Source organism: Ranitomeya variabilis, chromosome 1 (genome assembly GCF_051348905.1).
Source record: "Ranitomeya variabilis isolate aRanVar5 chromosome 1, aRanVar5.hap1, whole genome shotgun sequence".
NCBI lineage: Eukaryota > Metazoa > Chordata > Amphibia > Anura > Dendrobatidae > Ranitomeya > Ranitomeya variabilis.
The window spans coordinates 956155797-956227885 of NC_135232.1; positions in this window are offsets into that span (position 1 = coordinate 956155797).

Genomic DNA, 72089 nt, shown 5'->3' on the forward strand with positions numbered 1-72089 from the left:
GTCGACGCTTCAGAAATCGGAGCTGGGGCGGTTTTGTCGCAGAAAAGTTCCGACTGCTCCGTGATGAGACCTTGTGCGTTCTTTTCTCGTAAGTTTTCGCCCGCTGAGCGAAATTATGATATTGGTAATCGGGAGCTCTTGGCTATGAAGTGGGCTTTTGAGGAGTGGCGTCATTGGCTTGAGGGGGCTAGACATCAGGTGGTGGTATTGACCGACCACAAGAATTTGATTTATCTTGAGTCCGCCAGGCGCCTGAATCCTAGACAGGCGCGCTGGTCGTTATTTTTCTCTCGGTTTAATTTTGTGGTTTCTTACCTACCGGGTTCTAAAAATGTGAAGGCGGATGCCCTTTCTAGGAGTTTTGAGCCTGATTCCCCTGGTAATTCTGAACCTACAGGTATCCTTAAGGATGGAGTGATATTATCTGCTGTTTCCCCAGATTTGCGACGGGTCTTGCAGGAGTTTCAGGCGGATAGACCTGATCGTTGCCCGCCTGGTAGATTGTTTGTTCCTGATGATTGGACCAGTAGAGTCATCACGGAGGTCCATTCTTCTGCGTTAGCAGGTCATCCTGGAATCTTTGGTACCAGGGATTTGGTGGCTAGGTCCTTCTGGTGGCCTTCCCTGTCGCGAGATGTGCGAGGTTTTGTGCAGTCTTGTGATGTTTGTGCTCGGGCCAAGCCTTGTTGTTCTCGGGCTAGTGGATTGTTGTTATCCTTGCCTATTCCGAAGAGGCCTTGGACTCACATCTCCATGGATTTTATTTCTGATCTCCCTGTTTCTCAGAAGATGTCTGTCATCTGGGTGGTGTGTGACCGTTTCTCTAAGATGGTCCATTTGGTTCCCTTGCCTAAATTGCCTTCTTCATCCGAGCTGGTTCCTCTGTTTTTTCAAAATGTGGTGCGCTTGCATGGTATTCCGGAGAATATCGTTTCTGACAGGGGAACCCAATTCGTGTCTAGATTTTGGCGAGCGTTCTGTGCTAGGATGGGCATTGATTTGTCTTTTTCGTCTGCTTTCCACCCTCAGACTAATGGCCAGACCGAGAGAACTAATCAGACCTTGGAGACTTATTTGAGGTGTTTTGTGTCTGCGGATCAGGATGATTGGGTTGCCTTTTTGCCCTTGGCGGAGTTTGCCCTCAATAATCGGGCTAGTTCTGCCACCTTGGTTTCTCCTTTCTTCTGTAATTCGGGGTTTCATCCTCGTTTCTCTTCCGGTCAGGTGGAGTCTTCGGATTGTCCTGGAGTGGATGCTGTGGTGGAGAGGTTGCATCAGATTTGGGGGCATGTGGTGGACAATTTGAAGTTGTCCCAGGAGAAGACTCAGCATTTTGCCAACCGCCGTCGTCGTGTTGGTCCTCGTCTTTGTGTTGGGGACTTGGTGTGGTTATCTTCTCGTTTTGTCCCTATGAAGGTTTCTTCTCCTAAGTTTAAGCCTCGGTTCATCGGCCCGTACAAGATATTGGAGATTCTTAACCCTGTGTCCTTTCGTTTGGACCTCCCTGCATCTTTTTCTATTCATAATGTCTTCCATCGGTCATTGTTGCGCAGGTATGAGGTACCGGTTGTGCCTTCCGTTGAGCCTCCTGCTCCGGTGTTGGTTGAGGGTGAGTTGGAGTACGTTGTCGAGAAGATCTTGGACTCCCATGTTTCCAGACGGAGACTTCAGTATCTGGTCAAGTGGAAGGGCTACGGTCAGGAGGATAACTCTTGGGTGACAGCCTCTGATGTTCATGCCTCCGATTTGGTCCGTGCCTTTCATAGGGCTCATCCTGATCGCCCTGGTGGTTCTGGTGAGGGTTCGGTGCCCCCTCCTTGAGGGGGGGGTACTGTTGTGAATTTGGTTTCTGGGCTCCCCCGGGGGTTTCTGGTGGTACTGCACTTGTGTGCTTCATCTCCTCTGTTCACCTGTTTCCATCAGGATGTGGGAGTTTTCTATTTAACCTTGCTCCTCAGTCATTTCTATGCCGGCCAACAATGTTACCAGAAGCCTTTCTGTTGCATGTTCCTGCTCCTAGACTACTATCAGCTAAGTTGGACTTGTAGTCCTAAGTTTGTTTTGCATTTTTGTTCCAGTTCTCTGCGATTGATTATTTCTGAGGCTGGAAGCTCTTGTGAGCTGAAATTGCCACTCTGGTGTCATGAGTTGATATTAGAGTCTTAAAGTAATTTCAGGATGGTGTTTTGAAAGGGTTTTCAGCTGACTGTGAAGTTCCCTTTTCTGTCTTCCTACTATCTAGTAAGCGGACCTCAATTTGCTAAACCTATCTTCATACTTCGTATGTCAATTTCCTCTGAAATCACCGACAATATATGTGGGGGCTACTGTCTGCCTTTTGGGGAAAATTTCTCTAGAGGTAAGCCAGGTCTGTATTTTCCTCTGCTAGGGTCAGTCAGTTCTCCGGCTGGCGCTGGGCGTCTAGGGATAAAACGTAGGCACGCTACCCGGCCACTGTTAGTTGTGCGGTAGGTTTAGCTCACAGTCAGCTCGAGTTCCCATCTTCCAAGAGCTAGTCCCTTTTGTATGCTTTACTATGTTCTCTTGCCATTGAGAACCATGGCACATATGAATTAAAACAGACATTTAAACAGTTTGGGGGCTGAATTGTGCTGACATATATCTTTTAAATTAAAAGGAAATTAAATATGAAAATAAATCAAATATCTTTTTTGTATTACAAGTAGTACAACATTTAATTGAACCATGGGAAGTCACATGGGGTTGATACGCAGTGGATTTTTCGTTACACAACAAATTTTCCACCTGGAATATTGTATTACTGTACTAACTTTTGAATGAGATTTTATTACATTTTATGCACGTACTACTAAGAAAATCACCGCAGCGGAAATTGAAAAGTGTAGTCGGTTTGAGAATCAGTATCATGTCAACTTAGGACGAATTCACACCTGCAAAACATGGTCGCAAACAATTGACTGTTTTTTTGTGTGTGTTGAATCTGTTTTTCATCTGTTGGTCCATGTGTCACCATTTAGTGTGCGTTAACCTTTTTTTTTATATAAAAAACCTGGTAAAGGTTTCTCCTAGCATCAGTGAAAAATCAATCAATAGCACACTGATACAAGTAGGATGTCATAAGTGTGCTGTCTATCATTATCACTGACCCATTCACTTGTAAGAGCAAGTTCTGCTGCAAAACGAACCAGAATAGGGCGTCTCATGTTTTAGCTGGAAAAAAAATCAAAACCTGATGCGTTATACGGTAGCTCAGTCCCAGCCTGAGCTTGAGATGTGGCAATCCCTCTTTTGATCCATGGTGGTCTGTAGAAAGTCATGGAAAACCTCCATAAATATACGAACATAACATTTGTGAAGTGGCAATGGCGCTTTTCTACTAATACAGTTACTCTCAGAGAAAATAACAGGCAAGTCTGAATCTGAATATAAAACTGGAAGAAATTCCTTTGTAATAGATTTGCCCTGTAGAAATTGTACATTGACCTTTGTAGAAAACGAAACCAACGAATGTATTGAATCCTTTTGTCATCTAGTAGTGGAGCAAATTAGTTCCTCTCTATTGGGATTATGTGCGATTCTTCGGGCTTTATTAATGCATCACGTGGGATACTTTCTAGTTTCCAAATGTCGAAATAAAATTGAGCTTACAAATTCAAAAAGTTTCTTTGTACAACAATTTTTTTTGGCTTGAATAAACTCTCCACAGTTAATTATATAGAAGATGGCAGGTCTTCTGGAGTGTGAGCAGGTTGTGGGATGCAGTGACAGACAGGAAGCAGAGCAAGGGTTACCAATTTTACTTTAACAGGGAGATACTCCATGCAGGGAGGAAAACAGTTAAATGGGGAAATAAACAGTTAAATGGCAGAATGAACAGTTCAATGGCAAAAGGATATGCAGGGTTGAAAAACAGTGGATTCAGTAACGGCAGTTCTTTTGTACACTTATTGTGTCAGAAGTTTCTCTGACTGTAGATGCTGCTTGAAAGTCAGTATCGCCGACAACAGTTGGCGCAGTGCTTGTCCAAGAAGGTCCTGCTGGTGGCAGTGGTCGGTATACGGTACCTTCCACTGGGCCCCGAGTCAATAAGTGGCTGCGGCCAACGCAGGCAAGGCCGCAATACTGTCAGGGTCCTGGTCGAACGGTGTGGCATTGTCTGGCAATGTGGGCAGCAACAAACAGTCCTTCACACTGTCCTGGCTCTTAAGCTTTTGTGCAGTGCTCAGCTGAACAGGGATCCCGACTTTCTCCCTGTCATTGCGGCAAGCTCCGACAGCATCCTGACATATGGCCGGCCCCATTTTGTCTCAGCCCGGCTGCGCACCACGCAGAGCACTCTGCGCATGCACCTTACCCTTCTCACGGCTGGTGGAAAAGGTTGAGCGCAGGCCTGCGCTATATTTATGCTCAAGGGCTGGAGCACTCATGTCCCCATGCTGCACGCTGTCTCTTCCCGCCAAGTCTCTCTCTAGGCCACTGGGTCTGTCTGCTGCAGTTGATCGCAGCGCCGGCGGGTCGGGTGCGGAGTGCACTGCCTGCCCTGCTTCTTGCCCACTGACGGCGGGGGCATCTCTGTCGCTTCGCGCGCTTTCTCACTCAGCTTCCAGCCGGGTCCCCTCTCCAAACACGCCCCCTCTTCCTGGGTCATGGGGCCTGTCCGGTCGCCTATTCCTTCCCCCAGGAAACAGGGGATGCAGCCTCACAGTTCCGGACCCAGATCAATACAGGTACTTGCAGCCTGGTCTTCCTCCTTACATGAGCAACATGTCCCATACAGTAGGCTTCCTCACTCACAAGGATAAAGGAAGGAGAATTATGTATCAGGAAAGGTTAGACAAAGCAGACACATATCTGATGGCCATGCAAAAAAGAATACCATAGACATTAGATAAAAGTCATCTGATCCTTACAATTTATTTTCGACCACCTATCTATCTAATATGCAGAAGGAAATGATGCTTATATTAGGGTATTATTAAACTGATCCTTTATTGCTCCCCTATTTTCAGACCAAGGTATGCCAACGGTAACGAAGGGGGTAAACTCTCCAGTCCTAAAGTCGGTTTAGGAATAGTATAGGATTGGAGAATGTTACTGCTCTCAAAGGCAATGCCACCTCTGGACGAGGTGGAAAAATCTCACACAACCTCTAGTCAAGAGCCAACACTGCTTTTTGGGGAAAGCTAACGCGTTTTTCTAATTCTCTTTTCTTAAAAAGAGTAACTTGCTTTGTTGCGCATCGTAACCAATCGCAGTGCATCTTTCAGTTTTTTTCACAGCAGTTTAATAAATAAAAGTTGAACTCTGAACAAACCCTCTAAATATTTAAGAGCAACATTAGTCACAACTTTGGACCCAATTCATTAAAGCTTCTATGTCAAAGTTTTGGCATAAAAAGTTTTAAAAAGTTGCATAATTTTGGCGCAAACTGAGACTGTGCTACAATGATATGACATTTGGTGTTCTTACACCATTTTCGCCAAGCTCCGACAAAGTGGATGTCAGGTTAATCAGCAGGGTCTGGAGAATGATTTGTGGCGAGGCCATGGGCAGTTATTTTTTTTTTTTACCACATTCATTAGAAATTATATAACAAATTGTTGGGACAAAATTCTCTTTTTAGTTCTGGTGAAAACGAAAAATTGGAGCCAAAGCATTTTATAGGAAAAAATATCATTTTTTAGTTTCATATCATGTCCAATGTCATAAAATGTTCTGAAACACCTGTAGGGTAAAAAAAAAGTCACCATACCCCTGAATGATGTATTTTAGTGAGGGGTGTAATGTAAAAAATGGCGTCACTTTATGAGGGTTTCTGTTGTTTCGGCACTACAAGAACTCTGAAAATGCAGCATGGTGTCCGCCATCTACTCCAACCAAAATTCTGCTCCAAAAGTCAAATAGCACGCCTTTCTTTCCGAACCCCATCATGTGCCTAAACATTAGTTTCTGACCACATGTTGGGTATTGCCATGCTTGCCAAATTTGCTACAAAATTTGTAAGGCGTTTAACATACTAAGATAATAAAAAAATGTTTTGAAAAATAATACCAACATATAGTAAACATATGGTAAAAGTAATATATTAACTATTTTGTGTAGCATGACTATCTATTTTACCCATTAAGGACTGGGCAATTTTTCATTTTTCACTTTTTTTTTTTTGTCCTCCTCCCAAGAGCAATAACTTCTTTCATTTCCATCAGCACAGGCATATGAGGTCTTATTTTTTGCTGGAGGAGATGTTGTCTTGAACGAAACCATTCATTTTACCATGCAATGTGCAGCAAAAAAAATTCCAAATGCAGTGAAATTGCTATAAACCGAATTACACCGTTTTTTGGCTTTGTTTTTACAGTGTTCATTGTATGGAAAAACAACCTGGTATCATGATTGACCATGAAAAATGTAGGCAATACAAGACTTAACCATTTTTTATATTATTTTAGTGGTGTAAAAAATGGGAGAATTTTTAAAAAAAATTTTTTTGCCTGTGCTGCTTTTTTGTGAGACCCGTAATTATTTATGTTTTCATCCATATTTTTTATGAGAGCCTGTTTTAGCGTGGTGAGCGGAACGTTTACAGTTTTGGTGGAAATAATTTTGATTATATTTTATTGCAGAGGTGATGAAACTGAAAAACTTCAATTCTGGCGTTTCGATTAAATAATTTTATATTTTGATAGATTAGCCCTTTAATGAGCGTTGATATGCCTTTTAATGGTGGTTAAGGGTAATTAAACGACAGGGACGCTTTTTAATGGCGCTGAGGATTAAGTGTATAGAGCCCCCCAGGGTCGGAATTTCTCTGGGTTCTCGGCTACCAGGGGTAGACGAGACCCCAGAGAACATGATTCGGGTCGTTTTTTACCAACTCCAGTGTTGCAATCACCGTTATTAATGGTATAATGGCATACGCAAAAATCTAAAAGTTCAATTATCCATTTAATTTCTCTCGCATATCAGAGGAGAGAGAAATAGGGTCCCCAGATTTTGTTTAAAAAAATTATGCTGATGTAAAGTAGACATGTGGGAAATGTTATTTATTATGGTAACTATTTTGTGTGATATGACTCTTTGATTTAAGGGCACAAAAATTTAAAGTTTGAAAGTTTGCTAAATTTTCAAATTTTCTTGCCAAATTTCTATATTTCCTAAATAAACACAAGTCATATCAAAGAAATATTACCACTAACATGAAGTACAATATGTCATGAAAAAAAACAGTCTCAGAACCAGTGGGATCCTTTAAAGTGTTCCAGAGTTATTACCACACAAAAGTGACAGTGGTCAGAATCGTAAAAATTGTCTTGGTCATTAAGTACCAAATTGGCTCTGTGACTAAGGCTGCCATCACACTAGCAGTATTTGGTCAGTATTTTACATCAGTATTTGTAAGCCAAAACCAGGAGTGGAACAATTAGGGGAAAAGTATAACAGAAACATATGCACCGCTTCTGCATTTATCACCCACTCCTGGTTTTGGCTTACAAATACTGATGTAAAATACTGACCAAATACTGCTAGTGTGACGGCAGCCTAAGTGGTTAGACTTTTCCATAGGCAGCAATACCACTTATGCTTGTTTATTTATTTTTTTTAGAGAGGGTTAAATGGGGTGGTTTGAATTTTTATGTACCGTTCTTCTTTACTGCAGTACAACAGCCTCAGTGTGGCTTTTATCACAGCACTGTCATTGCAGGCATGGGTAGCATCAGCAGAAGCCAACAACAGTGGCCATAGCTTGGCTCCATCGGTGACTGTTCGAGGCAGATGATGGCTGAATAATACACATCCATCAATCCATCGTCTTACAAGAATGGGACCAGCTTAGATCCGAAGTCTGCTCGGCAGGAAAGGGAAATCACATCTATCAAACATTTATGGAATATCTTGCTGATAAGCCTTTACTCCTTTAACCCCGTCCTGTTTTTTCGGTTACTACACCAAAATTTCTATAGAATTGATCAGAACATCATATTGTATGTATGCCAAAATGGTAGCAATAAAAAAAAATCCCTTACACAGCTCCATCAATTGAAAATTGAAAATGATACAGATCTAAGAAAATGTTGACATTTAAGCAAATATGTATGGAGCTTTTTTGTGTATTGATTTTTTTTTTTTTTTTTTACATTTCAGATTATTTTTACCATTTAATAAAAGTACCATAAGTAATAAAAATTCTTTAAAACATTCTCTATCTCATTATTCTGGCATTTGTCAAATATTAATAATTATGGTAATCCTAATTGACATAAAACGGGAAAGGTTTATTCTGATTTCATATCAAATTTTGAGAAAAACATGCATATGTGTCTTTTTATATATTTTATGTACACTTCTGGTTTCAACTATTTCCTAGTCCGACCCTGAGTAGAAGTTTCCACATAACATAACAGTTCAGCTTTGAAAAATGGGGCTTGTCAGGAAGGTCAAAACTGGTTTTGGTGGAAAGGGGTTAATAAAATATTCAGAATTTGTATTGCATCTATACTTAAAAAGTAACCATTGTTTTAATTTTTATTTCATAATTCAATAGTAAACATTAAAATAAGCAACATCGTAATCTATCTTATCAGAAAAATCTGCTTCTTTGGCTTTTGCTCTCAATTCATGGGTACAATCTGTTTTCAGTGAAGATAGGTTTCCCCAATAGTGAGATAAATGGCAACTGGTGCTTTTAAAGTTCTATGGAGATGGAAAGGGGAAGGAGCAGACACAGACATTGCAAGTTCCTCTTAATTGATATTATTCTCCATAGAAATTTATCAGCACCGACTGTAGTTTCCTATCTCAATAATCGGAAAATCTTGGTATATTGTAGACAGATTTTACTTGTGAATTGAGAATTTTCAGAATGAAAGATCAGTCCAGGAGTAGAAAGAAGCACATTTCTCTAATAAGATAGTTTTTTGTTATTTAGACATGTACTATAGATTTATGAAGGAAAATTAAAACAGCAGTTAGTCTTTAAATGTGGGATATGACAGTTCCTTCCAGTCCCAACAGTTTTAGTGATGCATCTCAAGTATTGTATGCAAGACAGGGGTAACAGACAGGGACTCACTGCCTTCCTAGTAGGTAGAAACCCCGATTATAAAACTGCTGTAGTAGGAAAAGAGTCCACAGATCTGCAAAAGCGTCTAATTTCTAGACTCTGCATGCAAGTGATTGAAGACCGCCCATGTCAGTTATCGTCTGATGTCATAATAAAGGGCAATATCTGGGCCTGTTGTTGAATATGACATCACAACTGAAGTTTCAGAATTTAGCAGAGTTCCAACAGAGATGTAACTGCTATACAAAAAGAAGAATATTCGTTTCCTACCTATCCTTCCCTTGTCCCTGGAGAACATCACGGAGCAGAGGTACAATGACGGTTCTGTACATTTATAGCAGCAGATTTTTTGTATAAATATCTGTGACGGTCTTATGCATTTGCGAAAATCAGTGGACATGCTGCATAAAGAACCCGATTTAGATGTGTGCCCAGGAAATAGTCAAATGTTTTTCTAAGCTCACACAGCACCTAATATTACCCATTATTTGACTTCACACAACAGCTGATATTATGGCAATCACTGCAAACTTAATTCTACTGTATAAATTTGGCTGTAATTTGTAACGTGGACTTTAGGACGGTCGTTAGTTCTTCCAGAACAGAATGTTACATTAGGACAATTATAGGTAATAATCAAGAGACGTAACCTATACTACTTTCCAATCTTTTTTCTGCAGCTGTTTTTTGTCATTAGTCTGTTGACCTAGTTCCAGTGCAGTTTTGTACATTGATTTTCTTTTGCCGCATGTAAGAAATAGGATAAAGTTATTAACCACCAAAGGCCAAATTTGCAGTGTGCATGAATGCATACTTTCAAATGGTAAAAAGATACAAAAATGCAGCAACAATTATCTGAAGCTTTTTAGTTACTTTATCTCCTTCTTGTCAAAATGGATTACTGTCATGTGGTTGTTAGACTTGCCTTTGTGTACTAGAGAACACGGTGATAATGGAAATCTGGTAGAAAAATGTTATGTACGCCACTTCACCTCTTATGTGTTGAACTTTCTTATATGTTATTGATATATGTAATGAGATAATTTTTCAGAAATATTTTTCAGTAGATCTTTCTTATGTGTCTGTGGGATATTAATGGAGGTTAAATGTACACGACCTCCTTGTTATGGCCCTCTGGTATCTGTAGCATGCAGAGTGGCTGTCATCTGACTGCTCATTCTTTCCAGCACCGATCTCTTAACGAACAAATGAGTGCAGACATTAGACTAAATGTTATCAGACGTTCACAGGCTAATGTTATTTAGATTCTTTGCCCACGCAATAAGGTGCGTGGCATTGGTAAAAAAGAAATTATAATGACCGGTAAATCTGAATTTCACACTAATGACTGAAAAATTAACAGTTTAGTTTAGTAATACTATCCTCTGGGTTACGTTGAGTTCAGAGGACCATATGAAAAATCGTCAGTTTTGCATCCTGTAAAAACAGATAATTTTGCAACCGTATAGTGTTCTGTATATGCTAAAAATAATGTGCTACGTGGTCATCTGTCTGTTTCGGACATCGATATGACATCCGATTTTTATGTCTTCTCTAAAAAGACTCACATCAGTTTCCTGTGTAATTTTTGCAACAGATTCATTAAAAATGGATGTCATATAGGTATTGTCCATAGTGTTTCCATTACAATAAGTTCAATTGCAAAGCTTCATCTGCAAATCCATCTTTCTAGGCAGAGGCGAAGCTAGGGGTTCAGCTCGGGGGGGGGGGGGGGGCGAAACATCCAAGCGGGCCTCTAACCCCTGATTATAACTATAGTGGCGCACTCTAATCGTGGGTATAGCAGAACCTCAAGCAGATGAACCTGCTGTAAGTAAAAAACATCTCCACGAAGACCAACACTGATATTGCCGCCATATTGTGACCATATAGTGGTGGATACCAGTCCTACAAAGCATACAAGTGATTACAGTACATTTATAGATGGGGACTTACCGCTGACGTCCTTTCTGATGGAATCATTCACTTTTCCCTTCTTTTCCATTTGGCACAGACCGACATTATAACTTCTTCCAGCCAGGACTCGGCTACAGAGAATACAACAAAGACACATTCCACTTCTCACATTTTCAGCACTGTCCCCAGTGGGACTATTCCCAACCTGCACAAACTCCTCATCCTGCTGTCACCCCAATACTGAGCTGCTGCTGCCGTATGTGTCCTTATTACTGCACCTGCTGTGTGGTACAACAGCAATGCTCCTCATACTGCTTCACATAGTAATGCCACCACTGTGCCCCTACATAATAATGCCACCACTGTGCCCCTACATAATAAAATGTCTCCTTTGTGGCCTCACAGTAGCCCCAGACTCTTTACAGGCCCCCACAGTTGCTCCCACACTGTATACTGACCCCTGCATTAGCTCCCATGCTGTATAATGACTCTGTATTATCTCCCACGCTGTATAATGACTCTGTATTATCTCCCACGCTGTATAATGACTCCGTATTATCTCCCACGCTGTATAATGACTCTGTATTATCTCCCACGCTGTATAATGACTCCGTATTATCTCCCACGCTGTATAATGACTCTGTATTATCTCCCACGCTGTATAATGACTCCGTATTATCTCCCACGCTGTATAATGACTCTGTATTAGCTCCCACGCTGTATAATGACTCCATATTGTCTCCCACGCTGTATAATGACTCCGTATTAGCTCCCACACTGTATAATGACTCTGTATTATCTCCCACGCTGTATAATGACTCTGTATTATCTCCCATGCTGTATAATGACTCGGTATTAGCTCCCACGCAGTATAATGACTCTGTATTAGCTCCCACGCTGTATAATGACTCCATATTATCTCCCACGCTGTATAATGACTCCGTATTAGCTCCCACGCTGTATAATGACTCCGTATTAGCTCCCACGCTGTATAATGACTCCGTATTAGCTCCCATGCTGTATAATGACTCTGTATTATCTCCCACGCTGTATAATGACTCTGTATTATCTCCCACGCTGTATAATGACTCCGTATTATCTCCCACGCTGTATAATGACTCTGTATTATCTCCCACGCTGTATAATGACTCCGTATTATCTCCCACGCTGTATAATAACTCTGTATTATCTCCCACGCTGTATAATGACTCCATATTATCTCCCACGCTGTATAATGACTCCGTATTATCTCCCACGCTGTATAATGACTCCGTATTATCTCCCACGCTGTATAATGACTCCGTATTATCTCCCACGCTGTATAATGACTCTGTATTATCTCCCACGCTGTATAATGACTCCGTATTATCTCCCACGCTGAATAATGACTCCTTATTATCTCCCACGCTGTATAATGACTCCATATTATCTCCCACGCTGTATAATGACTCCATATTATCTCCCACGCTGTATAATGACTCCGTATTATCTCCCACGCTGTATAATGACTCTGTATTATCTCCCACGCTGTATAATGACTCCGTATTATCTCCCACGCTGTATAATGACTCTGTATTATCTCCCACGCTGTATAATGACTCCATATTATCTCCCACGCTGTATAATGACTCCATATTATCTCCCACGCTGTATAATGACTCCGTATTAGCTCCCACGCTGTATAATGACTCCGTATTAGCTCCCATGCTGTATAATGACTCCGTATTAGCTCCCACACAGTATAATGACTCCGTATTATCTCCCACGCAGTATAATGACTCTGTATTCGCTCCCACGCAGTATAATGATTCCGTATTATCTCCCACGCTGTATAATGACTCCATATCATCTCCCACGCTGTATAATGACTCCGTATTAGCTCCCACGCAGTATAATTACTCCGTATTAGCTCCCATGCTGTATAATGACTCCGTATTAGCTCCCACGCAGTATAATGACTCCGTATTAGCTCCCACGCAGTATAATGACTCCGTATTAGCTCCCATGCTGTATAATGACTCCGTATTAGCTCCCACACTGTATAATGACTCCGTATTAGCTCCCACGCTGTATAATGACTCCGTATTAGCTCCCATGCTGTATAATGACTCCGTATTAGCTCCCACGCAGTATAATGACTCCGTATTAGCTCCCACGCAGTATAATGACTCCGTATTAGCTCCCACGCAGTATAATGACTCTGTATTAGCTCCCACGCTGTATAATGACTCCATATTATCTCCCACGCTGTATAATGACTCCGTATTAGCTCCCACGCTGTATAATGACTCCGTATTAGCTCCCACGCTGTATAATGACTCCGTATTAGCTCCCATGCTGTATAATGACTCCGTATTAGCTCCCACGCAGTATAATGACTCCGTATTAGCTCCCACGCAGTATAATGACTCTGTATTAGCTCCCACGCTGTATAATGACTCCATATTATCTCCCACGCTGTATAATGACTCCGTATTAGCTCCCACGCTGTATAATGACTCCATATTAGCTCCCATGCTGTATAATGACCTGGGCCGGTTTTAGAAAAAGTGGGGCCCTAAGCAAAAGTTTAAAATGATGCCCCCAATGCCCACATATTGCACCATGACACTCAAACACATTGGTTGTATTTACATGCGTTGAGTTCAGGCAGTTCAACGAGTGTGATCGACAATATTGAAGTAGTTTTGGCTCTTGTTTCTCGGCCTCTTTACACTGGCTAATGAAGAAAGATGGGGACAGAACACTAGTAGATCAATTTGTCCTCATACAGTATCATGTTATAAGCAGCAGGGTTGTCGAGTCGGAGTCAGTGTCCATTTGGGTGGAGTCGGTATCAAATGGACAGACTCTTTAAATGCATTATATAATACATAGAGTGCAATGTAATTTTTTCATAGTAATCTGTGAAAGTTATGAAATGTCCTATAAATGTCTGTTCTGTTCTGGATCTCGGCTTTAAGTTGACATGAATCTGTGCTGCACTTTATGTACATGCTCAGTAGTGACCAGTGCTGTGGGGTCAGGAGTCAGGGAAGTTGAGGAGTTGGAGATGGAGGTTTGACTTACCGACTCCACAGTTCTGATCAGCAGCATATCTGCAGCTTACAGCTGCCAAGAACAATGATTTATGTTCTGCCATAAACAATCCAATCACCCAATGAATGAGCAGCATTTTTGCTCATTCGCTGGATGATTGCCAATATTTACTAGGACTGGTATGTACCTCTGAGGCGTCTGCATCCTACCTCTTAACTGTGCTGTTTTTCTATTTTTTATATATACAGGGTGGACCAAAAGTAGGTGGACAGAAAATAATAACATTTATTTTGATTTATATATAAAATTATATTTACTAACACAAATGAAACTCCCGCCAGGGCCGTGGAGTTACTCGGTACCAGGTCCGGTATTTAAAGGGACGTTCCATGAAGGCGGTGACCCGGTCCGTGGCCCTGGGCGCCCATGTTAAAGGAAAGATCTTTAAAGGGGTTTTTGAAATAAAGAAAGTTCGTGATGCCACCTGTGGTATTCGGTCAGGGATGACCAAGGCTGCTTAAAGGGGTCCTCTGGGGTGATGTTTATGGCAGCCAGATGGTATAACTTCCCACAGGTAAAGTAGGTCCCCAGGGCTCCTGGTGAATAGATGGAAATAGTTAGTGGTGCGATAAAGAATGGTGGACACAAGTTTGCAGTCTCTTTACCTGGTTTACTGATGGTAGCAGGCAGCCCCAGTTCAGGGCACCAGATCACAGGTACAGGCACGGTCCGGCTGGCTTGGAAGCGAATTCAGAGTCCCCTTTACCAGGTGGAGTTAAAAGCCTTCCTTTTAGCGCGGTGGTATTGTAGTCCCTTACTGCCGAAGGCTTCTGGCAAGGTCCTCTCAGTTCTCTCTGTCCCCCTTTAGGTAGGACTCTGTTATGACCTGGTGGTTAAGAGGCCACACCGATATGACCTGGTGGCTAAAGCGCAACATGGGACGAGCTCTGAGGAGGTGGTATCTCTACTGACCGCAGTCCCTAATCCTAACAACAACACTAGTAATAGCCGTGGGATGTTCCTGACTCTCCCTAGACACCTCTTCACAGCCTAAGAATTAACTACCCCTAAAGAAGGAAATAGAAAGCTATCTTGCCTCAGAGAAAACCCCAAAAGGAAAGATAGCCCCCCACGAATATTGACTATGAGTGGAGAGGGAAATGACATACACAGAAATGAAATCAGTTTTCAGCAAAGGAGGCCAATACTAAACTTGATAGACAGAGAGAAAAGGATACTGTGCGGTCAGTATTAAAAACTACAAAAATCCACGCAGAGTTTACAAAAATGAACTCCACACCGACTCACGGTGTGGAGGGGCAAATCTGCTTCCCAGAGCTTCCAGCTAACCTGAATATGACATAGTGACAAGCTGGACAAAAAGAGACATATTTGCAAAGCAATAATGTCCAAAGCAAATGGACAAACAAGAACTAGCAGAACTTATCTTTTGCTGACAAGGACAGGCCATATGAGAAATCCAAGGAGAGAACCAAATCCAACCTAAGACATTGACAGCTGGCATGAACTAAAGCCCAGAGCAGGTTTAAATAACAAACCCAGGCAAGGCGATCAGTGATGGCAGCTGCTGCAGCTACCTAACGGAGCAGCAGTTCCACTCGAAACCACCAGAGGGAGCCCAAGGGCAGAACTCACAAAAATACCATTAGCAACCACAGGAGGGAGCTCCAGAACGGAATTCACAACAGTACCCCCCCCTTGCGGAGAGGGTCACTGAACCCTCACCAGAGCTCCCAGGCCGATCAGGACGAGCCAAATGGAAAGCATAAACCAAATCGGCAGCATGAACATCGGAGGCAACAACCCAAGAATTATCCTCCTGGCCATAACCCTTCCACTTGACCAGATACTGAAGCTTCCGTCTCGAAAAACGAGAATCCAAAATCTTCTCCACCACATATTCCAATTCCCCCTCAACCAACACCGGAGCAGGAGGATCAACAGAGGGAAGTGCAGCGCCCCAGAGTCCTGGTCATTGCAGTACTGTGGCTCCGCCGCTAAGGGGGGCTATGGTACGTCTGATGGCACTGAAGGAGTTCATCTGACCAGGTATCACAGACACCAATACATTTCACAGTCTGGCCTCCAGGGGGAGCTAAGGGTTCTATTTAGTAGGCCACTCCTCACAATCTGGTAAAACTGGGGGTTAGGCAGGAAGTTAGAGAGAAAGCTGACTGGGTTGGAACCAGGCAACACCTTGTGGCAGAGGGTGTTGTAGGGGAAGATTCAGAGGGGTCCCTGTCAGAGGTGGGATCCTGACAGAGGCCTAGCAACCAGAGAGAACGTTACGGGACCGCGCCTGCATGATATAGCGGCGGTACCCTAAGAAAGGAAAAGAAGCGAGGTTTATTGTGCTGAGTGAGAAACGAGATCAATGCAACAAGGAGAATACCAGTAGGAGTCATGCTGTATGACGAGGCAACATCCTATTGAGGCGCATAACCGGTGGCCGGAACGCCGAGGAAGTATAGAGCTCCAAGCCAAACTTCAAACCTACGGCAGGACAGTCAGTTACAGGCGGGCTGTCTCACCCAGACCCAGGAAGACACAGGGGGGTAACAACAGGAGTGGGGCGACGCTGGAGTCCCGGAAGAGCTCCGAGCCTCCCCGTCATACGGGTGCGTCCTATCCGTAAGATCAGGGGGACGTAGAGGGAGAACATGAGAATCGAGTTGTGAAGGAACACGAGAAACAGACACAACAGTTGTGGGGTACTATCCCGTAAGCACAGCAGGGGAGGACCACAACACAAGCGCAGGAAGGTAGGCACAGATTTCCACCTGCAAAGGGAACTCTGGAGGTGCCATCGGACCGGCCGGACTTGCGCAGCCCTGTTAACCGTATTCCGGATTGAGGACTCAGAAGCCTTCAGTAAAGAGGTAAAGAGACTGCAACTTGGTGTCCTCGTTATTGACCGCGACCGGCACTACACCGCACCATAACATCAGCACCATCATACCACCACCTCTCATTGTGCGCCCCTCAGCAGGGTCACGGACCGGGTCTAGCCACCGTGACAACCCCAGAGCAGAGACCCAGAGGCCCGGTACTGGGTACCCCTCGGCCCTGCGGCAGTGGGGGCGCTACAGAACCATAGGTACCACATATCTCCGCAACAAGGATCTATGGAACACATTATGAATGGAAAAAGAAGCTGGAAGGGCCAAATGAAAAGACACCGGATTGATAATTTCAGAAATCTTATAAGGCCCAATAAAGCGAAGCTTGAACTTAGGGGAAGAAACCTTCATAGGAACATGACGAGAAGACAACCAGACCAAATCCCCCACACAAAGCCGGGGACCAACACACCGACGACGGTTAGCAAAACGTTGAGCCTTTTCCTGAGACAACGTCAAATTGTCCACCACATGAGTCCAAATTTGCTGCAACCTGTCCACCACAGAATCCACACCAGGACAGTCAGAAGGCTCAAGCTGCCCTGAAGAAAAACGAGGATGAAAACCAAAGTTACAAAAAAAAGGCGAAAACAAGGTAGCAGAACTAGCCCAATTATTAAGGGCAAACTCGGCCAACGGCAAAAAGGTCACCCAATCATCCTGATCAGCAGACACGAAGCATCTCAAATAGGTTTCCAAGGTCTGATTGGTTCGCTCTGTTTGGCCATTTGTCTGAGGATGGAATGCTGAAGAAAAAGACAAATCAATGCCCATTCTAGCACAAAAGGACCGCCAAAACCTAGAAACGAACTGGGAACCTCTGTCAGACACAATATTCTCCGGAATACCATGCAAACGAACCACATGCTGAAAAAATAATGGAACCAAATCAGAGGAGGAAGGCAACTTAGGCAACGGTACCAAATGGACCATCTTAGAAAACCGGTCACAAACCACCCAGATGACAGACATCTTCTGAGAAACAGGAAGATCAGAAATAAAATCCATGGAAATATGCGTCCAGGGCATCTCAGGAATAGGCAAAGGCAAAAGCAACCCACTGGCACGGGAACAGCAAGGCTTAGCCCAAGCACAGGTCCCACAGGACTGCACAAACGAACGCACATCCCGCGACAAGGAAGGCCACCAAAAAGACCTAGCCACCAAATCTCTGGTACCAAAAATCCCAGGGTGACCAGCCAACACCGAACAATGAACCTCAGAAATTACCCTGCTAGTCCATCTATCAGGAACAAACAGTTTCCCCACTGGACAGCGGTCAGGTTTATCAGCCTGAAACTCCTGAAGTACCCGCCGCAAATCAGGGGAGATGGCAGAAAGAATCACCCCCTCCTTGAGAATCCCAGCCGGCTCAAGAACTCCCGGAGAATCAGGCAAAAAACTCCTAGAAAGGGCATCAACCTTCACATTCTTAGATCCCGGAATATACGAGACCACAAAATCAAAACGGGAGAAAAACAGAGACCACCGAGCTTGTCTAGGATTCAACCGCTTAGCAGACTCGAGGTAAATCAAATTTTTATGATCAGTCAAGACCACCACGCGATGCTTGGCTCCCTCAAGCCAATGTCGCCACTCCTCAAATGCCCACTTCATAGCCAACAACTCCCGATTGCTGACATCATAATTACGCTCAGCAGGCGAAAACTTTCTGGAGAAGAAAGCACATGGCTTCATCAAAGAGCCATCAGAATTTCTCTGAGACAAAACGGCCCCTGCCCCAATCTCAGAAGCATCAACCTCAACCTGAAAAGGGAGATAAACATCTGGCTGACGCAACACAGGGGCAGAAGTAAAATGACGTTTAAGCTCCTGAAAGGCCTCAACAGCCGCAGAGGACCAATTCATCACATCAGCGCCTTTCTTCGTTAAATCGGTCAAAGGCTTCACCACACTAGAAAAATTAGCAATAAAGCGGCGATAAAAATTAGCAAAGCCCAAAAATTTTTGAAGGCTCTTTACAGATGTGGGTTGAGTCCAATCATGAATGGCCTGGACTTTAACAGGGTCCATTTCAATAGCCGAGGGAGAAAAAATGAAACCCAAAAAAGAAACTTTCTGAACTCCAAAGAGGCACTTAGACCCTTTCACAAACAACGCATTAGCACGAAGGACCTGAAATACCATCCTAACCTGCTTCACATGAGACTCCCAATCATCGGAAAAAAACAAAATATCATCCAAATACACAATCATGAATTTATCCAGATAATTCCGGAAGATATCATGCATAAAGGACTGAAATACCGATGGAGCATTAGAGAGCCCGAATGGCATCACAAGATATTCAAAATGGCCTTCGGGCGTATTAAATGCTGTTTTCCATTCATCACCTTGTTTAATACGCACGAGATTATACGCCCCTCGAAGGTTGATTTTAGTAAACCAACTGGCACCCTTAATCCGAGCAAACAAATCAGAAAGCAAAGGTAAAGGGTACTGGAATTTGACCGTGATCTTATTGAGAAGGCGATAATCTATACAGGGTCTCAAGGAGCCATCCTTCTTGGCAACAAAAAAAAATCCCGCTCCCAATGGTGACGAAGACGGGCGAATATGCCCCTTCTCCAAGGACTACTTTACATAACTCCGCATAGCGGCATGCTCTGGCACAGACAGATTGAAAAGTCGGCCCTTAGGGAACTTACAGCCAGGAATCAAATTAATGGCACAATCGCAGTCCCTATGAGGAGGCAGGGAACTGGACTTGGGCTCATCAAATACAGTATATCCTGGAAATCCAACAAAAACTCAGGAACATCAGAAGAAGGGGACGAGGAAATGGACATCAAAGGAATATCACTATGTATCCCCTGACAACCCCAACCAGTTACAGACATAGATCTCCAATCCAGCACTGGATTATGTACCTGTAACCATGGAAAACCCAGCACAACAACATCATGCAAATTATGCAACACCAAAAAGCAAATTTTTTCCTGATGTGCTGGAGCCATGTACATGGTCAACTGTGTCCAGTACTGGGGTTTATTCTTGGCCAATGGCGTAGCATCAATCCCCCTTAAGGGAATAGGACTCCGCAAAGGCTCCAAGGAAAAACCACAGCGCTTGGCAAATTCTAAGTCCATTAAGTTCAGGGCAGCGCCAGAATCCACAAATGCCATAACAGAAAAGGACGACAATGAGCAAATCAGGGTAACAGACAAAAGAAATTTAGGCTGTACAGTACTAATGGTAACAGACCTAGGGACCCTCTTAGTACGCTTAGGGCAATCAGAAATAGCATGAGCAGAATCACCACAGTAAAAACACAGGCCATTCTGACGTCTGAATTTCTGCCTTTCTGCTCTAGTCAAAATCCTATCACATAGGCTCAGGACTCTGCTCAGAGGACACTGCCATATGGTGCACAACCTTGCGCTCGCGCAGGCGCCGATCAATCTGAATGGCCAAAGACATTGACTCATTCAGACCAGCAGGCGTGGGAAACCCCACCATAACATCTTCAAGGGCTTCAGAAAGACCCTTTCTGAAAATCGCTGCCAGGGCATACTCATTCCATTTTGTGAGCACAGACCACTTTCTAAATTTCTGACAGTATACTTCTGCTGCTTCCTGGCCCTGACACAGAGCCAGCAAAGTTTTTTCTGCCTGATCCACAGAATTAGGCTTGTCATACAGCAATCCGAGCGCTTGAAAAAATGCGTCAATATTGAGCAATGCAGGATTTCCTGGCTCAAGGGAGAATGCCCAGTCCTGCGGGTCACCACGCAGCAAAGAAATAACAATCTTCACCTGCTGAATGGGGTCACCAGAGGAACGGGGTCTCAGAGCAAAAAACAATCTGCAATTATTTTTAAAGTTCAAAAATTTCGATCCATCCCCAGAAAACAAATCAGGAATAGGAATTCTAGGCTCTAATACCGGAGTCTGGACAACATAATCTTGGATACTCTGTACCCTTGCAGCGAGTTGATCCACACGCAAGGACAGACCCTGAACCTCCATATCAGCACCAAAATCCTGAACCACCCAGAGATTAAGGGAAAAAAAAAGACAAAACAAGCTACAAAGGAAAAAAAAATGACTCAGAACTTTCTTTTCCCTCTTTTGAGATGCATTTAACACATTGTGGGCCAGCTGTACTGTTATGACCTGGTGGTTAAGAGGCCACACCGATATGACCTGGTGGCTAAAACGCAACATGGGACGAGCTCTGAGGAGGTGGTATCTCTACTGACCGCAGTCCCTAATCCTAACAACAACACTAGTAATAGCCATGGGATGTTCCTGACTCTCCCTAGACACCTCTTCACAGCCTAAGAATTAACTACCCCTAAAGAAGGAAATAGAAAGCTATCTTGCCTCAGAGAAAACCCCAAAAGGAAAGATAGCCCCCCACGAATATTGACTGTGAGTGGAGAGGGAAATGACATACACAGAAATGAAATCAGTTTTCAGCAAAGGAGGCCAATACTAAACTTGATAGACAGAGAGAAAAGGATACTGTGCGGTCAGTATTGAAAACTACAAAAATCCACGCAGAGTTTACAAAAATGAACTCCACACCGACTCACGGTGTGGAGGGGCAAATCTGCTTCCCAGAGCTTCCAGCTAGCCTGAATATGACATAGTGACAAGCTGGACAAAAAGAGACATATTTGCAAAGCAATAATGTCCAAAGCAAATGGACAAACAAGAACTAGCAGAACTTATCTTTTGCTGACAAGGACAGGCCATATGAGAAATCCAAGGAGAGAACCAAATCCAACCTAAGACATTGACAGCTGGCATGAACTAAAGCCCAGAGCAGGTTTAAATAACAAACCCAGGCAAGGCGATCAGTGATGGCAGCTGCTGCAGCTACCTAACGGAGCAGCAGTTCCACTCGAAACCACCAGAGGGAGCCCAAGGGCAGAAATCACAAAATACCATTAGCAACCACAGGAGGGAGCTCCAGAACGGAATTCACAACAGGACTCAAACCCGTATGACAGGTGACTCAAGCCTTTTTACAGGGTCTCTATCATGACCCGGGCTCTATGTGTCACTGTGTCTCCTGGGTATTAGGGCGGACAGGTTACGTGTAGTCCAGCTGTCCTACCAGTTTCTGCTGTGCCTCCTAGAGTATGACACAACCTCATTCTTCCGGTTACTGGTATCTGCGCTCTATCAGGGAGATAGCCCAGTTGCAACTATTCTCCCTTGTTGTCACTCTCCTGTGCTTCGCTCTCCAGCATGTTAGCTAAAGGCTGTTCTTTCTTCTGTATCTTGCTATCTCGGAGCTACAGCACCTCAGGCTATACGGATCCTCACCCGTCCTTCTGCCTCAGACTGCTCCAGTCTGCTGTCCGGCACCAACTGACCAATTCTTCCCAACTGCCTAGCAACTAACTCCTCCTCTGACCAGAGCGAGCAGCTCCCGTGAAGTCGGGTGTAGAGCTCCCCATTCTGGCCTGGAGACAGAATGGTGTTGTATGTGCTTATTGCCTGTTAAAAGGAATCTTCCATCGCTTCCAAGCGTGACATCACTCTCCCCGTAAGGAAAGCAATGCCATGGTGACAACCAGGACCCTGGGGCGTCACACAAGCATAACATTGACAATTAACATTTTTTCTGAACAATAATACAAAAGCCCTTAAATTTTATCAACGCAGGTGCTCAAACTGTTTTCCATCACAATTTGCACAGCTTTGAAGTTTGCCTCTTACGCTTCGACAAACATTTTTGCACAAGTCTCTTTGGGTATTAAATCCATTGGGGTCAAGTCTGGTGAACATGTTGGCCAATCAAGTGGGCCTCTTCGGCCAATCCATTTATTAGGAAATGTTTCATCAAGATACTTGTGGACTACTCTTGAATAATGTGGAGGGTCCCCATCTTGTTGGAAATAAAGATCATTTGAATTAGCCTGTTGCTGTAACTGGGGAACAACTTGATTCATTAGAATTTCGAGATACTTATCTCCTGTGACTGTTCCATAAAAAAAAAGTGGTCCAAAAACACCAAAACTTGAAATACCACCCCATACATTGACACCAGGCTCATTTAGTTGTTGCTCTAATGTTAAATGCATGTTCTCATTATACCAGTAAATACAATTATGTCTGTTAATATGGCCAGATAATTTGAAAGAAGCTTCATCACTCCACATAATGGTATCTAAAATTACTGGATTTTCTTCAATTTCATTAAGCATAATCTCACTAAATTGCAGCCTCCTGTCTGAATTATCCTCCAATAAACCATGAATTAGACGTGGACAATAAGCTTTCCACCCAATAGATTTCTGGATTCGCATGATGGAAGCTTGTGAAATTCCCAATTCTAAAGAGACTCTTTTGGTGGACTTTTTTTTGCCTCTGAACAAATGTTTCAGCAACAAGTTGTTTATTATTTTCTGTACAGGCTGTTTTGGGTCGACCAGTTTTTGGAGCATTAAGGATTGAGCCAGTGGCATAAAATTTGTCACGAATGCGGTAAATGGTTTGTCTCTTTGGGGCTTGAGTACCAAATGTTTCAACCCAATTTGCTCTAACTGTTTCAGCATTTTGAGATTTCCAATACTCTTAAAATCCATTTTCTTTGATCTGTTTTTAAATTATTTGCCATTATGGGTTATCTGAAAAGAAAACAGATTTGGGTGAAATTTATTTGTGAAAACTGGATCTGTGAAACTGACTCAGTTGCCCTTAGCAACCAATCAGATTCCACCTTTCATTTTCCAAAGAGTCTGTGAAGAATGAAAAGTGGAATCTGATTGGTTGCTAAGGGCACCTGAGACAGTTTCACTTTACACCATGTTTGATAAATCTCCCCCTTCATAACCCTATTACACATACTGTCCACCTACTTTTGGACCACCCTGTATATATTGTGAGGCAGTGACCCCTGTTACAGCTAGGTGGCGATGTTTGTGCTCCCTAGAATACGCACAGAGTCGTATGAAGGCCATACGTGTGCATGGCAGTCGCAGGTGTAGCTGTGATTGCAATGTGAGGTAGTGACTCATGTCACAGTTAGGGGTCGCTGTGTGTTCTCCCCAGGTTGTGCATGCAGATGGATGAAGTCCATAGGTGTGTAAGGCAGTCACAGATTTCTGGTCCGGGTTTTCCATGTGCCTGAAGGCCACAGGTTTGTGTGTTAAAAGCCCTGCAGTAAAGGGTAAAGGTGTCAGGTGTGTGAAGTGCATGTCAGTGTCAGTCTGGTGTGTAGAGCAGAGGCTTGCAGAGCGCTGGCTGAGTGCATGGAGGCACAGGCCAGCGAACCAGAACCCAGGGCAGCTGAATAGTACTGTTACTGGTACTGGGATGTGGACAGTCCTGTGCCCGGAGGTGGATGTCCTGTGCCCAAAAGAGTCAGATGTGGACAGTCCTGTGCCGGAGGTGGATGCCCTGTGTCTGAAAGAGGACTGTAATGATTGCAAACTGGTGGATATGGTGCCCGGCTACTATCCGGAGGATATCCTGGGCTGTGTACGGCTGTGTGAGTAAAGAGACTGTAAGAGACTGTGATACAGAGGACACCCACGGGAACTAGTCGAAGGGGGCTGGCATGTGTAGTGTCTGCAACATTTGAGGCTGTGTATATGGAGACTGTAATATGGCATGCGGTCGCCAAGGGAAACTGGACAAAGGAAGTCTGGCCTGTTTAGAGACTGTAAATCTAAAGCCATATGATATGTAGTGCTATGAACTGGTGTGAACTGAACACTGATAATATACAGTTAGTCCTCGGTTTACGACGGTCTCGGGTTACGTCGTTTCGTGTTTATGACGCTTTATACGACGCCTCATTCCGACTTACGACGTTTTGCGTCGTAAGTCGAACTACGTGCAGGGGCGGAACTACAGTGTCCAGTACTGTACACTGTACCCGGTTACAGAGGAAACTGAGCCTCCTGCACGCCATAACACGCTTCATTATGGCTCCCAAACGCAAGGTAGACTCATCTGACACCAGCAGTGCATCAAAGAAGAGGAAGGCCATCACCATGGAGGTGAAAGTGGATATCCTAAGGCGATCTGATAAGGGGGAAACACCAACAGAAATTGGCAGGTCATTAGGACTTAGTTGTTCGATTGTCGCTACGATTATCAAGGATAAAGATCGTATCCTTGAACATGTGAAAGGATCTGCTCCTATGAAAGCGACAGTGATAACAAAGCAGCGGAGTGGGCTTATTATTGAGATGGAAAGATTACTGGTGCTTTGGTTGGAAGACCAAAATCAACGCCGTATCCCTGTGAGCCTTATGGTTATTTAGGAGAAGGCTAGGCGACTGTTTGAGGCGTTGAAAACAGATAAGGGGGAAGGAAGTGAAAGTGAAGAATTTGTGGCAAGTAGGGGTTGGTTTATGAGGTTTAAGGATCGTGCCAATTTCCATAACATTAAAGTGCAAGGTGAAGCTGCTAGTGCTGATGAGAAAGCAGCAACTGAGTTTCCTAAAGCATTGGCTGAGATAATTGAGGAGGGTGGTTACTGTGCTCAACAAGTGTTCAACATGGATGAGACAGGCTTGTTTTGGAAACGTTGGCCTAACCGTACGTACATCGCCAAGGAGGAGAAGTCAGCACCAGGTCATAAAGTCGGCAAGGAGAGACTGACTTTGCTTCTTGGGGGCAATGCTGCTGGCGACTACAAACTGAAGCCCATGCTGGTGTATCAGGCTGAGAATCCAAGGGCACTCAAGGGCATTTCAAAGAGTCAACTACCAGTCATCTGGAAGTCTAATAGGAAGGCATGGGTGACACTTGCAGTGTTTGATGACTGGTTCACCAACCATTTTGTGCCAGGCGTGGAGCGGTATTGTACCTCCAAGGATATCCCCTTTAAGGTGTTGCTAATTCTGGACAATGCCCCTGGACACCCTGCTCGTCTGGATGACTTTAACCATAATGTCAAGGTGGTTTACCTTCCACCTAATACCACTGCCCTAATACAGCCTATGGACCAAGGAGTCATTGCTACATTCAAGGCCTACTACCTCCGAAGGGTCATTGGTAATGCTTTAGCAGCAACTGAAAAGAATAAGGACTTGACTCTAAAGGCCTTTTGGAAAACATACAACATCCTTGATGCTGTGAATAACATTGCTGATTCCTGGGATGAGGTTAAGCAGACCAGTATGAATGGTGTGTGGAAAAAACTGTGTCCCCAGTTTGTGAATGATGTCACAGAGGTCCAAGAGTCAGTGACTAGTGTCATAAAGAACGTTGTTGATATGAGTAAGACAATTAATCTGGAGGTGGAGGAGGATGATGTCACAGAGCTACTGGCATCTCATGGAGAGGAGTTATCTGCTGAGGACCTTATTCAACTGGAGAAGCAGATGATAGAGGAAGAGGAAGACATACCAACCCCAGAACGTAAGAGATTTACAAGGTAGGGCTTGGCAGGAGGTTTTGCCCTGATACAGGAAGGATTGTCAAGGTTTGAGGCTGAGGATCCCAACACAGAAAGGTACACTAGGGTTGCCTGAGGAGTCATGGATTCCCTTAGGTGTTATAAGGAGATCTTGGAGGAGAAGAAGATGGTCTCCTTCCAAACTAACCTGCAGCAGTACTTCAAGAAGGTAGAGAGGCCTGCAACAGATCCTGCAACAGATCCTGTACCTGTACCCTCTACCTCTCCTGCCCCTCTTGACTCACCTGCCCCTCTTGACTCCCCTGCCCCAGTATCTCCAGCACCTTCTGCTGATTCCTCCCAATAAGCCTGTTCTGTCTTTGGAATTGTTATCTTTGTTTATTACAGTACTGTACAGTACTGTACACTGTTTATTACCTGTTATAGCACTTACAGTACAGTAGTACTGTACTTCATTATTAAACGTACTGTACTGCACAATATTTTACTGTACCTATCTTTATTGATAATTATGTAGGGTACTGTGTTAGGATAGGTGTTTGGATAGGCTAAGTGTTTGCAGTACTGTACTGTTATTATGGTACAGTACTGTATGAACGTATGGTTCGACTTACGTCGAAATTCGGTTTACCACGACGCGTAAGAACGGATCAACGTCGTAAGTCGAGGACTACCTGTACACTGAAGTTATATGCATTTGTGTGAATTGGACTTTAATGCTGTGAGGAAACACATTAAAGAGACTTTTGTGTTGGAACTTTGTCAGTCACTGCCTCTTCACTGCGTACGATGCTACCAGTGCCTTACAAAAAAAATATATACTGTATATACAGTACAGACCAAAAGTTTGGACACACCTTCTCATTTAAAGATTTTTCTGTATTTACATGACTATGAAAATTGTACATTCACACTGAAGGCATCAAAACTATGAATTAACACATGTGGAATTATATAGTTAACAAAAAAGTGTGAAACAACTGAAAATATGTCTTATATTCTAGGTTCTTTAAAGTAGCCACCTTTTGCTTTGATGACTGCTTTGCACACTCTTAGCATTCTCTTGATGAGCTTGATGTGTTAATTCATAGTTTTGATACCTTCAGTGTGAATTTACAATTTTCATAGTCATGAAAATACAGAAAAATCTTTAAATGAGAAGGTGTGTCCAAACTTTTGCTCTGTACTGTACATACATGTAAATAGCAAACCCTTATACACACATGTACATACATACATGGCACACACTTAAACACACACATGTACATGGCACAGACACACACCACAGATAAATGGCACACACACACGTAAATGGCATACGCTTATACACACATACATACATGTACATGGCAAACACTTATACACACACATACATACATGGCACACACTTATACTCACACATTTACATGGCACACACTTATTCACACACATGTACATGGCACACACTTATACACAGACGTACATGGCACACGCGTACATGGCACACACTTATACACACACACGTACATGGCACACACATACACACATGTACATAGCATACACTTACACACACATACGTATATGGCACACACATGCTGCACAACAAATGCTCATTTGATACATGTAATTCACAAACACATACACATAGCTCACAGACAGCGCACACACGCTACACATACCACACACTATACATACCACACACACATATACTGCACACACCTCAGATACACACACTGTTTTATGCTGGATTGAATGAGATGCTCCACACTATGAGCTGCAGCTTTTCCTGCTCCCAGCAGACACCTCCCTGCCCTCTCCTCCACTGGTACTGCTGACAAGAGCATGAGGAGCTGACAGAAGGACAGGGGCCATTTCCACCAGGAGCAGCACACAAAGTGGGTGCTCTTCTACTTATCTGCCAGCTCAGGTTAGTAGCTACCATCTCTAGCTCCCTCTCAGAGGCACCATGCAGAGGACATGAGCACTGGCCAATGAACACTTCTATCACCCTGATGGGGGAGGTTCAGTGGCTGGTGCTCTTGTCCTTCACTGCACACTCCAGTTTCACTGCCACAAACGTCCAGACATTCCTGGAGTACATGACCTGTGGTGACATCACTGTCACATGGCAGGTCACCTGATCGTGATGTCACTACAGGTCCTCAACCAGCCTCTACATTTTAAGCTTCACTGATAATGTTATTATCAGTGAAGCTGCTGCTGTAGACGCTGGGGGCCCCAAGGGAGTGGGGGCCCTAGGCAGCTGCCTAGTCTGCCTTTCCCTAATGCCAACCCTGGTCACAGATCAGGGGGGCTTGGACTGCTTCTGGCTTTTAATAAGATCCAGCCTCTGATATAATCTCTTTCTATGCAGAGCGAGATCAAGGGGGACTCCACTGTCCACACTCACTTGTCCACATCAACAATATGCTGATAATGAACTAAGCGCATCGCACAGCAATTTCACACCACACTTCTTCCTGCTACCATAATGCATATTATTATTATTATTATTATTTATATAGCACCATTGATTCCATGGTGCTGTACATGAGAAGGGGTTACATACAAATTACAGATATCACTTACAGTAACAAACTAACAATGACAGACTAATACAGAAGGAAGAGGACCCTGCCCTTGCGGCCTTACATTCTACAGATTGATTAGGAAGGAGACAGTAGTTTGAGGGGTTGCGGCAGGTCCGGTGTTAGTGAGGCGGTAGCTCCGGTAGTGGTGATGAGGCAGCGGGGTCAGTGCAGGCTGTAATCTTTTTTGAAGAGGTGGGTTTTCAGGTTCCGCCTGAAGGATCCGAATGTGGTTGATAGTCGAACGTGTTGGGGCACAGAATTCCAGAGGATGGGGGATATTCGGGAGAAGTCTTGGAGGCGATTAGGTGAGGAGCGAATAAGTGTGGAGGAGAGAAGGAGGTCTTGGGAGAACCGGAGATTACGTGAGGGAAGATATCGGGAGATTAGTTCAGAGATATATGGAGGAGACAGGTTATGCATACCCATCTTCTCCACACACCAGACAGTTACGCTTCTTCTACTTTTGCATACACAGGGTGACACAATCTAACTATACTTTCTTTTTTCAAGGTTGTGGATATGTTTAGAGCAACAAGAATTCATCTTAATAAATTTTATATTTAACATATGAAAAAGGGTACAGTGCTTACAATATTTAAAAAGATGAAATAATAAGACATTCTCAAGGCAAAAACAGTACAACAATAAAAGGGATAAAATACTGTAGCGTCTTATGGATTTGTGCTGGGGGACCTTCTGGTGGAGAAGTCCTAGTGGAAATATAGACATATGTACAATTCATGTTATCTCTACTGAGTTTGACAAACAGTTTTTCCTTTATGAGAGATTTTAATGGGTACCATCCACATCTCTCATTCCTCACCCTGTTTGGGTTAGAGGAGGATTGTCAATCATATGCATGGAAAAACTAGTGCAGGATATAATTCTAATTTATGTCAAATTTTCTTACACGAACCTACTAGTGAAATAATATGACCACTATATCTTTGAGCATATTTTCAACATCTTGGGCATACCAAACATGACTATGACATATCTATAAATCAGACCAATATAACATTTCTGTGGTTTCCCAAATCCAAATTCTGGCACTTGCAGCCACAGAAGTGATATTGTCTCCGAGACACATATTTCCAAACATATATTGATGAATTTGTGTATACATCAGATTATTATAGATATGATTGGTGTCCATCAAGGCTCTGTCCTGGGACCCCTATTTTTCTCAATCGATGTGGCAGCTCATAAAATCCCATTGGCATGGTACAGCTCATAAAGTCCTATATCTTCCATTACTACCTGTATGCTCAGATCTGCCTCTCTGGCCCAGACGTCGCATCTCTGCTGTCCAGAATCCCAGAGTGTCTATCAGCCATTTCCTTTTTCTTCTCCTCTCACTTCCTAAAACTTAATGTGCACAAAACTGAACTCATCATCCTTCCTTCACGTCACCTAACCCCCATACCCGATCTATCTATCACAATTAATGACACCATGCTTTTTGCAGTACCAGACTTCTGCTGCCTCAGAGTCACCCTCAACTTTGTCCTGTCCTTCAAACCGCACATCCAAACTCTTGCCACTTCCTGTCACTTCCAATTCAAAAGTATTTCCAAAATCCGTCCTTTACTCAACCCTGAATCTACTAATGTTAGTGCATGCCTTCATCATCTCCCTCCTTGACTACTGCAATATCCTCTGTGGCCTTCCTGCTAACACTCTCACACCTCTCATCCATGCATTAACTGCTGCCCAACTAATCCACCTCTCTCCACTTTACTCCTCTGCTTCTCCTCTCTGCAAATCCCTTCATTGGCACCCAATTCCCCAACGTTTCCAGATCAAACTATTGATGCTGATCTACAAAGCCGTCCATAATTTGTCTCCTTTGTATATCTCCGAACTTATCTTTGATACCTTCCAATATGCAACCTCCGGTCCTCCAAGACCTTCTTATCCCATCCACACTCTTATGTTCCTCACCCAATCACCTCCAAGACTTCTCCCAAAGTATCCACCACCCTCGGGAATTCTGTGCCCCAACACATTATTCGCCACACTCTGAACTTTCAGACGGAATTTGAAAACCCACCTCTTCAAGAAGGATTATAGCCTGCAATGACCCCCAGCCATTTCACCAGTCACCACCACCAGCGCTGCCACAATACCCTATCCTACTTTCTCTTTTCCTATTATCCTGTAGAAAGTAAGCCTGCAAGGGCAGGTATCTGTGGATCATTGTTAGTTTCTTCATCGTATTTTATATTTGTATCTTCTATGTAACCCCTTCTCATGTACAGCACCATGGAATCAATGGTGCTCTAAAAACAAATACTAACAATAACAATAATATGGTATGGAAATATTGCCTTTCCATTTTTGTAATGAGATGTCCTTTGTATGGACTGGAGATGTTTACTCTACCTAGGGGCAATATTCTATCCCTGCATATATTTACACCTCTTTGCTAGCAAGGAAACAGACAGAGAGCATTTGGCATCCCTGTAGGCTGGCTGACTTCTAGCTAATTTACGTACTCACAAAGCAGTACCAGGTGTCCAGTGATATTGGATTTATTTATGTAATCCATAACACAAACTATAAGGACAAATAATGTTAAAGTGTTAGAGTATGTGTCATTATACTGTAGATATAGAGGTGCCAAATATGTGATGTTTTTTAAATAAGTTGATTATTTTGTTTACCGGGAAAATGGTAATTTTGTGGAGGGTATTTTTAATTCCTTGTTGCCCAATGGGACTAGAACATGAGTGCATTTGGTTATCCTGTGAGTCTACTGCAGATTATAATTGGCTGTAATGTATGGCAGATCTGGTGGAGTTTGTCAAGCTTCTGGTTGAAAAATCAACCATTGGCACCCCGTGATGAGACTATGTGAGAGCCAGTTAGCTGACATAGGGAGCGCTCTCTCTGTCAAACTCCTCATGTGACTCCATCACTATTGACCATGGCATATAAGGGATTAAACTGCTAAGATTGGCAAAAACACCAGTTCTAATGGGTATAGCAGGAACCTGGCTGTGCAGATCAGTCAGACTCCTACAGGTGATTGCACTGCAACAACGATCAGCATGACATATAGTCATGGCCAAAAGTTTTGAGATTGACACCAATTTTGGATTTCATAAAGTTTACTGCCTCATTGTGTTTAGGTCTTTTAGTCAGATATTTCTATGGTTACTGAAGTACAATTATAAGTGTTTCCCAAGTTATTAAACTTTTATTGACAAATACATCAAGTTTATACAAAGTCTCAATATTTACAGCGTTGACCCTAATTTTTCAAGAAGTCTGCAACTTGGCTTGGCAGCTGGATATCGGTTTCTGGGCCCAGTCCTGACTAATGGCAACCCATTTGTGTCTAATCAGTACTTGGAGTTTATCACAATTTTTGTTTTTGTGTTTGTCAACTCATAATTGAGTTATGTGGAGTTTCCTGGTCATGGAATGAAAATACCAATGTCTTGTTCACCGATCCACTAAGTTATTACTCTTGCATTGTTACATAGTGCTCATTGTTCATCATCAAGTTGCTCCTGTATCATTGTGAGAAATTGCTCTTGGAGGATGTTAGATACTGTTCTTTATTCAAAGAGTGTTCCTACTCCTTTGGATGAAAAGTAACCGCACATCGTAATAGTCTCAAGATGCTTTTCTGTTGGAAAGACACAGGACTCATGGTGGTGCTTACCTTTTTATTTTCCAGACATTTACAGTAGACTTCCAGATGTCTCAAACTGGAGGAGGCGAATTGCAGAAGTCTTGAACAATAACGGAAAATCTTGAATCTTTGCATAAACTTGGTATATTTGTTAATAAAAGTTTATAAACTTATGAAATGCTTATAATTGTACTTCACTAACCATAGAAAATCTGACTAAAAGATCCAAAAACATTGAAGCATCAAACTGTGGAAAACAAAATTTGTGTCAGTCTCAAAACTTTTGGCCACAACTGTACGATACATATCAGTCATGGGGCATGACGTGACATGTGCTCATTACTGGCATGTACATGACATGACATTAAGGAGTTAAACTTTTCTCTCAGGCCTAGATATTTGTGCTTAGAAAATAAAAGTTCTGTTCACCTCTTAAAAATGGTTCAGAGTATCATTTACTGTTGTGATAAATGCAGTGACATTTTCACACTACAATTGTTATCACTGAAGAATATCTTTCATTGTCTGTTGCATTACTTATAATATGACATTTTCTTTCTTGCTAACAAACTACCTTATATTTTAAAGGGTTTTTGACTTTTAGACAATCGCTTCTCAAAGTTTAAACCGACACACCCCTTAAAGAGCACCAGGCAATAAAATGCCATTATTCCCTATTTTTTGTATTTTATACAGTTATTTTCTCTTAAGAAATAAAAAAAAATTTCTGAAGTTTGGAATGAAATGCTTTAAAGTATACAAACAATTTTTTTTTAATGCACTTCGTTTGATTCTGAGCCATTTGATTCTGTAGCTTTGATATAGACAAGGTTGCGGTGCTGATATTTTGAGACTGTAGATGATGACTTGTCATCATGTGTTTACAACAGCCTCCTGATGGGACATCAGCCAAAGTCTTGGTTGCAAATGATGATTGTTAGGTTAATGAAGATAAATGTTCCTTAGAGTTCAGCCAAGGAAGGGTAGAATGTATGGATGAATGGAAGAGTGAGTAGGGGGTTTTTATTCCTACTGATCATTGAATAGGAAAAAATCCATAAAGCAGGAGCCAATCTGCCTTAAAATAGGCAATTAATAGCAAATTGATTCGCTCCTAAACCTAGCATCTCCACCAATCAGCAGAAATCTGGTGCAACAGATGCTGAATATGCAATCAAGGTATACCAGAGTGTAATAATTATAGGGGATAACTCTGGAGACTCTTTGCGTGGAACAAGACAACTACAGGACACAGTTTTATAAGTGGTAAAGTCTATATTATCACACGGTGATTCAAACAGGTGCAGAGAGAAACTCAAGTCCACAACACTTGGTGCAAATAATAAACGCAGCTTAGCAGTCTATAGGAAACTTCAGAGGAAAATGCAATCAAGCAGAAAGTCTATGAAGCACAGTTATTCTTGAGGATACTTGACACGAATAAATCCTTGTCTTAGTCCAGGCACAGATAGATATGCTTATTAGGCAGTTCAAATCATATCTTAGCTCAACCAGGGAGGCCTGGTTAATAGTCTCAGGTTATTGCAAAGCAGAAACAGCTTACATGTCCAGCAAATGCAGATGGAAGTAAACACGAACAGCAGATGAAGGAGGATTACTGGAAACTTGTGTATGCAGCAGGTACTCAGAGCAGAGTAGCAGGATCACCACACAGGTTCACAGGAGCAGGTGTATAGCCAGGGAGTAATCAGAGGTCAGGAGCTGGATGCAAGGCTGAATACTCTAGCACAGACTGAAGGCTGGGGTGGAGTTTTATAGCAGGAAGACACAGTGCACATGAGACCAAAGATGCCATCTTGAAAAAGGGCAGTAATGCACAAAAGGTAAAAAATGTTCAGAGTCCTGACATTACTCACTCCTTAGAAGCGGCCTCAGGATGATCCTGGACCTGGTTTCTCAGGGAATCTCTGATGAAAACGAGAAATCTTCTGTTGGGCATTGATGTTTTCCACAGGTTCCCAAGAGTCTTCCTCAGGGGGATATCCCTGCCATCTTATCAGATATTGGAGCCGATTCCTGCGAATCCTGGAATCAATAATTTCCTCCACCACGAATTGTTCTTGCCCATCAATCACCACAGGCTGCAGAGGTGGCACAACACGTCCCTGGAAGGTATTAGGAGATACAGGCTTTAGTAAAGATACATGAAAAACTGGGTGTACCTTCATTGTCCTAGGCAGCTTCAGCCGGCAGGCCACAGAGCTCACAATACCGTTGATCTTGAAAGGGCCAATGAATTTCTGCCAAGTTTTTGTGAAGGAACGTTTAACTTCAGATTCTTAGTTGTTAACCACACGGAATCTCCTACCTTGAACATGGGTGCAGATTTACGGAATCTATCAGCCGATCTCTTATAACGTTCTTGAGCTGTGGTCAGGGATTCCTTCAGAACCTCCAGATTCTGTCTCATCACAGTCAGCCTTTCCTCCACTGCCGGAACCAGAGAATTAATTGGAGACCTAGGTAAAATACACGGATGATAACCCAGATTGGCAAAGAAAGGTGTAAATTTAGTGGAGGCGCTCTGAGAATTATTATATGAAAATTCGGCTAATGGCAACAACTCCAACCAATCATCCTGGAGATGGCTGACATAACATCTTAGATATTGTTCCAGCGTCTGGTTGGTACGCTCAGTCTGACCATTTGTCTGGGGATGGTAAGCAGAAGAGAGACAGACATTAATATTGAGTGCAGAGCAAAACCCCTTCCAGAATCTTGAAGTGAACTGTACTCCACGGTCAGAGATGATCTCATCCGGAACCCCGTGCAACTGAAAGACATTCTGTATAACCAAGTTCACTGTATCTTTAGCTGAGGGGAGGCCGGTGCACGGAACAAAATGAGCAGCTTTAGTCAGGCAATCAACTACCACCATGATTGTATTCATGTCCCCCGATGTAGGCAGCTCCACAATAAAGTCCATTGATATAGACCCCCAAGGGTGGGACGGAACAGGTAATGGTTGTAGAAGACCCGTAGGTGCCACATGAGGAGTCTTGTAACGGGCACATACCTCGCACGAGAGAACATAGTCCTTGGTATCCTTCAGGCAAGTTGGCCACCAGAAGAATCGGCTCAGGAACTCTTGTGTCTTCTGTACCCCCCTGTGACCAGCCAACTTGGAGTCATGTACCAACTTGAGGATCTGCAGACGGACGACCTCTGGGACGTAGATACGTTGATCTCTGAACCACATGCCACCCTTAAAGACAAGATTAAAATCCACAGGTGGGTTGGCCAGAAATACATCACCTTCATAGGCCTCCCTGCACTCCTTCCACAAGTCCTGATCATGGAATAAAGGAAGAAAAAAGCAAGGCCAAATAAAATGGGGATCACCAGACGGCATGGATTAGTGAGATAGATACTTTCTTTATTATAGTGTAACACTGGGCAAAAAAAACACATCTAAAAACATCTAAAAACATTTAGAAACAACAGTGCCTATAATAGGGCATGTGCCTATAGATGTTATAGATCTATGTTATAGATGTTTTTAGATGTGTTTTTTTTGCCCAGTGTTACACTATAATAAAGAAAGTATCTATCTCACTAATCCATGCCGTCTGGTGATCCCCATTTTATTTGGCCTTGCTTTTTTCTTCCTTTATTTCATATGTCTTCTTTTTGAGGCCAAGGTTGGATCCCAGTTGTTATTTATTCTATGGTGCCCCCTCCATATATTTTCTAAGTCCTGATCATGGATAACTCCGATGAAATTGGCATCAGATAGAATGGTCTTGGATGGGGCTCCAGGTACGGAATCCGCAGCATGGATTCGGGATAAAGCATCAGCCTTCCTCTGCTGAGGTTAGTCTACGGGAAAAGAAAGCACAAGGATATAGCAGACCCTTCTCTCCAGTTAATTGGGAGAGAATAGCCCCCAAAGCATTATCAGAAGCGTCCACCTCCACAATGAAAGGAAGAGTTGGATCTGGGTGTATCAACAGCGGTGCTGAAGTGAAACAGATGTTAAGCCGATCAAAAGCTTCTTGAGCCTGTGATGACTGTTATGATCCTTAGTGGTTGAGGATCACAAATTACTCCAGCTAAGTAACAAACATAGGACAAGCTCTAGGGAGGTGGCAAGCTGGACTGACCGCAAATCTGAACCTAACCAAACACACTAGAAGTAGCCGGTGAACGTGCCTGAATTCCTAGACGTCTCGAGCCAGCCTAAGGAACTAACTACCCCTAGAGAGAAAGAAAGACCTCTCTTGCCTCCAGAGAAATAATCCCCAAAGATATAGAAGCCCCCAACAAATAATAACGGTGAGGTAAGAGGAAGGCACATACACAGGGGTGAAAGCAGATTCAGCAAATGAGGCCCACTAATACTAGATAGCAGAAAATAGAAAAGGGAATCTATGCGGTCAGTAAAAAACCCTTACAAAATATCCACTCTGAGATTTCAAGAACCCCCACACCAACTAACAGTGTGGGGGGAGAAACTCAGTCCCCTAGAGCAACCAGCAAGCGAAGAAATCACATTTTAGCGAGCTGGACTAAAAACATAATGAACACTGATAATCAAAAAATGATCAAACAAAAACTTAGCTTGTCTTGGAGAGACTGGGAGCAAGGTAGACACACGGAATCTGAAGAGCACTGAATACATTGATAGCAGGCAAGGAACTGAGTATCCAGGTGGGCTAAATAGAAAACCAACCAAGGATAACGAACCAGCTGATGAAGCCAACCTGCAGAAGGACAACACTACACAGTACCGCTTGTGACCACTAGAGGGAGCCCAGAAATAGAGTTCACAACAGTACCCCCCCTTGAGGAGGGGTCACCGAACCCTCATCAAGACCCCCAGGGCGATCAGGACGAGCTGCGTGGAAGGCGCGAACCAAATCGGCCGCATGAACATCAGAGGCGACAACCCAGGAATTATCCTCCTGACCATAGCCCTTCCACTTAACCAGATACTGAAGTCTCCATCTAGAGATACGAGAATCCAAAATCTTCTCCACCACGTACTCCAATTCGCCCTCAACCAACACCGGAGCAGGAGGCTCAATAGAAGGAACCACAGGTACCACATACCTCCGCAACAAAGACCTATGGAACACATTATGGATGGCAAACGATGCCGGGAGATCCAAACGAAAAGACACCGGGTTAAGGATTTCCAAGATCTTATAAGGACCGATGAAGCGAGGCTTAAACTTAGGAGACGAGACCTTCATAGGAACATACCGAGAAGACAGCCACACCAAATCCCCAACACGAAGTCGGGGACCCACACCGCGGCGGTGGTTGGCAAAGCGCTGAGCCCTCTCCTGTGACAATTTCAGATTGTCCACCACATGGCTCCAAATCTGCTGCAACCTATCCACCACAGAATCCACCCCAGGACAGTCAGAAGACTCAACCTGACCTGAGGAAAAACGAGGATGGAAACCAGAATTGCAGAAAAAAGGCGAAACCAAGGTAGCAGAACTAGCCCGATTATTAAGGGCAAACTCGGCCAATGGCAAAAAAGTCACCCAATCATCCTGATCAGCAGAAACAAAACATCTCAAATAAGTCTCCAACGTCTGATTAGTTCGCTCGGTTTGGCCATTAGTCTGAGGATGGAAGGCCGACGAAAAGGACAAATCAATGCCCATCTTAGCACAAAAAGTTCGCCAAAACCTGGACACAAACTGGGATCCTCTATCAGACACAATATTTTCAGGAATGCCGTGCAAGCGAACCACATTCTGAAAAAATAGAGGAACCAAATCGGAGGAGGAAGGCAGCTTAGGCAAGGGCACCAAATGGACCATCTTGGAAAAACGATCACACACCACCCAGATGACAGACATTCTCTGAGATACTGGCAGATCCGAAATAAAATCCATGGAGATGTGCGTCCAAGGCCTTTTCGGGACAGGCAAAGGCAAAAGCAACCCGCTGGCACGAGAACAGCAAGGCTTAGCCCGAGCACAAATCCCACAAGACTGCACAAAGGAACGCACATCCCGCGACAAGGAAGGCCACCAGAAGGACCTAGCCACCAAATCTCTGGTACCAAAAATCCCAGGATGACCCACCAACACCGAAGAATGAACCTCGGAAATAACTCTGCTGGTCCATCTATCCGGGACAAACAGTCTCTCTGGTGGACAACGGTCAGGTCTATCCGCCTGAAATTTCTGCAGCACTCGTCGCAAATCTGGAGAAATGGCAGACAAAATCACTCCCTCTCTAAGAATACCAGGCGGCTCAGAAACTCCAGGAGAGTCAGGCACAAAGCTCCTAGAAAGTGCATCAGCTTTCACGTTCTTCGAACCAGGCAGGTATGAGACCACGAAGTTGAAACGGGAGAAAAACAACGACCAACGAGCCTGTCTAGGATTAAGGCGCTTGGCCGACTCGAGGTAAATCAGATTTTTGTGATCAGTCAAGACCACCACACGATGTTTAGCTCCTTCGAGCCAATGTCGCCACTCCTCAAATGCCCACTTCATAGCCAACAACTCCCGATTACCAACATCATAATTCCGCTCGGCAGGCGAAAACTTTCTTGAAAAGAAAGCACATGGCTTCATCACAGAGCCATCAGAGCTTCTCTGCGACAAAACAGCCCCTGCTCCAATCTCAGAAGCATCAACCTCGACCTGGAAGGGGAGAGAGACATCTGGCTGACATAAGACTGGAGCTGAAGAAAACCGGTGCTTCAGCTTCCGAAAGGCCTCCACGGCCGCAGGAGACCAATTAGTCACATCAGAACCCTTCTTGGTCAAATCCGTCAAAGGTTTAACCACGCTAGAAAAATTAGCGATGAAACGACGGTAAAAATTAGCAAACCCCAAGAACTTCTGAAGACTCTTAACAGACGTGGGCTGAGTCCAGTCATGAATAGCCTGGACCTTGACTGGGTCCATCTCCACAGTAGAAGGAGAAAAAATAAAACCCAAAAAGGAGACCTTCTGTACTCCGAAGAGGCATTTTGAGCCCTTCACAAATAAAGCATTAGCACGCAGGACCTGAAACACCATCCTGACCTGCTTCACATGGGACTCCCAGTCATCAGAAAAGACCAAAATGTCATCCAGATAAACAATCATAAATTTATCCAGATATTCTCGGAAGATGTCATGCATGAAGGACTGAAACACAGAAGGAGCATTAGAGAGTCCAAAAGGCATCACTAAGTACTCAAAATGGCCTTCGGGCGTATTAAATGCTGTTTTCCATTCATCTCCCTGCTTAATGCGCAAAAGGTTATACGCACCACGGAGATCTATCTTGGTGAACCAACTGGCACCCTTAATCCGAGCAAACAAATCAGACAATAGTGGCAAAGGATACTGAAATTTGACTGTGATTTTATTCAGAAGACGATAATCTATACAAGGTCTCAAAGAACCGTCCTTCTTGGCCACAAAAAAAAAACCTGCACCAAGAGGAGAAGAGGATGGGCGAATATGTCCCTTCTCCAGAGACTCCTTTATATAACTCCGCATCGCGGCATGCTCTGGTATAGACAAATTAAAAAGTCGTCCCTTAGGGAATTTACTACCAGGAATTAAATTTATAGCACAGTCACAATCCCTATGAGGAGGCAGGGCACAGGACCTGGGCTCATCAAATACATCCTGGTAGTCAGACAAAAACTCAGGGACCTCAGAAGGAGTGGAAGAAGCAATAGACACCAACGGAGTATCGCCATGAATTCCCTGACAACCCCAACTTGACACAGACATAGCTTTCCAATCTAAAACTGGATTATGAGCATGCAGCCATGGCAGACCCAAAACGACAACATCATGCAAATTATGCAGAACAAGAAAGCGAATCACCTCCTGATGTACGGGAGTCATGCACATGGTCATTTGTGTCCAATACTGAGGCTTATTCTCAGCCAATGGCGTAGCATCAATTCCCCTCAGAGGAATAGGAAATTCCAAAGGCTCCAGGACAAAACCACAGTGCCTGGCAAACGACAAATCCATCAGATTCAGGGCAGCACCCGAATCCACAAAAGCCATAACCGGGTAGGACGACAAAGAACAAATCAAAGTAACAGACAAAATAAATTTAGGCTGTATAGTACCAATGGTGACAGGTTTAGATTTCTTTTTTAAGCGTTTAGAGCATGCTGAGATAACATGAGTAGAATCACCACAGTAAAAGCACAACCCATTTTGACGTCTATGACTTTGTCGCTCAATTCTGGTCAGAGTTCGGTCACATTGCATAGACTCAGGTCTCTGTTCGGAAAATACCGCCAAAGGATGAGCAGATTTGCGCTCCCGCAAACGCCGATCAACCTGAATGGCTAAAGCCATAAAATCACTCAGACTTGCAGGGGTGGGAAACCCCACCATAACATTCTTAACGGCCTCAGAAAGACCTTCTCTGAAATTTGCAGCCAGGGCACACTCATTCCATTGAGTAAGCACCGACCATTTCCGAAATTTTTGACAATACACCTCTGCTTCATCCTGACCCTGAGAGATAGCCAGCAACGCTTTTTCTGCCTGATTCTCAAGATTAGGCTCCTCATAAAGCAGTCCAAGAGCCAGAAAAAATGCATCCACATTAAGCAATGCAGGATCTCCTGGCGCCAGAGAGAAAGCCCAATCTTGAGGGTCGCCGCTCAACAAGGAGATAACAATTTTAACTTGCTGAGCGGAATCACCAGAGGAACGAGGTCTCAGAGATAGAAATAACTTACAATTATTCTTAAAATTTAGAAACCTAGATCTATCTCCAGAAAACAACTCAGGAATGGGTATCTTTGGTTCTGACATAGGGCTATGAATAACAAAATCCTGAATACTTTGCACCCGTGCAGTAAGATGATCCACACTAGAAGTCAGAGTCTGAACATTCATGTCTGCAGCTGAGCTCAAAACCACCCAGAGTTCAAGGGGATGAAAGAAGCTAAACAGACGGCAGCAAAGGAAAAGCGGGAGGAGAAAAAAAAAATGTACTCAGGTCTTCTTTTTATCCCACTTCTGCGATGCATTAAACACTTTTTGGCCTGCTATACTGTTATGATCCTTAGTGGTTGAGGATCACAAATTACTCCAGCTAAGTAACAAACATAGGACAAGCTCTAGGGAGGTGGCAAACTGGACTGACCACAAATCTGAACCTATCCAAACACACTAGAAGTAGCCGGTGAACGTGCCTAAAAATCCTAGACGTTTCGAGCCAGCCTGAGGAACTAACTACCCCTAGAGAGAAAGAAAAGACCTCTCTTGCCTCCAGAGAAATAATCCCCAAAGATATAGAAGCCCCCAACAGATAATAACGGTGAGGTAAGAGGAAGGCACATACACAGGGGTGAAAGCAGATTCAGCAAATGAGGCCCACTAATACTAGATAGCAGAAAATAGAAAAGGGAATCTATGCGGTCAGTAAAAAACCCTTACAAAATATCCACTCTGAGATTTCAAGAACCCCCACACCAACTAACGGTGTGGGGGGAGAAACTCAGTCCCCTAGAGCAACCAGCAAGCGAGGAAATCACATTTTAGCGAGCTGGACTAAAAACATAATGAACACTGATAATCAAAAAATGATCAAACAAAAACTTAGCTTGTCTTGGAGAGACTGGGAGCAAGGTAGACACAAGGATTCTGAAGAGCACTGAATACATTGATAGCAGGCAAGGAACTGAGTCTCCAGGTGAGCTAAATAGGAAACCAACCAAGGATAACGAACCAGCTGATGCAGCCAACCTGCAGAAAGACGACACTACACAGTACCGCTTGTGACCACTAGAGGGAGCCCAAAAATAGAATTCACAACAGTATGCCACCTTTTAGGCCTACAATGACAAGAATCACCCATAGTCTCCCACTGTAAATACAAAAACATCTTCTACCACACACTATATGTATTTTTTCCTAGATTCTTCCACATGGAATAGTATAGACTAATGTGCTGTTCTGTGTGTTGAAACTGTTATTTGCCAATTATTGCCTCTGTAAATGTAGCCATCATTATATACATAGTACCCCATACCAGTGGGGATATAGTACCCTGTTGCGTCAGGACAATCAGAGGTGACATAGTACCCTGTTGCATTGGGACAATCAGAGGGGATATAGTACCCTGGTGCATCAGAACACTCAGGGGATATAGTACCCTGTTACATCAGGATAGTCAGAGGGGATTTAGTACTCTGTTGCATCAGGACAATCAAAGGGTATATAATACGATGTTGAATCAGTATAGTCAGAGGGGATTTAGTACCCTGTTGCATCAAGATAGTCAGATGGGATATAGTACTCTGTTGCATCAAGATAGTCAGATGGGATGTAGTACTCTGTTGCATCAAGATAGTCAGATGGGATGTAGTACTCTGTTGCGTCAGGACAATCAGAGGGGATATAGTACTCTGTTGCATCAGGACAATCAGAGGGGATATAGTACTCTGTTGCATCAGGACAACCAGACGGGATATAGTATTCTGTTGCATCAGGATGGTCAGAGGGGATTTAGTACCATGTTGCATCAGGACAACCAGATGGGATATATTATTCTGTTGCATCAGGACAACAGGACAATCAGAGAGGCTATAGTAACCCTGTTGCACCAGGACAGTCAATGTGGATATAGTATCCTGTTGTATCAAGGCAACCAGTGGAAATATAGTAACCTGTTACATCATTAAAAAGGAAGCCTTAAATGAATGTGATGGTGAAACAGTTAGACGCATAGGCTGGTGCCTAGAAATAAATCAATGTCTTTTCTAATTTTGTGGGAAGATCAATCTTATGAGTATTTATTATAGTAACTGCATTCTCTGGGCACTGCACTTCAAGTGGCATCAATCACCTCACTTCCCAGAGCAAATATGAAAAAAATAATAATAATTTTAGATTCTTCTGTGGAAAATAACTTTTTGTGTGTCATTTCTTTTCTTTTTAATTTTACACAGATTTTAGTTAGCCCTATGAAAAGGCACATATTTCATAGATACTCATTATTATGGGTTTTGTGGGCTAATTGATTCATATTATGTTTTTAATGACCTTTTGCTCGATCTCAAGCCATGGCTACTTGATGGATAAATGATCTGTAAGAAGATCAATCTTGTGCAAGTCTAGATAAGTAGACCAGGGTCTTCTCTGCTGTTATCTTGATAATATAAAGCTATCTGGTTGCTGGTCTTCCTCATTACCTTGTTCCTTTTATTCTTCCGACCATAAATTCCTTTTCTAGTAATTGCTGTCATCGCATTATGTGCTCAATGTAGGCAAGTCATACCTTAGTCTACGTTCACATTTGCGGTCTGCGCCGCAGCGTCGGGCGCCGCAGCGTCGCCGCATGCGTCATGCGCCCCTATATTTAACATGGGGGTGCATGGACATGCGTCGCACTTGCGTTTTGCGCCGCATGCGTCCCTGCGGCGCACGCGTCCGGGCGCAGAGGACGCAGCAAGTTGCATTTTTGCTGCGTCCAAAATCAATCAAAAAAAGGACGCATGCGGCGCAAAACGCAGCGTTGTGCATGCGTTTTGCTGCATTTTTGTTTGCGTTGTGCGTTGCGGTGCCGACGCTGCGGCGCACAACGCAAATGTGAACGTAGCCTAAGTGAACCTTGCTTAAAGTGATGTCTGGCTTGATTTGTTCAAAATGTTTTTATTTGGTCATCTTGCCATCCATGGTTTAGATAACATTGTTCTCCATCACCAAATTTCATAGTCGTCAATTCTTCTTCTGTCTTGTTTCATTATTGTCCAGGTGTCGCATCCGTATGTTGACACAGAAAAGCTAACCTATGTACGAGCTGTGTCTTCATTGCCAGTAAAATGTTCCTTGATTTGAAGACCTTGTCCAGTGAATTCATTGTTCATTTGCTCATAGCTATTCTCCTATTGACTTCCGGTGTCGTCACTACATCTTGAGTTATCGTTGATGCAAGTAGGTTAAAGTTTTTCTTTCCAGCTAGTCACCGTCCATCTCAAATATGTCCGTTGTACCTGGCAGTTAGTCAATATCTTTATCTTCTCTGTGTTGATTGGCAGTTCATTGTTCGAGTTTTCTATATTGACACTCCATAATAAGTCCTTCCTTCCATCTACGCTTGTTCCTATCAATGTTGTATCATCTGCTTATTGATGGTTCGTCCAGCAACTTTTGATCCAGCCTTCCTGAAAATAGCTTCTGCATATAAATTGAAGAGAAATGGTGACAGCCTGTAGCTTTGTCTGACTCCTCACTCTACTTTGAATCATGCCATGTCGTCATGTTCCATTCGGACTGTTGCTTCTTTGTCAATATAAAGGTTCCTAATGAGGCTGATCAGATGTTTGAGCACACCCATATCCTTCATGGTATTCCAATGTTTCTGGTGATCAACACAGTTGAAGTCTTTGATGTAGTCGATGAAGCAAAAATGGATCTCCTCGTATTATTTGGCCTTTTCCATTACCCATCTAATGATAGCAATCACATCTCTTGTTCCTCTGCCTTTTCTGAATCTTGCGTTTTCCTCTGGCAGTTCTTTGTCAAAGTAAGGCTGTATCCATCTTTAAAGGATCTTCAGTAGTATTTTGATGGCATACGGTATGAGCGCAATAGCCAGATACTTTCCACAGTCAGCAGCCTCTCCCTTCTTTAGAATATGCATAAGCACTGAATTTGTCCAGTCTTGGGCCATTTACCATCAGCTACTGCTTCAGAAGACTTTATTAACTCTGTTGTAATATTATCACATCCAAGAGCTTTGTTATTTGACAGAAGCTTTCAAGTTTTTCAGGGTGTTCAGCTCTCTAACATTTCCACTCTCGTCTTTCCATGATCTGTTCTGGTTCAGTTTGTTTGTTACCATTGGCGTCTTTCAACATGTCTACTCTTGGTTGAAACTTTTGTCGTATCTCTTTGATCTTTGGATATGCCTTCCTGGTCTTGCCTCTCAGATGTTCGTTTTCTACCTCTGTACATATCTTTTGGTAATAAAGTTTTTTATCTGCTCGAATGGCTCACTTTTACTGTTGTTGTCTGCATCTTACTTGTTACCTTTTGATTTTTTCATTCATCTTTCTTCGATGATCTTTAGGGTCTCTTCTGTTAACCATGGCTGCAGGAGTCTTTTCTGCCTCTTGTTTATTGTCTTACTGGCTTCTTCAGTAATAATAGTCTTATTGATTATTATATTAATTATTAATATGTAATATATACTTTGCTCAAACACTTTTGCATCTATACTGCATTCTTCTTCTATTGACTTTTTTTTATTGAAGTACTGAGTTTGTTATGCTGGTTCTCAGTTGTACATTCATGTCTTATTTTTGCTATATCCCTCTGTATCTTAGGAGTGGCCTCCAATTAAGAGAACTTGACCAGCTGTATGGCATTAATAAAGTAACTTTTGTGCATGCACATATGGAAATTTAAGTTTTCAAATAAATAGGGTATGTTTCCATGTTCAGGAATGGCTCAGTATTTGCTCTCGATTTGATGCAGGTAAAATCTGCACTAAATCTTCATCTGAGGCCACTGGCAGGTCACCTGCAATTTATGCATTTTTTTACATGTGTTTTTGATGCGTTTTTTCATTGCATGCGTTTTTTGCCACTTCAAATAAAGCTAATTGAAAGTTGGCTTCTGGGAAGGAACAAAAAAGTGATTTTCCCATTTGCAGATATTTTGGGATATGTTCCCATGATTAGTAAACAATGCGGGTTGGACGCTGCGTACATCTGCAGCATCCAACCCTCAGCGTCCAGCTGTTACATCATAGTGGATGGGATTTCAAGAAATCCCATGGCCACTATGTGTGCACCAATGCCCATAGCTCACCCGCAGAGACAGACATGCGGCGCGTCTTTCCAGACCTCAGCATGTCAATTTATGTAGTGGAGACGCTCCGTCTGTGCTGCGTAAATTACTCATACATTTTCATTAGATGCGGTAAAACCGCATTATCTTCCTAGTCACATGCGTATTAAGTGCAGTAACAAAGCTTACCTCGTATGTGTACTAATTTACTAATTTACATAACGGTGAATCTTGTGACACAGCCAGACGTACATGACACAGAAAGTAGAGGAAAGCACAGAGAGCGGTCCCCTCCCTTTTAAATAAATAATAAAAAAAAAATAGCTTGGGGTCCTCTATATATGTTAACCAGCCAGAGTAAATCAGACTACTGGGACTGGTATTTCAGGCTGGTAAGGGTCCAATATCCATGAACCTTAGCAGCCTGATAATACCAGGCCGCAGCAGTCTGCTTATCTTGGATGGTTAGTAAAAATAGTGGGATCCCCTCCAAAAAAAAAACAGCGTGGGGTCCTCCTATTTTTGTTAACCAGCCAAGGAAAAAGCAGACAGCTACAGCCTGATATTCTCAGGCTGGTGAGGCCCATGGATTTTGGCCCTCACAAGCCTAAAAAAGCAGCCTGCAGCCACCCCAAGGCTGGCACATCCAAAGATGTGCCAATTGTGGCACTTTACCCAGGTCTTCCCACTTGCCCTGTAGCTGTGGCAAGTGGGCTAATATTTGTGGGGTTGATGTCACTTGTGTATTATCAGGTGACATCAAGCCCACGGCTTAGTAATGGAGAAGCATCTATAAGACACCTATCCATTACTAATCCTATATTTATATAGTCAATAAACACACAGCCAGAATAAAGTCCTTTAATAATCTTTATTTACCATACTTACTGCATGGCCTAACCCCCAACTCCCTCGATCTCCTGCAAAAAAATAAAATAATAAACCAACACAAATACTCCCTGTCTAACGTAGTCCAATTATCCACGACGAGTCCAGCTCTGCTACATGTGGATGCCTTTGGCTGAATGGTGGCATTATGCCACGATCCGGCAGTCACCCGCCCTGCAGTTCTCACGGTCAGCTGACTGTGAAAACTTTGCTAGTGACTTGAGATCGCTCCAGTGGTCACGTGCACAGGAGTTCTCGCAGTCAGCTGATCTCATCGCGAGAACTGCAGTGGACACAAACTTCCGGCTCCTGCAAAAAATAAAATAATAAACCAACACAAATATTCCCTGTCCATCGTAGTCCAATTACTGAGTGTCCCACGATGAGTCCAGCTCTGCTACATATGGATGCCTTTGGCTGAATGGAGGCATTATGCCACGATCCAGCCTGACATCCAGACACAGCAGAGCTTGTAGATGACCACTGGAAATAACTCAGTCTCCGGCGGTCACCTGCACTGCAGATCTCACGGTCAACTGATCTCATCACAAGAACTGCTGTGGACATGAACTTTCCGCACTTACTACGCATGTGACTATAAAGATAATGTGGTTTTACCGCATGTAATGATAGTCTATGGGAAATTTATGCTGCAGAGACTGAGCGTCTCCGCAACATAAATAGACATGATGCGGTCTGGAAAGATGAGCCACATGTCCGTTTACACAGGGATGCCACGGGCGTTTCTGAACTCATAGTGGAGATGGGATTTCTTGAAATCCCATCGACTATGCTGTACATCTGGCTGCTGCGGGTTTGACGCTGCGGCTGTGCGCAGCGTCAAACCCGCAGCATTTACTGACCGTAGAAACACCCATATTGTAATAATGTTATTTTACAGCAGTATTATAAATCCTCTAGCAGTAAGATTATGTTGACATATCGAGACATTTCAGGTAAGTTAATTTCAGCAATATATTTTTTGGGGGAGAGTGTGTAGTTGAAGTTATTTTAAATTATTTATCTAGATTTCTGGTGGATAATAAATAACAAAAAATTGATGCACATCTACTTTGGCTACAAAATAGCAATTTGTTACAAATTCTATGCCACTCTCGCCACCTTTTTTATTTTAATAAGAAGGCAAGTGGAGCGGCCCCCAAACGCAGGGCAGCGGGGTACTCGGTACCGGGTCCCTTCTGTCTCAGTTCTGGGGATGCCACGGTGGCCCGACCCGGTCCGTGGCCCTGCTAAGTGGCGCCCAATTAAAGGTGTAGGTGAGAGTTTGTCAAGTGTTCGTGACGCCACCTGTGGTGTTTGGTCAAGGTGACCGACGCTGCTAGGGGTCCGCTGGGGTGATGGAATGGCAGCCAGATGGTGTAACTTCCCACAGGTGAAGTATGTCCCCAGGGCTTCCCTTGATGAGTAGATGGTGATGGTGTAGGTCGCAGTAAATGACGAGGACGCAGGGTTGCAGTCTCTTTACCTTTTTACTGAAGGCTTCGCCATCCACCATCCAGAGCACTGCTAACAGGGCTGGCTGAGACCGGCCGGTCCGAAGGCACATCCAGAGTTCCCTTTGCAAGTATAAATCAGTAGCCTACCTACTAGCGCCTGTGTGTTGTAGTACCTCCCTGCTGAGCACCACGGGATAGTCCTCACAACTGTTGTGTATGTTTCTGTTTTCTCTCTCTCTCTCTCTCTGTACGTCCCCCAGATGGTTTTGATAGGACGCACCCATTTGAAGGGGTAGGCCTGGAGTTATTTTATAGGGACCCTAGAGACGCCCCTCTCCCACAATTGCCTCCGTTGTCTTCATTACATGTAAAGGTGAGACAGCCAACCTAGAGTTAACTGCCCTGCCATAGTTCAGAGAAATGCGTAGAGTCTATTACTCCCTCGGCATTTTGGCTGCCGGCTATGCGCCTCAGAAGGATGTTGCCAATCTCGGGGCACGACTTCTCCTGGTTCTATCTCCTTTGTGCTGTGATCTCGTATCTCACTTCTCCACAAAATACTTTGCTTCTTGTCCTTTCTTAGGATGCTGCCGCAAGGAAGTGCAGGCCAGCTCCGTAACAATCTGTCTCGTGCTAGGCCACTGTCAGGATCCCACCCCTGACAGGGACCTCCCTGGGTCTTCCCAAGCAACGCTCTCCTCTCACTAGATATTACCTGGGCAAAACCCAGTCAGCTACTCTCTAACTTCCAATCCGACTCCCAGTTTTACCAGAGTGTGAGGAGTGGCCTAATACATAGAACCTTTTGCTCCCCCTGGTGGCCGGAGTGTGAAGTGTAGTGTGTTACTGTGATACCTGGTCAGGTGAACTCCTTTAGTGCCATCAGACGTACCATCACTCCCCTTGTGGAAGAGCAACAATACTGCAACGACCAGGACTCTGGGGCGCTGTTGTGATTTTGCTTTTTGCTCCCTCTAGTGGTCATTAGTGATTTGACTCTGGAGCGTCTGTCTTTTCCTATATCCTCACCTGGGCCGTTAGTTCAGGGGCGTTGCTATATAAGCTCCCTGGACCTTCAGTTCAATGCCTGGCATCGTTGAAATCAGAGCTAATCTGTTGTGCTCTTGTCCTCTGATCCTGGTTCCTGTTTTTCAAGCTAAGTCTGCTTCTTTGCTTTTTGCTTTTGTTTTGTTTGGTATTTTTGTCCAGCTTGTTCCTATCTGTATCCTGACCTTTGCTGGAAGCTCTAGGGGGCTGGTGTTCTCCCCCCGGACCGTTAGACGGTTCGGGGGTTCTTGAATCTCCAGCGTGGATTTTTATAGGGTTTTTGTTGACCAGATAAGTTATCTTGCTATATTCTGCTATTAGTAAGCTGGCCTCTCTTTGCTGAACCTGGTTCATTTCTGTGTTTGTCATTTCCTCTTACCTCACCGTTATTATTTGTGGGGGGCTTGTATCTTGCTTTGGGGTCCCTTTCTCTGGAGGCAAGAGAGGTCTTTGTTTTCTTCTCCTAGGGGTAGTTAGATTCTCCGGCTGGCGCGAGTCATCTAGCGATCACCGTAGGCATGATCCCCGGCTACTTCTAGTGTTGGCGTTAGGAGTAGCTATTTGGTCAACCCAGTTACCACAGCCCTATGAGCTGGATTTTTGTATCTTGCAGACTTACACGTTCCTCTGAGACCCTGTCCACTGGGGTCATAACAGTATGCCAGGCCAGTATTAAATGTTTAATGCATTGCAGAAGTGGGATTATAAGAAAGAAAATTTTGAGTCTTTTTTTTTCCCTCTCTCATTTTTTTTTTTCTTTTCCCCTTTACCTCAGAGTGGCTTAAGCTTGCTGCAGACATGAATGTCCAGACCTTGATTACAAGTGTGGACCAGCTTGCCGCTCGTGTGCAGGGTATACAAGATTATGTTACCAGAAATCCTAGGTCTGAACCCAAGATTCCGATTCCTGAACTGTTTTCAGGAGACCGATTTAAGTTTAGGAATTTCAGGAATAATTGTAAATTATTTTTGTCCCTGAAACCTTGTTCGTCTGGAGACTCTGCTCAACAAGTAAAAATTGTTATTTCATTCTTACGGGGTGACCCTCAGGATTGGGCTTTTTCGTTGGCGCCAGGAGATCCGGCATTGGCTGATATTGATGCGTTTTTTCTGGCGCTCGGTTTACTTTATGAGGAACCCAATCTTGAGATTCAGGCAGAGAAAGCCTTGCTGGCTATGTCTCAGGGCCAGGACGAGGCTGAGGTGTATTGCCAAAAATTTCGGAAATGGTCCGTGCTGACACATTGGAACGAGTGTGCACTGGCCGCTAATTTTAGAAATGGCCTTTCTGAGGCCATTAAGAATGTTATGGTGGGTTTTCCCATTCCCACAGGTCTGAATGATACCATGTCCCTGGCTATTCAAATTGACCGGCGGTTGCGGGAGCGCAAAACCGCAAATTCCCTCATGTTGTTGTCTGAACAGACACCTGATGTGATGCAATGTGATAGAAAAACCGCAAATTCCCTCATGGTGTTGTCTGAACGGACACCTGATTTGATGCAATGTGATAGAATCCTGACTAGAAATGAGAGGAAAATTCATAGACGCCGGAATGGCTTGTGCTACTACTGTGGTGATTCTACACATGTTATCTCAGCATGCTCTAAACGTATATCTAAGGTTGTTAGTCCTGTCACCATTGGTAATTTGCATCCTAAGTTTATTCTGTCTGTAACTTTGATTTGCTCACTGTCATCTTATCCTGTCATGGCGTTTGTAGATTCAGGTGCTGCCCTGAGTCTTATGGATCTCTCATTTGCTAAGCGCTGTGGTTTTATTCTTGAACCATTAGAAAATCCTATCCCTCTTAGGGGTATTGATGCTACGCCATTGGCAGAAAATAAGCCGCAGTATTGGACACAGGTTACCATGTGCATGACTCCTGAACACCGCGAGGTGATACGTTTTCTCGTTCTACATAAAATGCATGATTTGGTTGTTTTGGGGCTGCCATGGTTACAGACCCATAATCCAGTCCTTGACTGGAAGGCTATGTCAGTGTCTAGTTGGGGCTGTCGTGGTATTCATGAGGATTCCCTGCCTGTGTCTATTGCTTCTTCTACGCCTTCGGAAGTTCCGGAGTACTTGTCTGATTATCAGGATGTCTTTAGCGAGTCCAGGTCCAGTGCATTGCCTCCTCATAGGGAATGTGACTGTGCAATAGATTTGATTCCAGGCAGTAAATTTCCTAAGGGAAGACTGTTTAATCTGTCGATACCTGAACATACCGCTACGCGTTCATATATCAAGGAGTCTCTGGAGAAAGGACACATCCGTCCGTCTTCTTCCCCTCTTGGTGCGGGATTCTTTTTTGTGGCTAAAAAGGACGGATCTTTGAGGCCTTGTATTGACTATCGGCTTTTAAATAAGATCACTGTCAAATTTCAGTATCCTTTGCCGCTGTTGTCTGACTTGTTTGCCCGGATTAAAGGTGCCAAGTGGTTTACCAAAATAGACCTTCGTGGTGCGTACAACCTTGTGCGCATTAAGCAAGGGGATGAATGGAAAACCGCATTCAATACGCCCGAAGGTCATTTTGAGTACTTGGTGATGCCTTTTGGGCTCTCTAATGCCCCTTCAGTTTTTCAGTCCTTTATGCATGACATTTTCCGGAACTATCTGGATAAATTTCTGATCGTTTATCTGGATGATATTCTGGTTTTTTCTGATAATTGGAACTCGCATGTGGAGCAGGTCAGGATGGTCTTTAAAATTTTGCGTGAAAATTCTTTGTTTGTCAAGGGCTCAAAGTGTCTTTTTGGTGTACAGAAGGTTCCCTTTTTGGGGTTCATTTTTTCCCCTTCTGCTGTGGAGATGGACCCAGTCAAGGTCCGAGCTATTCTTGATTGGACTCAGCCCTTGTCAGTTAAGAGTCTTCAGAAGTTCTTGGGTTTCGCTAACTTCTACCGTCGTTTTATCGCTAACTTTTCTAGCATTGTGAAACCTTTGACGGATATGACCAAGAAGGGCTCCGATGTGGTTAATTGGGCTCCTGCTGCCGTGGAGGCTTTCCAGGAGTTGAAACGTCGGTTTACTTCGGCACCTGTTTTGTGCCAGCCTGATGTCTCGCTTCCCTTTCAAGTTGAGGTGGATGCTTCAGAGATTGGAGCAGGGGCCGTTTTGTCGCAGAGAGGCCCTGGTTGCTCTGTTATGAGACCTTGCGCCTTTTTCTCTAGGAAGTTTTCGCCTGCGGAGCGAAATTATGATGTGGGCAATCGGGAGTTGTTGGCCATGAAATGGGCATTTGAGGAGTGGCGTCATTGGCTCGAGGGTGCTAAGCATCGTGTGGTGGTCTTGACTGATCACAAAAATCTGATGTATCTCGAGTCTGCTAAACGCCTGAATCCTAGACAGGCCCGCTGGTCATTGTTTTTCTCCCGTTTTGACTTTGTTGTCTCGTATTTACCAGGTTCAAAGAATGTGAAGGCCGATGCTCTTTCCAGGAGCTTTGTGCCTGATGCTCCTGGAGTCGCTGAACCTGTTGGTATTCTTAAGGATGGTATTATCTTGTCAGCTATTTCTCCAGATCTGCGACGTGTGTTGCAGAGATTTCAGGCTGATAGGCCTGATTCTTGTCCACCTGACAGACTGTTTGTGCCTGATAAGTGGACCAGCAGAGTCATTTCCGAGGTTCATTCCTCGGTGTTGGCAGGTCACCCAGGAATTTTTGGCACCAGAGATCTGGTGGCCAGATCCTTTTGGTGGCCTTCCTTGTCTAGGGATGTGCGGTCATTTGTACAGTCCTGTGGGACTTGTGCTCGAGCTAAGCCTTGCTGTTCTCGTGCCAGCGGGTTGCTCTTGCCCTTGCCTGTCCCTAAGAGACCTTGGACACATATCTCCATGGATTTCATTTCTGATCTTCCGGTGTCTCAGGGCATGTCTGTTATCTGGGTGATATGTGATCGCTTCTCCAAGATGGTCCATTTGGTTCCTTTGCCTAAACTGCCTTCCTCTTCCGATCTGGTTCCTGTGTTTTTCCAGAACGTGGTTCGTTTGCACGGCATCCCTGAGAATATTGTGTCAGACAGAGGATCCCAGTTCGTTTCCAGATTCTGGCGATCCTTTTGTAGTAGGATGGGCATTGACTTGTCGTTTTCGTCTGCTTTCCATCCTCAGACTAATGGACAGACGGAGCGAACTAATCAGACTTTGGAGGCTTATTTGAGGTGTTTTGTCTCTGCTGATCAGGACGATTGGGTGACCTTCTTGCCGTTAGCTGAGTTTGCCCTTAATAATCGGGCTAGTTCCGCCACCTTGGTTTCGCCGTTTTTCTGCAACTCTGGTTTCCACCCTCGTTTTTCTTCGGGTCATGTGGAACCTTCTGACTGCCCTGGGGTGGATTCTGTGGTGGGTAGGTTGCAGCGGATCTGGAATCTTGTGGTGGACAACTTGAAGTTGTCACAGGAGAGGGCTCAGCGCTTTGCCAACCGCCGCCGCGGTGTGGGTCCCCGACTACGTGTTGGGGATTTGGTGTGGCTTTCTTCCCGCTTTGTTCCTATGAAGGTTTCCTCTCCCAAATTTAAACCTCGTTTTATTGGTCCTTACAAGATATTGGAAATTCTTAATCCTGTATCCTTTCGCCTGGATCTTCCTGTGTCGTTTGCTATCCACAACGTGTTTCATAGGTCCTTGTTGCGGCGGTACGTTGTGCCTGTGGTTCCTTCTGCTGAGCCTCCTGCTCCGGTGTTGGTTGAGGGCGAGTTGGAGTACGTGGTGGAGAAGATCTTGGATTCTCGTCTCTCCAGGCGGAGGCTTCAGTACCTGGTCAAGGGGAAGGGCTATGGTCAGGAAGATAATTCCTGGGTGGTCGCCTCTGATGTTCATGCGGCCGATTTAGTTCGTGCCTTTCACGCCGCTCATCCTGATCGCCCTGGTGGTCGTGGTGAGGTTCGGTGACCCCTCACTAAGGGGGAGGTACTGTTGTGATTTTGCTTTTTGCTCCCTCTAGTGGTCATTAGTGATTTGACTCTGGAGCGTCTGTCTTTTCCTATATCCTCACCTGGGCCGTTAGTTCAGGGGCGTTGCTATATAAGCTCCCTGGACCTTCAGTTCAATGCCTGGCATCGTTGAAATCAGAGCTAATCTGTTGTGCTCTTGTCCTCTGATCCTGGTTCCTGTTTTTCAAGCTAAGTCTGCTTCTTTGCTTTTTGCTTTTGTTTTGTTTGGTATTTTTGTCCAGCTTGTTCCTATCTGTATCCTGACCTTTGCTGGAAGCTCTAGGGGGCTGGTGTTCTCCCCCCGGACCGTTAGACGGTTCGGGGGTTCTTGAATCTCCAGCGTGGATTTTTATAGGGTTTTTGTTGACCAGATAAGTTATCTTGCTATATTCTGCTATTAGTAAGCTGGCCTCTCTTTGCTGAACCTGGTTCATTTCTGTGTTTGTCATTTCCTCTTACCTCACCGTTATTATTTGTGGGGGGCTTGTATCTTGCTTTGGGGTCCCTTTCTCTGGAGGCAAGAGAGGTCTTTGTTTTCTTCTCCTAGGGGTAGTTAGATTCTCCGGCTGGCGCGAGTCATCTAGCGATCACCGTAGGCATGATCCCCGGCTACTTCTAGTGTTGGCGTTAGGAGTAGCTATTTGGTCAACCCAGTTACCACAGCCCTATGAGCTGGATTTTTGTATCTTGCAGACTTACACGTTCCTCTGAGACCCTGTCCACTGGGGTCATAACAGTATGCCAGGCCAGTATTAAATGTTTAATGCATTGCAGAAGTGGGATTATAAGAAAGAAAATTTTGAGTCTTTTTTTTTCCCTCTCTCATTTTTTTTTTTCTTTTCCCCTTTACCTCAGAGTGGCTTAAGCTTGCTGCAGACATGAATGTCCAGACCTTGATTACAAGTGTGGACCAGCTTGCCGCTCGTGTGCAGGGTATACAAGATTATGTTACCAGAAATCCTAGGTCTGAACCCAAGATTCCGATTCCTGAACTGTTTTCAGGAGACCGATTTAAGTTTAGGAATTTCAGGAATAATTGTAAATTATTTTTGTCCCTGAAACCTTGTTCGTCTGGAGACTCTGCTCAACAAGTAAAAATTGTTATTTCATTCTTACGGGGTGACCCTCAGGATTGGGCTTTTTCGTTGGCGCCAGGAGATCCGGCATTGGCTGATATTGATGCGTTTTTTCTGGCGCTCGGTTTACTTTATGAGGAACCCAATCTTGAGATTCAGGCAGAGAAAGCCTTGCTGGCTATGTCTCAGGGCCAGGACGAGGCTGAGGTGTATTGCCAAAAATTTCGGAAATGGTCCGTGCTGACACATTGGAACGAGTGTGCACTGGCCGCTAATTTTAGAAATGGCCTTTCTGAGGCCATTAAGAATGTTATGGTGGGTTTTCCCATTCCCACAGGTCTGAATGATACCATGTCCCTGGCTATTCAAATTGACCGGCGGTTGCGGGAGCGCAAAACCGCAAATTCCCTCATGTTGTTGTCTGAACAGACACCTGATGTGATGCAATGTGATAGAAAAACCGCAAATTCCCTCATGGTGTTGTCTGAACGGACACCTGATTTGATGCAATGTGATAGAATCCTGACTAGAAATGAGAGGAAAATTCATAGACGCCGGAATGGCTTGTGCTACTACTGTGGTGATTCTACACATGTTATCTCAGCATGCTCTAAACGTATATCTAAGGTTGTTAGTCCTGTCACCATTGGTAATTTGCATCCTAAGTTTATTCTGTCTGTAACTTTGATTTGCTCACTGTCATCTTATCCTGTCATGGCGTTTGTAGATTCAGGTGCTGCCCTGAGTCTTATGGATCTCTCATTTGCTAAGCGCTGTGGTTTTATTCTTGAACCATTAGAAAATCCTATCCCTCTTAGGGGTATTGATGCTACGCCATTGGCAGAAAATAAGCCGCAGTATTGGACACAGGTTACCATGTGCATGACTCCTGAACACCGCGAGGTGATACGTTTTCTCGTTCTACATAAAATGCATGATTTGGTTGTTTTGGGGCTGCCATGGTTACAGACCCATAATCCAGTCCTTGACTGGAAGGCTATGTCAGTGTCTAGTTGGGGCTGTCGTGGTATTCATGAGGATTCCCTGCCTGTGTCTATTGCTTCTTCTACGCCTTCGGAAGTTCCGGAGTACTTGTCTGATTATCAGGATGTCTTTAGCGAGTCCAGGTCCAGTGCATTGCCTCCTCATAGGGAATGTGACTGTGCAATAGATTTGATTCCAGGCAGTAAATTTCCTAAGGGAAGACTGTTTAATCTGTCGATACCTGAACATACCGCTACGCGTTCATATATCAAGGAGTCTCTGGAGAAAGGACACATCCGTCCGTCTTCTTCCCCTCTTGGTGCGGGATTCTTTTTTGTGGCTAAAAAGGACGGATCTTTGAGGCCTTGTATTGACTATCGGCTTTTAAATAAGATCACTGTCAAATTTCAGTATCCTTTGCCGCTGTTGTCTGACTTGTTTGCCCGGATTAAAGGTGCCAAGTGGTTTACCAAGATAGACCTTCGTGGTGCGTACAACCTTGTGCGCATTAAGCAAGGGGATGAATGGAAAACCGCATTCAATACGCCCGAAGGTCATTTTGAGTACTTGGTGATGCCTTTTGGGCTCTCTAATGCCCCTTCAGTTTTTCAGTCCTTTATGCATGACATTTTCCGGAACTATCTGGATAAATTTCTGATCGTTTATCTGGATGATATTCTGGTTTTTTCTGATAATTGGAACTCGCATGTGGAGCAGGTCAGGATGGTCTTTAAAATTTTGCGTGAAAATTCTTTGTTTGTCAAGGGCTCAAAGTGTCTTTTTGGTGTACAGAAGGTTCCCTTTTTGGGGTTCATTTTTTCCCCTTCTGCTGTGGAGATGGACCCAGTCAAGGTCCGAGCTATTCTTGATTGGACTCAGCCCTTGTCAGTTAAGAGTCTTCAGAAGTTCTTGGGTTTCGCTAACTTCTACCGTCGTTTTATCGCTAACTTTTCTAGCATTGTGAAACCTTTGACGGATATGACCAAGAAGGGCTCCGATGTGGTTAATTGGGCTCCTGCTGCCGTGGAGGCTTTCCAGGAGTTGAAACGTCGGTTTACTTCGGCACCTGTTTTGTGCCAGCCTGATGTCTCGCTTCCCTTTCAAGTTGAGGTGGATGCTTCAGAGATTGGAGCAGGGGCCGTTTTGTCGCAGAGAGGCCCTGGTTGCTCTGTTATGAGACCTTGCGCCTTTTTCTCTAGGAAGTTTTCGCCTGCGGAGCGAAATTATGATGTGGGCAATCGGGAGTTGTTGGCCATGAAATGGGCATTTGAGGAGTGGCGTCATTGGCTCGAGGGTGCTAAGCATCGTGTGGTGGTCTTGACTGATCACAAAAATCTGATGTATCTCGAGTCTGCTAAACGCCTGAATCCTAGACAGGCCCGCTGGTCATTGTTTTTCTCCCGTTTTGACTTTGTTGTCTCGTATTTACCAGGTTCAAAGAATGTGAAGGCCGATGCTCTTTCCAGGAGCTTTGTGCCTGATGCTCCTGGAGTCGCTGAACCTGTTGGTATTCTTAAGGATGGTATTATCTTGTCAGCTATTTCTCCAGATCTGCGACGTGTGTTGCAGAGATTTCAGGCTGATAGGCCTGATTCTTGTCCACCTGACAGACTGTTTGTGCCTGATAAGTGGACCAGCAGAGTCATTTCCGAGGTTCATTCCTCGGTGTTGGCAGGTCACCCAGGAATTTTTGGCACCAGAGATCTGGTGGCCAGATCCTTTTGGTGGCCTTCCTTGTCTAGGGATGTGCGGTCATTTGTACAGTCCTGTGGGACTTGTGCTCGAGCTAAGCCTTGCTGTTCTCGTGCCAGCGGGTTGCTCTTGCCCTTGCCTGTCCCTAAGAGACCTTGGACACATATCTCCATGGATTTCATTTCTGATCTTCCGGTGTCTCAGGGCATGTCTGTTATCTGGGTGATATGTGATCGCTTCTCCAAGATGGTCCATTTGGTTCCTTTGCCTAAACTGCCTTCCTCTTCCGATCTGGTTCCTGTGTTTTTCCAGAACGTGGTTCGTTTGCACGGCATCCCTGAGAATATTGTGTCAGACAGAGGATCCCAGTTCGTTTCCAGATTCTGGCGATCCTTTTGTAGTAGGATGGGCATTGACTTGTCGTTTTCGTCTGCTTTCCATCCTCAGACTAATGGACAGACGGAGCGAACTAATCAGACTTTGGAGGCTTATTTGAGGTGTTTTGTCTCTGCTGATCAGGACGATTGGGTGACCTTCTTGCCGTTAGCTGAGTTTGCCCTTAATAATCGGGCTAGTTCCGCCACCTTGGTTTCGCCGTTTTTCTGCAACTCTGGTTTCCACCCTCGTTTTTCTTCGGGTCATGTGGAACCTTCTGACTGCCCTGGGGTGGATTCTGTGGTGGGTAGGTTGCAGCGGATCTGGAATCTTGTGGTGGACAACTTGAAGTTGTCACAGGAGAGGGCTCAGCGCTTTGCCAACCGCCGCCGCGGTGTGGGTCCCCGACTACGTGTTGGGGATTTGGTGTGGCTTTCTTCCCGCTTTGTTCCTATGAAGGTTTCCTCTCCCAAATTTAAACCTCGTTTTATTGGTCCTTACAAGATATTGGAAATTCTTAATCCTGTATCCTTTCGCCTGGATCTTCCTGTGTCGTTTGCTATCCACAACGTGTTTCATAGGTCCTTGTTGCGGCGGTACGTTGTGCCTGTGGTTCCTTCTGCTGAGCCTCCTGCTCCGGTGTTGGTTGAGGGCGAGTTGGAGTACGTGGTGGAGAAGATCTTGGATTCTCGTCTCTCCAGGCGGAGGCTTCAGTACCTGGTCAAGGGGAAGGGCTATGGTCAGGAAGATAATTCCTGGGTGGTCGCCTCTGATGTTCATGCGGCCGATTTAGTTCGTGCCTTTCACGCCGCTCATCCTGATCGCCCTGGTGGTCGTGGTGAGGTTCGGTGACCCCTCACTAAGGGGGAGGTACTGTTGTGATTTTGCTTTTTGCTCCCTCTAGTGGTCATTAGTGATTTGACTCTGGAGCGTCTGTCTTTTCCTATATCCTCACCTGGGCCGTTAGTTCAGGGGCGTTGCTATATAAGCTCCCTGGACCTTCAGTTCAATGCCTGGCATCGTTGAAATCAGAGCTAATCTGTTGTGCTCTTGTCCTCTGATCCTGGTTCCTGTTTTTCAAGCTAAGTCTGCTTCTTTGCTTTTTGCTTTTGTTTTGTTTGGTATTTTTGTCCAGCTTGTTCCTATCTGTATCCTGACCTTTGCTGGAAGCTCTAGGGGGCTGGTGTTCTCCCCCCGGACCGTTAGACGGTTCGGGGGTTCTTGAATCTCCAGCGTGGATTTTTATAGGGTTTTTGTTGACCAGATAAGTTATCTTGCTATATTCTGCTATTAGTAAGCTGGCCTCTCTTTGCTGAACCTGGTTCATTTCTGTGTTTGTCATTTCCTCTTACCTCACCGTTATTATTTGTGGGGGGCTTGTATCTTGCTTTGGGGTCCCTTTCTCTGGAGGCAAGAGAGGTCTTTGTTTTCTTCTCCTAGGGGTAGTTAGATTCTCCGGCTGGCGCGAGTCATCTAGCGATCACCGTAGGCATGATCCCCGGCTACTTCTAGTGTTGGCGTTAGGAGTAGCTATTTGGTCAACCCAGTTACCACAGCCCTATGAGCTGGATTTTTGTATCTTGCAGACTTACACGTTCCTCTGAGACCCTGTCCACTGGGGTCATAACAGGCGCTGCACAAGAACTTAGCAACAAGAAACAGGGCCAAGTAGAACCCAACAAATTTACTTTATTTACAGTAGAAATTGACATAAACTATAGCATAAGTCAATGACACCTAATAGGGTATATTTCAATGTGTGGCGCATTGACAAACCAAGATGCTCCAAAACTATTTAAAAGTGTTGCATGAAGACTGCCATATGAAATGCCAGTGTTAATACCCATCATAATGCAAATGCCCATCACAGATTGTAAGTAGGGATGGGGGAACCTGAACTGTAAAGTTCCAGGTTCCTACCAGACACTTAGTGTCCAGTACTGAACCCCAAACATGGACTTTTAACAGGATGTCCAGTTTGCTGTTCGGATGCCTAATAAAGTTTGTTGAAAGGATTCGGCGCAGCCAATCAACAAGCTTTTAGGCCGTAGGCATGTATTGGCATGGCTGTATTTGGCCATTGCATCACATGACCCGGCCTGTCTAAATGCTGGATAACGAGTGAAGCCGCCATTCTGCGCTGATCAGTGTAGGGATAGGATGCGGCTGGAGTGAGGGAAAGAATTACACTGTACACTTTGCCAAAAATTTGTTGTGTGTACATATTTGTGGGAGTACTGTGCCTTTAACCCTCTGTGTGTACTCTGCACCCCAGCATGTGGGAGTGCTGTGCCTTTAAGCCTCTGTGTGTACTCTGCACCCCTGCCTGTGGAAGCACTATTACCAATAGCCTATGTGTACACTGCAGTTGTGTTTGTATGAGTAGTTTGCCTAAAAAATAATCCTTCTTCAGCTGTGTCTTTGCAATTTCTGGTTTAAAAAAATAATTCTAGTCTGCAGATTTTTTTTGGAAGTAGTGTGTCTAAAAGATAATTCTACTCTGCAGCCATGTGTTTGCCATTTGTGGGCCCAAAAATAATTTTACTCTACAGCTGTGTCTATACAAGAAGTGTGCCAAAAAAAAAATAATTCTACTCTGCAGTCTTGTCTTTCCATTTGTGGTCCCAAAAAATAATTTTAATCTACCACTGTGTCTATACGAGTAGTGTGCCCAAAAATCTGTGGGAGTACTGTGCCCTTAACACAGTAAATTCTCACCAGGCTATAGATGGTCCCTGTTCTTTTCCCGGTTCCATTTCACCCTCCGTTTTCTCTCCGGGGAGAAGAACATTCGTGCCGATGCTCTCTCTTGCTCCATGGTGTCATCTGAGGAGGAGGAGCCTCGGCTTATTGTCCCTTCTGAGAGTCTGAGAACCGTGGATCCGGTTTCACTAGAGTCTGTGCCCCCGGGCAAGACTTTTGTACCATCAAATTTGCATCAGGAGGTTATCTCTTGGGCTCACTCGTCCAGTGTGGGTGGACATTTTGGGACCAAAAGGACATCTGAACTGCTGGCGAGATCATACTGGTGGCCGCATATGGTCCGTGACGTCGGAGACTATGTTCGGGCGTGTGTCTCCTGTGCCAAGAATAAGTCTCCTCGACAACTGCCAGCTGGGTTATTTTATGCCCTGCCGGTGGCAGACAGGCCCTGGGAGATGGTCGGGATGGATTTTGTGGTGGGCTTATCCAAGTCACGTAGCTGCACCATTATTTGGGTGAACACCGACCATTTTTCCAAAATGGTGCACTTGGTGCCTCTTCCACCAAAACAGGCTCTGGCAGCATTGTTTATTAAACATATGTTTCGCCTACACGGTATGCCAGACAAAATTGTCAGTGACCAGGGTCCCCAGTTTGCGTCTCGGCTCTGGAGAGAACTTTGTCGTCTACTCAGCATTGAGTTGAATGTCTCTTCAGCATATCATCCCGAGATGAATGGGTTGGTAGAGAGTGCCAACCAGACCCTGGTCACATATCTGCGACATTTTGTTTCAGCCAGGCAAGAGTGACTAAGCATCTTTGCCACCGTGGGCGGAGTTTGCGCTGAACAATGCCATAGCCGATTCCACTAGTCAGACCCCATTCCTCCTTAATTACAGCCAGCATCCGTGGGTTCCGGTGCCCATGCCCGTGTCTTCCGCCGACTCCAGGGTGGCAGACTGGGCTGTGGAGGCGCGTGACATTTGGGATCGCACACTGGATGCCATCTGGGCCTTCAAAGAGAGAATGAGGTCCTCCACTGATGCACATCGGCACCCCGCTTCGACCTTTTCTTCTGGCGATTTAGTGTGGCTCTCCGCCCGTAACATCAGGCTGCGAGTTGAGTCCACTAAGTTTGCACCTCGCTACTTGAGTCCCTTCAAGGTCCTGGAACAGGTTAACCCTGTGGTCTACCGTCTGGCCCTTCCTCCACACCTAGGCATCCTGACACCTTTCATGTGTCCCTCTTAAAGCCCGTACACATGTCCCGGTTTTCCGAGTCATCCGCTGGGACATCAGGTTCATCTACGGACGATTACGAGGTGAACGCTATCTTGGGGTGCAAGGTGGTACGTGACAAAAAAATTTATTTGGTGGATTGGAAGGGTTGTGGCCCTGAGGACAGGTCCTGGGAGTCTGCTGAGCACATTTGAGCTCCGCAGCTCATTGCTGCCTTCGAGCGTAGCAAGGCCCAAGGAGGGGGGCCATGTTAGGTATCGAGCTCCCACTGCTGCACAGGGGGAATCTCGAACCACCTCTTCTGTGGTCTCCCATTCTTCTCCAGCCGCAGTGGAGTCTGCTCAGCGGAGATGTCGGTCCCAGTGTCTGGCTCAGGCAGATACTCTGCGCTTGATTGCTGCTGCTCTTCCAGGCTCAGCTATTGTAGCCAGTACTGTCAGCGGTGAGCAGATGCCTTTGGGACTAAGTCCTGCTTTTCCCCTTCTGAGCATGCCCAAAGGAAGACTTCTCATTGGAGGTTGGGGGTCACACACTCAGGTCCTGTAGCAATTCCCATTCGTCCTCAAGGAAGGTTCTGAAGTTGCTGCAACTATAAAAGGTTTGCATGGCCGCACAGCCATGCGCTAGTATCATTTGTGTATGTGCTTGTCACCAGTTGATACACTACCAATCTCTCTACATGTGGTATGTGTTCGTCTAGCTTTGGGAATACTTTCAGGCAGGCAGTTAGCATCAGTGAGGGCAATTAGCTGCTTGGCTTAGCATCAGGGTCGTTCCTGTGTGCGGTTAGCGTGGAAGAGTTCCTGAGCAAGCACAACCCTAGTTAGGGTATTATTCCCACGTGGAATCTTACAACTCTGTGTAGCAACAGGGTTCGTTCATATTCAGACCGAGTGACAGAACTTGTGTCTATATTGCTATATAGTACCATCATCTATTAGCAGCAGGTCTCACTCCTGCACGGTGGACCCCGGGCTGCGAACGCACCTATGCTACTCTACTAATTACTCGGTGCGTTCCGCCAGCCCTAACAGCATGAAGTTCAATATGTCACGAGAAAACGTCAGAATCGCTGGGATCCATGCAAGCATTCCAGAGTTATAACCTCATAAAGGGACAGTGGTCAGAATTGTAAAAATTGGCCCGGTCATTAACATGCAAACCACCCTTGAGGGTTAAGGGGTTAAGTCAGTTCCCTAAAAAAAAAAAAAAAAAAAACTGGAAAAAATACAAAAAAAACCCCAAAACAGTGTTGGATTACTACTCTCTTGCTTCTTTCACCTACACCGCCAGACCAGGATGCAGCTGTGGTGAGGGACAGTATTAGTTTTTTTTGTGTGCGCAGTTTTCCAAAAAGACTTTCTATGTGTACTCAGCACCCGTCTCTGTGATAGTACTGTGCACTAGAGATGAGCAGTGTTCAAGTCGAACTGTTCGCCAATTTCAAATTCGAGCTGTTCTGGGCGGTGTTCGAGTTGTTCGACGAACCCGAAAAATTAGCTTAAAATTCGGCTGTTCGAGTTTCTGTTCGATAACTGTTCGTTCACCAAAAGCCTAGCTTGATTTGCACATTAAAACTATTTATCATTGTTAATGGACTGTTTCAGTGTATAGTGGGTGGGGGGGGCGGGGGATAGATCTGTGCTGAAATAACGCCGATCTCCATTTTTTTTTTCTTTCCCGCATTTACAGAGGGGCAGTGCAGTCTCTCAGCCTATCAGCAGTGCACACACACACAGCAATGTGCATGTGATGCACACAAGCAAGGGCATGTGTCATTGGCTGTGTATGTCACATGTCCTTGCCCTATAAGAACCAGCCATTTGCCCTGTCGCCACCATTTCCTCACTGCTGCAGCTTAGTGTTAGACGGCACCGCTGCTGCTGTGGGCGCTATACAGACTAAGAGTGTTTTTTTGGAGCGAATTGTCAGAGAGATAGGTTTATGGAGTCGGGAGGAGTCGGGACTAGTTGTAATATCAGCCCTTTTCAGGGTAGGTTACAGCAGTTCATAGCACTGTTTGCCAGGCAGGTCTGAGCCAGTGCTGTGCAAGTGTTTGTCACAGCATTTGGTGTAATCTAGCTCAGCCAATCCTTTTGGGCTAGTAGCATTGTCTGATAGTCATCTGAGTAGCCCGCCTGTGAAGCTAGCTACACCGCCTGTGTATCTCAATTTTTACTGCATCTAACCCAGTAAATCGTTTTGGGGTTTTGGGCTTAGTAGCAGTGTCTGCACGTCAGCAGAGTAGCCCGCCTGTGAAACTAACTACACCGCCTGTGTATCTCTATTGTCACTGCATCTAATCCAGCTAATAGTTTAGGGCCTAGGAGCAGTGTCTGCATGTTAGCAGAGTAGCCAGCCTGTGAAACAAACTATACCGCCTGTGTATCTCAATTTTTACTGCATCTAATCCAGTTAATAGTTTAGGGCCTAAAAGCAGTGTCTGCACGTCAGCAGAGTAGCCAGCCTGTGAAACAAACTATACCGCCTGTGTATCTCAATTTTTACTGCATCTAATCCAGTTAATAGTTTAGGGCCTAGGAGCAGTGTCTGCACGTCAGCAGAGTGGCCCGCCTGTGAAACAAACTATACCGCCTGTGTATCTCAATTTTTACTGCATCTAACCCAGTAAATCGTTTTGGGGTTTTGGGCTTAGTAGGTGTCTGCACATCAGCAGAGTAGCCCGCCTGTGAAGCTAGCTACACCGCCTGTGTATCTCAATTTTTACTGCATCTAACCCAGTAAATCGTTTTGGGGTTTTGGGCTTAGTAGCAGTGTCTGCACGTCAGCAGAGTAGCCTGCCTGTGAAGCTAACTACACCGCCTGTGTATCTCTATTTTCACTGCATCTAATCCAGTTAATAGTTTTGGGCCTAGGAGCAGTGTCTGCACGTCAGCAGAGTAGCCCGCCTGTGAAACTAACTACACCGCCTGTGTATCTCAATTTTCACTGGATCTAATCTAGTTAATAGTTTTGGGCCTAGTACCACAGTTTGGCCACTCAGTTCTGCTTGGTTTTCATCCATCGGTTGTTGTGCCAACAACTACAGATACAGAGTTGCCAATTAGTTAAGCACTAAAATGAGTGGCAAAAGGCCTGCTGCTGGTGGAAAGGGGAATAGGCGTGTTGGAAAGGGAAAAAAAGGTTGTGTCTGTGGGGTAGGTGGTAAAGCAACAGTAACATATGTAGAAGAAAGACCATCTTCCAGCCAAAGTAAGATGTCTACTTCTTTTAGTGGACAATCTGATATGATCCCTTTCTTACGACCATCGCTACAAGCATCGCCAAAAATTCCAGATGAGGCACAAAAACAGCATGTGCTTGAACGGATATCAAGTGCTCGTTCAAGTGGGCTCTCCTCCATGTCAACTTCAACATCACAACTACTCCAGTCCTCAGAGTTGTCACGCCTATCGCACTTGCTTCCTCACAGCTCCCAAGTCTCCAGCTGCCCGTCTGAGCATGGGGTAACACACATGGTTGAGTCTGTAGAACTGTTTACATATACTATAGCCTGGGAATCAGAGGTCTGCTCCAGAGCTTCTGTGAATCAAGACGAGGAAATGATCTGCACTGATGCCCAGAATCTTTGTGAGTCGGATCCAGGCCCAGATGAAGAAGGTTCTGAGCATAATGTAGACCCTCGTTCCCAAACTGTAACTCCTGTTGGTGGAGACAATGAGGAAGATTATGATGAGACTGAGATACCTGATTGGAACGAAAACTTGACTTTTCGGTCGGGGCAGGAAGAGGTTGGCTCTGAGGACGACGGGTGTGAGAACACACAGGATGATGATGACGAGGTTGTAGACCCCACTTACTGTCAACCCCCAGTCCGCCAGTCCATGAGGTTAGCAGAGGAGGTGGAGGAGGATGCTAGTGACGAGTCTGACGACGAGGTAACGGTGCACCTTCCTGGACACAGACGGAGTACTGGAAGCACGTCATCAACTGCATCCTCAACCCCAACTGTGCCTCAGACCAGAAGTCGTGGTGGCTCTTCAGGTCACACGAGCTCTAAGCCTTGCATATCCTGGGCATTTTTTGACATCGCAAAGGATGACCCAACTCATGTTGTCTGTAAGATTTGTCAACAAAATCTCAGTAGAGGCCAAAAAATTACTAGCTTGAGTACTTCATGCATGAACCGTCACATGGATATGAGGCATAAGTTGCAGTGGGAAGCTCACTGTGCTACAATGCGGCCTAGTGGGCCAAGTCAACCACCGTCTGTTTACCTAAGTGCTATTTTTAACGGCATCTGGCCCAGTAAATCCTTTTGGGTCTAGTAGAATTTGGTGCTACTCAGCACAGTACCCCACCCATGAAGCAAGCTACACCGCCTGTTTACCTAAGTACTATTTTTTAACGGCATCTGGCCCAGGAAATTCTTTTGGGTCTAGTAGAATTTAGTGCTACTCAGCAGCGTACCCCACCCATGAAGCAAGCTACACCGCCTGTTTACCTAAGTACTATTTTGTAACGGCATCTAGCCCTGGAAATCCTTTTGGGCCTAGTAGAATTTAGTGCTACTCAGCAGCGTACCCCACCCATGAAGCAAGCTACACCGCCTGTTTACCTTAGTACTATTTTGTAATGGCATCTAGCCCAGGAAATCCTTTTGGGCCTAGTAGAATTTAGTTCTACTCAGCAGAGTACCCCACCCATGAAACAAGCAACACCGCCTGTTTACCTAACTACTATTTTGTAATGGCATCTGGCCCAGGAAATCCTTTTGGGCCTAGTAGCAATTTCTGCTACTCAGCAGAGTACCCCACCCATGAAGCAAGCTACACCGCCTTCTTTCTTTCTCAATCTAACCCCTCTGCTCTGGGGTGTCCACTCTCCCTCCAGCTCTCTCCTTCTCACAGGTGGACTACCGCGTGTTTTCACACTGTGGCGAATCTTTTGGGCCCAGGCATAAGAAGTTGTCGAGGTAATGGATAATATGTGCCGCCTTACAAACGTCCATGACGACACATTTGAGGAAGCAACTAAACGCCTCAAATAGTGAGCAGGATATGGAGCACCCCATGGGCAAACAGCGATCTATGTAGTATACTCCTTCACAGAAGCAGCCCAATGGGAGGACACTATTCGGAGGCACAGGTAGTAACCGGAACGCCCCCTCAATGTATGTTTTGGCCATTAGGGTGCCCCTTACCAACTTCTTGACCCGCCTGATTGCCTCGTCAAAGAAGGTACAGTACATAGTACTGTACTTGGTTCCGCGTCGATGTTGTCGTTTACTGAACTGTCCCTTGGATATGACAAATGGTGGATTAGTCTGAATGTATTGGGTTCATTTTTTGGCACAACTCCCAAAGGGGGTACCACTATGTCTTCTAAGGAAAGTGTTCTGAATGGACCCGCCGCCATTCTACCTAAAGATATTTATTTTTTAATTTTTTTTGTCAAGACGTCTGGGTGTTGGTAGAGTGAGTTTAGATTTTTACTCCAGCCTTTCTTGATTTTAGAAGGGCATGACATGCCTATATCTGTGTCTCCTCCTCCTTTTACTCCTCCACCTCTTTTCTTTTCGCATGACTATATGTAGTTGTGACTTTTCCATGTGTTTGTTGTGTCTTCTGAGCAGTTTGTCAGCTTTTGGACACATTTTAAGGTGTTTTCTATGTGTTTTCCATGTGTTTGTATATGTTTGTGTTTGCCTGCCATTGGTTTCAATGGGGTTCGACGGTGTTCGTCAAACGTTCGACGAACAGTTTGTCGAACACGTCCCTGTTCGACGAACCGAACCCGAAAACAATGGAGGTGGCTCATCTCTACTGTGCACACCCAAAAGTTTTTATGATCTGCAACCAAGTCTATGGGAGTCATGTGCATCAAAACAAAGTTTTCTACTGTTATGCACCTATGTCTCATAGTACTGTGAGTATAAACATATTTTTCTACTCTTATTCACCTATGTCTGTGATAGTACTGTGCGTTAAAACAAATTTTTCTAAACTGCAACTGTTTGTGGGAATACTTTGTCTAAAAACACTTGAAATTATTTGAGCATCAAACAAGGGACATGGACTTGGCCGTTAAGTTCTTTTTTTTTGACATCTTGTGTCATATCGATATCATCAGCTGGAAATGAGTTGATTCTGGTCAGATACATGCCTCCTACAGTCCAGAACATGATAGCTATTTTCCATGCATTCATTGACTGATTCATGTTTTTTATGCTGATTTGCAGTCAGAAATTCATCAAAGCAGGCAAAATTAACTCTTTAATGACCTTTCACTGTACCATCTGTGTGTACGCGGTAATCGTGGTACAGAGTCTCATCTTCCAGGTTTTTTTTTTAAATCAAATCCACTTCACAATCTTTTAAAATGAATCTCAAAATTTTTCATAGGTCTTGTCAAATTCTTGCCTTTTGCCATCTTATTACTGTATGTTTCTTGTTCTGTCATATTGGTATCATCTACTTGAAATGAGTGTTCATTCTGGTCACAAACATGTCTTACATAGTTTTCTTTTCAATAATTTTTATTAACATTTACAACAAATGTATTAGAATATAAGAGGGAAAGGAGGAGGAATAAAAGATGTTCAAAATTCAAAAATAATTTGACTAACGTGGAACGCAAGGCGATCAAACAGCTACAAGATAATAAGGAAATAATAATACGACCAGCTGATAAAGGAGGAGGTATTGTTATTCTTAATGCTACTGATTATGCAAAAGAATCAGCACGTTTATTGGGGGACAGACAAACGTATAGCCTCCTATCGGAAGAACCATCTGACACCTATATCCAAGAAATGAAAACCCTGATAAAACAGGGCCTCGAGCAGGGAATTCTCAATAAGCGAGAATCAGAGTTCATTAATATAGAACATCCCAGGATCCCATACTTTTATTATCTCCCCAAAATACACAAAAGTCTAACCCACCCCCCTGGTCGACCTATTATATCTGGGGTGGGGTGCCTAACAGCTAACATGTCCAGGTATGTTGACTGCCATTTACAAAAGCTTGTGCCTATGCTCCCCTCATATTTGAAGGATAGTACACATCTATTGAGGATCCTGGAGGGTGTGGAATGGCAGGATCATTATATTTTAGGTACATTGGACATTACATCCCTATATACAGTTATCCAACATGACAAGGGGTGTAAAGCCACGAAATTCTTTTTGGAAAGACAGGGGGATATCCCAAAAGAACAAGTCTTGTTCATTTTAGACTGTATGAGATTTATTTTAACTCATAACTATTTTAAACATGATATGCACTACTACTCCCAGCAGTGGGGTACTGCTATGGGTACCAGGTTCGCACCTAGTTATGCAAACCTCTATGTTGGGGAGTGGGAGCACCGCACAATTTATTGTGCGGGCTCCCTGGGTGCAAACCTGGTACTCTGGCAACGTTTTATCGATGATATTGTTTTTATCTGGTCTGGTGGTCCTCATTTACTGTCAGATTTTATTACTAATTTAAATAAAAATTTATATTTTTTAAATTTTACTGCTACCACCAGTACCGTTTCTATTGACTTTTTGGATCTTACCATATTTATTGAGAATGGCAAAATCTGTACAAAAACTTTTCACAAACCCACGGATGTAAACAACTATATATCCTTAGGCAGCTGTCACTTTCCTAGTTGGCTCATAAATGTGCCCAAGAGTCAATTCATACGTGCACATAGGAATTGCTCTAGGGCACAAGATTTTGACCAGGAGGCTGATATTCTTACTGAGAAATTTATACAGAAGGGGTATTGCCACAGCTCTCTATCTAATACAAAGGAGATAATCAGTGGGATACCCAGATCCCAACTTCTGAAAGATAAAATTAAAACAGATAAGCAATCTCCATTTGAAATGGTCCCTATTACCACACAGTTCAATGCAAATACCCATCTTCTTAGGAGGATAGTAAATAAGCATTGGGACATTTTAAAAGAAGACAAGATCATAGGAGAGACAATCCCCGATCGCCCGGTATTTATTTACAGAAGAGCCAATAATTTGGGTAATAAAATAGCCCCTACAGTACCACATCTTCATCGGGAAAAACAGTATCCTTTTTTCTGTAAACAGCCAGGTTTCTACCCGTGTCGGAGATGTAAACCCTGCAGACTACTAAATACAAAAATACAACTTCTATTTTCCAACTCTACCAGGGACTGGCAAATCAGGGATTATATATCCTGTAATACAGTAGGGGTTATTTATGCCATAAGGTGCCCTTGCGACAAGATTTATGTAGGGAGGACCAAGCGTTCCCTGCATGTAAGGATAAATGAACATCTGAGAAATATCAATAAAAAATTCCAAGGCCACCCTCTATCTAAACATTTTTTAATCCATCATGGGGGTTCATTTAGGGACACTTTGGTTACAGGCCTGAAAGTGGTACACAGGAGCTGGAGAAAAGGAGATTACATTAACCCTCCGTCACATACAATATTCGGACTAACGAGTTCACATACAATGTGCCTGTCAGGCGCCTGCTGGAAAAATACCTATAATATCTAATGTTTGCAATTTCAGTGCTCTAAAAGTGATCAGTGACCTTCATAGGGATGTAATAAAAGAGACTACACATAATCAGTTGCAAAAAAAACATTTACTTAACATAAAACTAATAACTATGAAATACAAACTTTTCAAAACTCCCGCCAAATAGTCCCCAGTTCGACTCTCTCAAAAAAATGTACAAAGAAAATTTTTGAACACAAACTTAATTTTAAGGTACCTTAAGTACTATTAAAAACATATTCAATCAGAAGTAGATGCTGAGGTTTCCCCAGAAAAGTCACACTTGCAGAGCAAATAGCAAGAATTACACACCATTTTTGCATGTGTCAGGCAAATTGCTTTATGACATTTGAGACATTCATAATTTGAAAGCCTTCTGGTTCCGCTTTCCGTTTGGCAGGTGGTGCATCTCCTTCTTTTGTGAGGTGGTGCAGATGGTGACTTTTCACCATCATCTTCTGGGCGGAACCTTTTGAGCTGAACTTGAAGGCGAGAGGGGATACCGATTGTTTTCACGCTTCTCCTGCGTAGCTCTCCAAGTACTAGTTCATGGGCCAATTTTTTCAGATACAATCGTCTACGGAGTGGTTCAAGCTTGTTTTCAAGATAAATCACTTGTGAATTTATACCACCCAAATTCAACATAGCAAAAAATATGACCATTGGCCAGCGTTTGATGTTTCTGCTGACGTTGAAAGTGGAGCACATCTGATCTGTTGTATCCACACCCCCTTTGGTGGCATTGTAAAATGTAATTATCTCCGTTTTTTTTTCTGCCCCAGTCCCAGGATCGATGGCAGCATCATCATGAAGTGTTGATAGAAGAAGTACGATTTTTTTGGCATGTGGTACATAGGAAACTAAAGCCTTTCCATTATGGAATGCAAACATACTGCTGTACTGTTGTCTCTCTTTCACACTTACAAACTGTGGCGGCAATTCCCTT